The sequence below is a fragment of the Mesoplodon mirus genome, assembly GCF_964341445.2.
Source record: "Mesoplodon mirus genome assembly, chromosome: 3".
In the NCBI taxonomy this organism is placed as follows: Eukaryota; Metazoa; Chordata; class Mammalia; order Artiodactyla; family Ziphiidae; genus Mesoplodon; species Mesoplodon mirus.
In genome coordinates, this window is record NC_138978.1 from 160,348,287 (window position 1) to 160,419,851 (window position 71,565).

The 71,565-nt window shown below is 47.4% G+C and overlaps 1 protein-coding gene across 2 annotated transcripts; it reads left to right on the forward strand.

Moving 5' to 3' along the window:
- Positions 1-14,427: 14,427 nt before the first annotated feature.
- RGS8 (regulator of G protein signaling 8) lies at positions 14,428-39,351 on the forward strand (the record flags this gene model as incomplete). 2 transcript variants are annotated; one of them, XM_082611853.1, is made up of 5 exons in its annotated part: positions 14,428-14,447; positions 18,920-19,021; positions 20,046-20,110; positions 37,589-37,755; positions 38,980-39,351. In XM_082611853.1, 5 exons carry the CDS (start codon positions 14,428-14,430, stop codon positions 39,160-39,162), a joined length of 537 nt encoding a protein of 178 aa, XP_082467979.1. In that variant the 3' UTR covers positions 39,163-39,351. The 2 variants fall into 2 exon arrangements, with proteins under 2 accessions (XP_082467979.1, XP_082467978.1); XM_082611852.1 differs by lacking the exon at positions 14,428-14,447 and adding an exon at positions 16,462-16,487.
- Positions 39,352-71,565: the final 32,214 nt, after the last annotated feature.

Consider the following 71,565-nt stretch of genomic DNA (forward strand, 5'->3'; position numbering starts at 1 on the left):
CTCCCGTTTTTGCCACCTCACGCCCGTCACAGGTTTGGCCATGGTAAGAGGGGACACTCAGGCTTGCCTGTGGCGTGGTGTGACAAATAACACGAAACATTTCATGCATTGTACTCTTCTAGGCCTGATTTTTGTCTCCTCGTCGAGAAGGTTGGAATTGTCCTTGGTCTAGGTTGCCCAGCCATTCTGAATTCCTAAGCCAGAGTGGCCTGGCTTGTTGGTTGTGGCAGGAGAGGGACCACCTTGAAGCCAGAGCAGGAGCAGGGCCTTTGTCTCTCGTGTCCAACCTGGTCTGTTTTTGAGCCAAAGCAGGTTCTTCTCTCTCCCTGATGCCAGTTACCCTGCTTCACCCTCTTCCTCGGTGTGCGACCCGGGGGACCTCCTCCCTCCCCAGCCTCCACCCTCTGACCCCTCTGGGTTCTGCCTCTCTCTGAATTCTGCAGAGCGTCGGCCCCTCGGAGGCAGCTGCCAATGAACAAGCTGTCAGCAGGAGAGCCACATAGGCAGTGCCACCCTGCTCGACTCTGCGGTCCTCCCCCGACTCTGCGTGGCAGTGCGCATCATCTGTCAGAGTGCCCCCTCCCCTCCCGCCTCTTCCCCACCCCCTTCCCCTGGCGCTAGCTGCATTCCGGTTCATGAGCTGCAAAGCCAGGCAGGAGAGGAGCTGAGCTAGTGGGAGCCGCGTGTTGCAGCCGCTCTGCTAGGGGCCGAGGTGAGGTGAGCTGCCCCTCGCCCACCCTCTCCCATGTACCAGGAGGTGGCCGACTCTGTCACCCAGGGCTTCACCGAGCCATGCCCAGCTGGGGCTCGCGCCAGCCACACCTTCCCAGCTGCACTGCCCACCGCCAGACAGGTAAGAGAGAGCAGCTCTTCCAGCAGGGCCTGAGTGGGTCCCTGAACAGGTCGTCCTGAGCCACAAGACTTGCTGGGAAGTGCAGAACAACCCAAGGCAGAAAAGGCGCTGTCCGCCAGTCATAATCCTCCTTCATTCTCTAATAGAGCTCCTCAGAATGGGTTAAGCCAGTCACCCTTGCCAGGAACAAGGGTGCAGGAATATGCCCATTCTTCCCAGTTAGTGGGCGCTAAGCTGCAAATGTCCTTTTTTTGTTCTTCCTCCTCCTCGATCCCAACTCCCCAGGTCCCCTGAAACCTGCCTTCTGATCCAAAGGGATGCAGTATCTTCCCTCAGATCCCTTCGGGAACTCTGAGAATATGGTAGGTTGCTGTCTGGACCATAACGCTGTCTCTGTTAGTTTCATTCATGTCTTTTTCTGCTGTTGTTTCAAGCGGATCACCTGCACAGCAGTCTGGCTGCCCACAGCATCTCTTCTGTTTCCAGACAGCTTGTGGGTCTCCCGTGTTGCTGGTGATTAACACTGGTGACACATTCCAACGCAGGAGGACTCACAATCACAATGAGTTTGAGGGAAAGCAAAATACACTGGAGGTCACCAATTTCTTTTTTTTCAGCTTTATTGAGATGTAATAACAAAATTATAATAGGTTTAAAGTGCACAATGGGATGATTTGACGCATGTACACATTGTGAAAGAATTTCCACCGTTGACTTAATTAACACATCTGCTGGCAGGTCACCAATTTCTAGTTTAAAAATATGATTCCACTTTTTTATTATTATACATAATGCTGAAATAACATCATAGTTAAAATTTTGTTCACATCCTGGATTGTTTTCTTAGACATATTCTTAGCATGAGACTTGCTCGGATGACTTTTTTAAAAAATTGATACAAGTGACATATGACATTATTTTGGTTTTCAGGTATACAACATAACGATTTTATATATGTATATATTGTGAAAAGATCACAACAATTAAGTCCAGTTAACACCCATCACCACACATAGCTGCAGATTTTTTTTTTTTTTTTTTTGGCAGGTCACCAATTTCTAAGCAGTGAGTCGAGGACACAGTTACCAGCTACAGGAGGTGATGAATCTTTGGCATCAGCTAACTGGGTCCTTCTCAGAGCTGTCTAGGGGGACCATGGAGGAGGAAGGTGGCTTTTCTCTGTGTTAGAGTCACTCAGTATCAGTCTATTGTTTCACTGCATACTCAAAACCTGCCTTTCAGGTCCTCATAGGTCTTCATCTTGGAAAGCATTCAATCTAATGAAATAGGAAGGAAAGCCTACCCCATCCTGCAACTTGGGTCATTTTTGAATTATTTGTTCCTACAGTTTTGGAAAACTCCAGGGTTTTCTTGGAAGGTGCAAGAGGTGATGGAATGTGGGGGAGTGAGGTAACTGTTATCATGAGCGCATCTAAGTGCTTGGGGAAAGTTCAAAGCTCTAAACATGCAATGTGGTATTATGCTGATGACGGCTACTATTTTTAGTTTGGGCACGATAGCCCTATGAACACTCAATCAATCTGGCAAACTAGTTTTTATTAGCCATTTGCTCTCTGCTCAATCCTTAGAGTAGGTGTCCTAGAGGAAAGTTGATGGGAGTGGGGTGAGTAGGGATTGGAGTGTGGTGGGTGGCTCCTAGCCCACCATGGCCAGGCAGAGGTAGGCTGCTCCTGGGGACCAGATCCTTCTGGCATTTTTTAAAAAATTTCACACAGTGCCTTACACACAAAGGAATCTGAAAACTTCCTCATATTCTTTGTCCAGTTGAATTAGACCTGCTAATGAAGCCAAGGTGTTTCCCCTATGGGTCAGTGAGCTCTGGCCTGAAGGGCATGGTTCTTTAGCCACAAGGGCCATTTCACAAATGCCAGGGACTCCCGGGGGATTGAACAAGAGTGTGGATGGATGGCACAAATCCATCGTATTTCCGTTTAAAAAACCCTCCAAATGTGGGTCTCAGGGAGAGGTCAGCAGCAGCAGCACTGAAAATGATGTGACGTTGTATAGAGTGGAAGAAGCCCTGGCTGTCCTGGGTTCGAGTCTCCCTGGGGTCATTAATTGAATTACCCTGTGCCCTTCACTCAGGGCTCGTGAACAGTTTTGGTTTTGTAATTTGTAAAATGGGCACAAAAACACGTGCCCAACTTACCTCGAAAGGTTTTTCTGAGGATCAACTGAAAAAAATAATGATAGCTCCCATTTATCAAGATGTGCCGGGAAACTTTGCTAGGTACTTTCCTTACATGCTGCTGTTTAATCCTCCCAAATTCCCCAAACAAACTGAGTCTCGAGGAGTTTAAGAGACCTGATCAGCTAAAGAAGTGAAAGCAGTTTGTAGGCTGTGACAGTGCCATACAAATGTAAGTTTTGTTGTGTATCATGATTTCATGCCTTAGAATACTTGTCCTGTTAATCTTATCCCAGGCTCTCTGTTTTGTTTTTTTGTTTTTTTTTTTTGCGGTACGCGGGCCTCTCACTGCTGTGGCCTCTCCCGTTGCAGAGCACAGGCTCCGGACGCGCAGGCTCAGCGTCCCAGCCGCTCCGCGGCATGTGGGATCTTCCCGGACCGGGGCACGAACCCGCGTCCCCTGCATCGGCAGGCGGACTCCCAACCACTGCGCCACCAGGGAAGCCCTCAGGCTCTCTGTTTTGTGCTTTCTCATTCCTCTTTGTCCAAATACCTACAGCTCCAGAGTCACTAGAAGTGCTCTTTATGTCTCCTCTGTGCCTTGAGGATTAGAATATTTTTTTGCTGCCCAAGAAGCATCAGCATTCTCATCAGAACATTTATCAGTGTTCTCTGTATGGAATTTCCACAAAGCTTTTGAATCCTTATCCTTCAGTAAAACGTCCTAGAAAGAAGAGGGTCTCAGAGAAGCTGAATGGCTTAAGGTAGATTCCTACCAGGGCCTTGTCTCTCAAGGAGAAGTGTCAGAATGTGCTCAGCATCTTTGTGCATCAGAGCACACCCACACAACCCTGGTCCCTCCTCCCGCCCCCAGTGCAGACATTAATGTGCACCCAGCACAGGCTCGAAAGCAAGGCATCTCATTTCCCAGAGAGCTCTGTGAAGGTAGTAGCAGATCCCAGCGGGAGAGCTGTCCCCAGGATCCACACCACTATTTCCTGCCGCTGTTGCGGCCAGCCCCCATCCCTAGGTCTGATGGCTTGTGGAGTTTCCTTTTTGCACGACTCTAGGTGGCTGGCTAGAATGTAGCTGGCAGGGAGGACATAAAAGCCATTGGCTGAAGTCATTAAAAATGGAGGATTAGAAAGAGCTTCTTTTATATTCAGAGGAGGGGGAGAGTGCTGAAGCTGCTTTCTGCCCGCAGCTGTAGACCCTGATGGCAAATGGTAAAGCTTTTGTCACTGCCTACGAAGGCGAAGAGATTGATAACCAGCACCCTGGCACTGCGGGAAAGGAGGAGAGCCACATTTCAGTTGTGGCAGTGCCTCGTGCGCTTACATCTCAGCCCCAGGGCTTTGAAAACTAGGTCCTGCTGCTTTTCCATCTCTGGTCCTGCTGCCCTTTCCTCTGCAGCCTCCCCTCCACCCCTATTTGGTGTTGGGCCTCTGTCTTCTATGACTCTGATGCTCTCCATGTTTTCATAAGGCTGAAGAATTTACAATCCATGTTTGCTTATATATCTATTGAATTCTTACAGTAACACAGGAAGTTGGCGTTGCCTTAGTATTCTGATTTCAGAGATGGGAAAGCAAGGTCTTAAGCCAAGATGGCCCAGCCATGAAGGGGTGGAGTTGGAGTTTGAGCCCTTGTTACTGGATCCGGGAGCCCATGCTGTTTCTGTGACTCCATGCTGCCTCTTCCAGCCAGCATCCTGCTCCAAACATAGTTTCACTCACCCACCTGATGGCTGATTCAGTTAAGTTCAACAAACATTTACTGAGCATCTTCTTGGTGCCAAGCTCTGGGCTAGGTGTTGGTGATGTAGAGATGAAAAAAACATTTTTTACCTGTGTAGTGTACATAGGTCATGTGATGGACCTATGCTGCCTGGTACATTGCTTGGCACACAGGAGATACCTAAATGTTAGTTGAATAAATGAATGAAAGAACAAATGAGAGGATATACTTTCCTATCCTTGGTGAACTTGAGAGAGTCTGGTTAGGAGAAGAGAGTTGCAGGCACTTAATCGTGCCAGGTGCTGAGGTAGGGAAGTATGTCTGGGAGCACAGAGTAGCGCACTTGCGGAGCCTGGCTGTACAGGGGAAGCTGCTTGGAGGAAGTGGTCCTGAAGTGCAGCTTGAAGGGTGAGTAGGCAGAGCGAATGGTAGAAACGAGGCCTAGAAACTTGGAGCCGTGGTGTGTGCTCAAGATTGTGAACAGTGTGGAGTCACTGGAGCATGAAGCACAAGCCACGGGGGTGGTGGGTGACTCTCCAGGTAGGCAGGGCCCAGCTCTTGGGGAGTTTATGTGTCAGAATCTTTTTTTTTTTTTTTTTTTTGGCTGCGTTGGGTCTTCGTTGCTGCGTGCAGTCTTTCTCTAGTTGCAGCGAGTGGGGGCTACTCTTAGTGGCGGTGCGCGGGCTTCTCCTTGCAGTAGCTTCTCTTGTTGTGGAGCATCGGCTCTAGCACGCGGGCTTCAGTAGTTGCGGCGTGCAGGCTCTAGAGCGCAGGCTCAGTAGTTGTGGCACATGGGCTTAGTTGCTCCGCGGCATGTGGGATCTTCCCGGACCAGGGCTCGAGCCCATGTCGCCTGCGTTGGCAGGCGGATTCTTAACCACTGAACCACCAGGGAAGCCCTATGTGTCAGAATCTTTATTCAATCTCAAGCTTTATCCTTAGGTTAGCGGGGCTTATAGGTTGTAAGGGGAAGGGAACATAATCACATTTGTGATTTAAACAGGAGATTATGGCTGCAGAATGGAGTTGAATTTAAGGAGGTAGGCTGGATCACAGATCACGAGGACAAGAACTAGGGACCACGAGCCAGGACGTGAACCAGAGCAGTGGTAGTAAGGATGGAGTGGAGGCAGGTGTAAAAACTATGAAGGAGATTTAATCAGTATGATTTGGTAACTGGTTGACTATGAGAGATGACAGAAAAGGTGTCATCTCTAATTACTTCCCTATTTTTGGCTTGAGTTACTCAGTGGATGGTGATGCCAGAAACTGAAACCAGGGCTTCCAGAGGAAGCCAAGCTTTGTATGTGTGTGGCAGGTAGGGTGGGGCATAAAATGGGTCAGGAAAAGAAAGGGATATGGTGTGCTCGATTTTTAGATACCTGGGGAATATCTGAGGGGTATGTTCAGCAACCCATGGGCTATAAGAATGTTTACAACTGGCAGGGGGACCAGAATTAGAGGAAAGGATTTAGAGTTGGTCAGTATAGCCGTGTAGTTAGGACTGTGGACAAGAATGAGATTGCCAAAGAAGCATTTAAGGAGGGAAGAGCAGGGAGCCAAGGTTACAGGGCAGGAGAATATCAACATTTATGGGGAAGGAGGAGGCAGCAAAGGAGACCAAGGGACAGGGCAGTTAGGAGAGTGTAAGGTCGGGGAGGTGAAGAGATGCTAGAAGTGAATGGTCACTGTGGTGAATGCAGTGAAGAGGTCCTTAAGGACAAGGGTCATTTGACCTCACAGGATAGGAGTCACTCTTTCAAGGGAGTGGTAGGGATGGATGCCAACTGTGAAGGATTGAGGAGGGGATAGGAAGCAGGGAAACAGGAGATTCTCTCAGACAGCTTTGCTGGCAAAGGGAGGAATACCCAAGAGAGAATGTTTTTTAAATGAAAGAGTATTTTTATTTGTAAGTATAATGAGAGAGAGAGAGAGAGAGAGAGAAAATAAAGATAGAGGCGAGAGTTGATAAAGCAAGGTAAGTGGGGAAGGAGGGGCTCGAAGCTAAGGAGGAAGAATTGGCCCTGAATAGACACATCTGAGAGGGGTGGATGTGTGTAAATGTGGACAGACTTGTCGGGGAGGAGATGGGGAAAGAGGCTGAGGTATTTCATACCTGAGGCCTGGATTATCTTGATGAAACAGGAGATGAGGCTGTGGGCGTGTGAAGGATTGTGTTACATGAGCCCTCTCTCTCTGTACTGTGGCTTCCTGACCTTCAGCTGCCTTCACAGAAGCCAGCTGGCCACTGGGAAGCTGATTTGTAAAAACTGAGTTCACTGTTTAAGGCTGAGGTCACAATAGGGACAGAGAAGAGTTGGGGAGGTAAGTGAACAGATCATCCTTTGCATCCTCAGCCGAGGCTGACTTATTGCCCTCCTGGATCCTGGGTGTGTAGGTGGGCAGGTCAGCAGCAGGAAGAAAGGAGGTAGCTGGATTCTGCCCCAGCAGCTCTGGGCTTGAGTCCTGGCTATGACTCTAAGAAACGTGACTTTGGGCAAAGTCTTTAAAGTTTAGTTTCTGTAGGTGATATCTAAGAGTTATACCCACTCTAACCTCTATGAATTTTGGCACCTACTTCCTAGGAGTCAAATAATAGTTTTTTTTGAAAATTGATTTATTTATGGGGAAAAAAGTTTACAATGGAAAATATACAGGAAATCAATTCCCATTCAAATTGCACTTTTCTTCTGTATTTTGATTTCCTTGCATTAATAGTTTACACATGGTATGCTCATTTTACTGAAGTACGTATTGTTACTGGTCACACTACTCAAAAAATTTTTTATGCATAATATCAAATATACACAAGTCAAGAAAATAGGACAATGATCCCCTCTGTACCTACCACTCAGCTTCGACCCCCTTGCACTCCCCACCCTAGATGATTTTGAAGCAGTTCCCAGATAGCATATCATTTCAATGCTAAATATTTCCAAGTGTATTTCTGAAGAAGAAGGTTGCTTAAGGAAAAAAAATCTCAATATCAATATCACACTAATGACAATGTCTAATCAGTGCTCACATTTCCATAATTGTCTCATAATATTTTTATGGTTTTAAATTTGAATCAGGATGCAAATTAAATTCCATATACTACATTAGGTTGATGTGCTTCTTAAGATTTCTTTTTTTACCACCGATGACCATTGTCTGAGAGATAGCCCTGTTATCCTACAACATCTCCTGATTTCATGTAATTTCCCCCAGTGTTGGTCTGCCATTTAATTTTAGATCTAAGGCACAATTGCAGTTTAGACACCAAAGCCTCCAAAGTTTCATTGTAAAATTCCTCTAGACACACTTAGAAGGAGAAGTATAAAAATAATGAATAAAGAAAAGAGGCTAGAAAGAAGAAAAGGTGCAGGGAGTGGTAAGGAGACACATGAAGGCTCAAGAGGAACAAAAGAAAAGGAAAAAAGTAATAGAGACTTATGTAACCCACTATCCACCAAGGTTGAAAATCCTTACAGATATGTTTCATACACTTTTTGCTGTCACCTAGATTAGCGGGTGGCAATCGTTAATCTTTAAATAATAACATCTATTTATTTAGTGTGTTTTCCCAAACAGCTTATCAAATAGCTGAGCAGGTATCATTGAAGTAATCCTCTATGTAAAGTAGGGAAGCAGTAGGAATTCTAATTCCCATTTTACAGATGATGAAACTGTTGATATGGCTAATAATAGTGGCTCACAGTCATTTGCCATTTGTCAAACATTGTGCTAAACTCAATAACATTATCTAATTTAATACTTATAACAAGCTGATGACATTGGTATAAGGATCATTATAATCCTTATAACAAGCCGATGACATTGGTATAAGGATCGTTACAATCCTTATAACAAGCTGATGACATGATGAAAATAACACTCAGAGAGGGAGAGTAACTTGCCCACAGTTACAGATCTGGAAAATCAAGGAGTGGGGATGGAAACTCCGGGCTGTCAAACCCACTGTTCTTTCTTCCCAGGTCCGTCTACTAAGTCATCAATCTTGTTTTGCATATACTTGCTCACTGGCAAAATTCCATTTAAAGAGAAGCTCAGAACATCACTAAATATAATAACAGGGTACAGTGTGCTGGAATTTGCAAAGCATTTTCCTTCCCACAGACTGTCTCATTTCTTTCTTTTAACCACCTTGAAAAATAGGGCAGGTGTGTTAATTTGTGTTTTACAGATGAGGAAATTGAAATTCAAAGCTTTTGCTTATGTGAGTTCGTAATCAGGCAGCTAGTAAGGGCAGTTAGTATCACGGAGCTAGTTAATGGCAAGAGTTAGGACCGGAGGCCCTTTCTTCTGATTCCACATCCCGTGCTTCTCGGGTCCTCTTTGCAAATCTCATGGGCCCACACCTTTAGCTGCTACTTTTTTTCCATGTCCCCTCTGATGTTCCTTGTGCGAAGTCAAGCAGGCTTATTACAAATTAAATATCTGGATGCTTGAACTGATGAACAAGAAATGAGGCTGCTAATGCTCAGAGGAATGGAATCGAGATGCATTTTTTAGCAGAATTTTGGGCCAAGTGGCCTCCTTCTGTCCTTCCTTTCCCTGTGTCCTTCCAGTCTCCATGGAAACCCCAAATCAATGTGGCATATGTTGATTCATGTTTCTACTGTTACTAGGAAGCTACAAACTGGAAATTGCTTTTAAAAGATTTGTGGAAAAGCTTCAGCATGCTCACCAGAATTCAAATCTAATATCAAAATGACTTTTTGGAAAAGCTTTTAATGTGGTCCTAGCCTAGGTGGTATGTTGATTAAATAAGCACACAGGGGGGCATCTGGCAATAAACCTCCTCTTCCACTATCGTGGCTTTTAAAAATATTATATTGCAGGCTATAATTCCCTTTATCTTCAATGTAATTACGTTTCTGTGGCCTGTGTGACAATGGCAGGTGTCCTTTTGCTCTTGATTAATTCCACTCTGCCCTGACCAGGCTGTTGGGAACAATAGTTTGCAGATGTCGTAGGTACCTGTGCTGCTGCTCCTGGGTGTCATTAGCATTAGACTGACTTCCGTCTTGACCTGGAGACTGCAGAAGTCTGGTGTGTTTCTGCCATAAGGAATCCTTGGTGATTTTTCACATTTTCTCATGCACTCAAAATCAAATCCAGCTGACATTTATTAAACACCTGCTCCATGCAAGGCAATGAGAATTTATAGCACGGGGAGTAAGTCAGAGAGTCAGTCTGTGCGGAGCACACAGTCATCTGGGAGGATCTGAAAACATAAATCACAAGGATAAACTACAGGCTGTGATGCAGGCTGTCAGAGAATCACACAGCACAGCGGTGGTGTTGGGATGGGGGGATTCCTCCTGATTGAGGAAGTTGTGGAAAAGCTTTGGAAAGGAGAAATTTGAGCTTGGAGGTATTGGGTTTCGAGAAGGAGCTAGGAGTTAAGAGGCAGACCCAGGGTGGGGACATTCGGGGCAGAGAGACCAGCAGAGGAATCAGGTGTGTGCTTGCGTGCATGCGTATGTCTCTGTGTGTGTGTGTGCATGCACACGCGCGTGTGTACAATGGGATATGAGACTGGATAGGTAAATGGGACCAAATTATTGGACCATCAGGCAGGACAGAGAGCTACAACGGAGCCCATCAAAGACTATTATGCTGATGATCTGCTTTATGGTATGTATTCAGTGGGCAACTCTCGTGGAAGTGGAGTGTGCCAGGACGTTTGTGGGGAATGAGGGTGATGAAACGGGGGCAGGAAGATCAGTTAGTGAGGAGTGGGTGGAAGGGTATGCATTGTACTGGGTGCTGATAACCTCTGACATGGCAGTGTCAATGGATGGCAGAGGATGAAACTGAGAAATATATCAGAAATACAATGACAATGTTTAAAAACCAATTCAGCAAGGGGAATGGAGGAAAAGAAACCCAAAATACCTGCACTTGTTACCCTGAGGGGCTAGAACAGAGTGACGTCATGAACACTTGGAGGGGAAGGTGGTTGCTTTGGGGGCAGTCGAGTCTGTGGGGTCTGAGAGGGGTGGGGCTGTCTAGAAGACCTCTGGAAAAGCAGCGTGCCGCTCAAGAGAGGCAGGACCAAAGCACGGATTCTGGAGAGAAGCCGTGGCCGGTGCCTGGGAGGACTGGGTGTCCCAGGAGCAAAGGCAGAGTGGGACAAGCAACAAGGTACAGGGCAACCCGTGATGCCAGAGCAGGGCTTATCACGACTGTTTTCCTGGGAAGAACCATCTGTCTCGAACAGCGGCAATGTTCTGTGCCCAGTCTTCAGCCAGCAACTCAGGAGCAGTAACCAGAGAAGAATCCAGAGCTCTGCATCCCTGGACCAGAGTCCAAATAGCGAGTGCCTTTCTCATTAGCCCTCCAACCTGCTTGCCTTTTCCTGTCTCTCTCCTTCAGGAAAGAAGACCATGCCAGGATGCTTACCCCCTTGGTTCGGCTTAATACCACGCCCCTCCCCGGCCCCAGGAGTTCTTTATGTACCTGCCTCTATAGGAAGGAAGATTAAGTTAGAGTCCTCCCTTGAGAGGGGCCTGTACTAGGTCTGTGCTGCTCAAACTGGGTGCTGTGTGCTTACTCCTTGGTGTTTAGGAGAGTTTTGGTAAAAAAAAAAAAAAAAAAAAGTTTGGAATGCTTTTAATTTTCTTTCTACTCATGCTAGAGGCCTGTCCACACTCAACCCTCTGCTCTTTATATTCCTGTTCTTTCTTTTATTTATTTATTTTTAAAATTTATTTATTTTTATTTTTTTTGCGGTATGCAGACCTCTCACTGTTGTAGCCTCTCCCGTGGTGGAGCACAGGCTCCGGATGCGCAGGCTCAGCGGCCATGGCTCACGGGCCCAGCCGCTCCGCAGCATGTGGGATATTCCCAGACCAGGTCACGAACCCGTGTCCCCTGCATCGGCAGGCAGACTATCAACCACTGCGCCACCAGGGAAGCCCCTTGTTCTTTCTTTTAAAGCTTTATTCATTATGATATCTTTCCTTAAACATTTGGGTTGGCTTATTGACTTCCTGGTTAATATTGATCAGCTTCCACCTGAGACTTGGGTCCATCTGCAGCCCTGCCCTGTCTCCTTGGTGCCTTTAAAATCCTGGGTACAGGACTGGGCAGCTTAAGACTTGGAGGAGTCCCTCATCCTACCATTTTAGTGCCGGTAGAGGTCCCACGATGACGCTGCCTTTGTGTTAAGGCGAGAGGCGGAACAGAGGCTGGAGGTATGGAGTTTGGCATCAGACACCAGCTCTGTCACTTATAAACGACTTGTCTCTGTTTTCCCATCTGTGAAGTAGGGATGATAAAGATGCTGGCCTTGTAGGTTTGTTGTGCGAGTTAAATAAGATAATGAAGTGTGATGTTTAGCACAGTGTCTGGCACATACTAAGTGCTCATTAAACATTAGCCCTGGGCAGGGCATCCAGGGGGGATCCACCTTATAATATAAGCTTATCTTGAATTAGCGAAGTGGTTATCGGTGGGCTTTTATTTTCCAGTTTATCTGTGTACCTCTTACTTATGGTGCAGTACACCAGGAAAATGCCCAGAAGTGAAGGATTCTCTTTATGCTTTAATTCTAAACCCCAGCTAACCTCAGCGTTCAAGACAGGAATTCTGAGGAATGGAAAACATTTCTTTCGCATCTTCTTTTATAACGCTAAGCTCCTTTTACCTAACAGAGGGGCACTGTGGACATTTTCAGAGACAGACAATGAGTTACTGTAGAGACAGCACCAGAATTTTTATTTCATCCTGTCTTCAGGCAACATGCGGTTGCAGCAGGATCAGTGCACTGTGAGAGGACAGGTTATGCACCAATAGATCTGCCAGGAAAGACTGGGTCCAGGTGTGACATAGTAGGAAAAGCTCTGCTCTAAGAGTCATAAGAAAACAAATTCTGGTCCTTGAGCTGCCTCCGACGTGTTGTGTCACTTTGAAAAAGGCAGGTCACCTTTTCTACCCTCAGTTCTCTGATCTGTGACACAGGGATAATAATACTCTCTCTGACTATGGCATGGGGTTGTCCAGTGGCAATACATGACAATGCTTTCTACATTGTAAAAGGTTCAACAAATGGAATCTAATATCTTTATTAGAAAAGCATCACTTTCCATAGAGATGTCTGCTGCCTCTAGCAAATGCTGCCTTCTGGGTTTCAGAAATGATTTGCAGCAAAGTCTAGGTACATTTGGAGCTAGGTCCCGGGCGGGAGCAGGAGGCTCTGTCTTAGAGACCTAGAGCGGAATGGGGAGAAGGTAGGTAAGCTTTATCCCAGGGCAGCGGTTTGCAGACTTTAGCATGCATTGGGATCACCCAGAAGGCTGGTCCCATCCCCAGAGTTTCCAATTCTGTAGGTCTGGGGGTGGGGCCTGAGACTTTACATTTCTCACACATTCCCAGGTGATGCTGACGCTGCCAGTCCAGGGACCACACTTGGAGAACCACTGTACTAGGGCAAGCAGGAAGAGAGAGTCCTTCTTCTGGAACTGAACCGGGCAGTGTGAAGATCCATGTGGGTAAGGTGATTTGGAAGAAAAAGATGCAGAAGACAGAAACAGAGAGAACATGCAGATTGGGCAGAACAAAGGGAAAAGTCTCATTCCGTAACAAATGCAGGTCGGGGGAAGTTGCTAGGTGATGGATGAGGGAGAGGGGTGAATTTCCATTGTAGGGAAACCCAGGTGAGAGGCAGGAGCATCGATGTGGATATACATGTGTCTGGGGAGGTGGAGATTTCTCATTAAGAAGTGAGGAGTGGTGTGGTGGGTGCTGGGGAGCGGGCCGGGCTGGGAGAGGAGTGCCAGTGCAGAGTAAGAGGGACAGCTGAGATGTGGCAGAGCGGGGTAATTTCAGGGCTGTGTGGTCTGGCTCGGTAGCGCAGCACAATAGACATTGGGAGAAAAGGGGTGGAATTTGTATGTGTGACCTGCCCCGTGGCTTTCTTGCTGTCTGCATTTATCACATCACGTCACACCCAACAAGACAGCCCCCTCCTCCTGGTTCATTAGGAGATTTGATTCGGCTTGGCTCCTGCTGTCAGCAGCTGTCTGGGGCAAGATCTTTATGCTCCCTGCTCCCTAAGCAGCAACCAGCCTTCAGCCAGCAGCAGAGCTTATTAGAAGAGGCCCCCTGGACCCTTGATTTTCAGCGCACTGGTGGCGGGAAAGAGTTAATACCTCTGGCTTCTTTGCCCCCTGGGCAGCCTCTGGGTGCAGAGGAGGGCAGCTCTGGGCTGTGGGGACTCCCGCCCTGAGCTGCTGAGCTACGGCCAGAGGAGCAGGGAAGCACTTAGTGAGGCTGAAGACGAAAGTGCGGGAGGAGTGCCAGGCGAGCTCTGCTCAGGGGCACCTCCTGTATCCTGCCAATGAGGATGGGCGTGCAGACTGTGCCTGGGAGCTGAGCCGCCGCCCGCTGGGTGTAGGCTGCTTCAGTATTTACCGAATGTGACAAGCAGAGAGAAGAGCTTTCGGTGGGGCCGCTTGCTGCCCGGTTCAAGTGGTGGGAGGTGTGTTGTGCATGTATGCAATGTGAATATGTGTGTTTGTGTGCGTGTGTGTATGCGTGTGCTAATGTGGCTCTGTGTTCCTGCACACATGCCCTTCACCCGCCAAGGATTTGATTGCTAAGAGAAAGATCTACTCTTTCCCCAGAGCTCCTTACCCGCAACCTTTCTGACTATCCCGTTGGCAAAGACCCGCAGGCCATGAGGACTGGTCAAAGACAGTGAGTATTGCTTTGGCTTCTCTCTTTCCTCTCCGGGTGCCCGTGTGGGCTGATTGCATTATCCATATTTAATTAACCTGTCTCTCCATGCATATTGATTGCTTTCTTCCCGCTGAGGCTCTTAGTTTCTCTTCCCCTCTTTATAAATCTTTGCTCTTTGCTTTTAACCATTTTTTCCCCTTGAGTACCCTCGCTTTCCAATGTGTCCCATCCTGTCTGCCCCAGAGTCACCTGTAACTTGATGCCCACTTATTAGGGCACATGTAGCATGGTGCCGTCATACCCTCGGCCTTCCTGGGCTCTGAGTAACCCCAAACTCTGTCCCCTAGAAGTCGAGGGCCCAATGGGATAAGAGCCCCTAGGTGCTGGGATGAATGAGAAAGGTGGGGTCAGAGTATCCTGCAGGTTCTTACTTAATCGACTCTAAGTTAATATAAGGGGTGGTGGAAGGGCTGAGGGGCAATGATGGCCAGCGCTGGATTTGGAAGAGAGAGAGAGGCAGACATCTCAGCAGCTCTGGGAAGCCAGCGTGGACTAGCAGTGGGATGGGAAAAGCGACAAGGCAGTGACAGGAGACCAGGTGATAACTGCCCCAGGTGACCTTGCCTGCTGTGAATGTGGGTGGTAGCCCCTGGTTCTGCTGAGCCCCAAGGTAATAAAGGAGGCTTCCCGCTCCTCTGGGGCTATATCCCACAGGTCAGAGAAAACGAGGCTAAGGTACCCCAAACAATGATTTCTAGAGACCCTTACAGCTGTAAAGGGCTTTGATTTCCCGACTTCTGGGCAAGCAGGTGTATGCACGGTTAGGACAAAGATTGAGGAAATGTCCTTGCTGTCAGGGAACACAGCCCTGGCTCGGTCTCCCAGAGATGAGCCTTTACACGAAGTCTAACTAAATTTTTCCCCCAGTTTTAACAAAGCAATCTTTTAATTTGATTGATTATAATATTATTAGAGGATGTTTTTTCAAAAGTATTTGTGAAATGTTCTAGGTACTATCAAAATAATTTCACCTGCATAGATCGTGTTGGAACCTTATCTATCGACATTAAGTTTCTTTTAAAATAGATTCTATGTTTGGTGTCACGGTTCCCCAGGGGAACCCTTTATTGATGGGCTGCTCTTCTCATGTGTTTCTTCCTATCAGTTTCTTCTGTGGGAACAAAGGGTTTGATGCTCTGAGAATGGGACCCTCAGGAGAGACAGATTATTAGTCTATCAGGCCTCCACCTCAAGACCCCCTTTCCCTGGTGCCCTTCCTGCTTCGGGTCGGGAACAGGCCAGTCTGCAGAATGTGGAAGGTCAGGCAGCCTCCATATGGGCAGGAAAGAGTGACTTGCATATTCATTTCTTCAGCCTGTGCCTGTGATCCCCACAAAGGAGCAAACCTGAGTGGTGACAGTGCGTGACAAGCCTCCCTTGGAGTTCTTCCAACCTTCCTCCCGCTCACGCCCTCCCCAGGCTCCAGCACTCCCACCTCTGGGACACATTCCCTTGGAGGGAGGTGAGAAGCAGCCAATCAAAGGATTCTGGAGCAAGTGCTGACCACTCCTCCCCGACCCAGGGCTGGCTGGTCACTTGGGTCCCACTCGAGTAAGACACAGAGAACTGTAATTTTTGGCTTGCCACGCCTGTGCTTTCCTCCCCCGGGGGCTCGTGTCCCACTTTACGCTGATGGCCAGTGGCTGGGGAAGCAGGACCTCCTGACCAACAGGGAGCAATGTGAAGCCACCCAACAACTGGTCCTGGTTCACCCCCGGTTGGTCACCCTTGCTTGGGACCAGCAGACGTTCATGGGGAACGGGGGGTGTGGGGGGAGGTATTCCGTTGGCAGAAAGTCACCTGCAAGGACTTGTAGTGCAGTCAGATAAGAGAGGGGGCCCGCTCTTACAGCAGATTCTTTGATTTTAGGTGAGAGGACGTGAAAGGGTAAACCCCTGTGCCCCGCAGTCTTATCTCCCACCCTGACGTCCCTGCACACCAGCCAGAGGGTTAACCGTAAGCGGGTGCCTGTATGGCCGCTTTACTGATGCCACGCAGGTAACTGATGCTAACCTCTCTTCTCATCCCTGCCACTTTCCTCTTCCTCCACCTTCCCACCTCCCCTGCTGTCTGAGCCTGCTCCAAGCCTCCTAATGCCGTGGGTGGGCCACTGGCGTCCGTCCCCCAGGCCTCCTGTGTGGACGGCGCTGTCCTTGCCGGGGTGCTCCTTGCAAAGTTGGGGCCTTGCAAGCAGCATCTGCAAGGCCCTCCCGCACTCTGCCGGGACTTATGGGGTGGGACTGTGCATGAGTGTGCATTGAACCATTTAGGGGTCTCTAAATTTCCGGGGTAGAGAAGAAAGATGAGGGCAAGTCTAGTCTTTTTCTTAAGTGACCTTAACCTTTGACTCTCGCTCTGCACCTGTTATTTCAGGCCTATCTAAAAGGTCAAGTCTCAGACAAGATGGAAAATAGAACTATTTTGCCCCAAAGAATATTTTGTGGAAGATTTTTGCAAACTATTTGGGAGACTTACTGCTGTCTTGGTAACAAGTAGCACACTTTACCCTGATCCCTGCTAGACCTTGTTAAATGGCTTGCATGGATGTGCCGTGTTTTGAAATCCTCTTAACTGCTCTTTAGGGGCATCGACCTGACTCTTCAATGATTGATGTGTCTGAGGCACCAAGGAATGAACCGACTCACTCTAAGTCGGTTCTGGCCTGTGGTGCGGCCTGGGCAGGACCTGCACTTGAATTCATGGAATGTGATGACTCAAGGGCCCTTAATCAGTTGCTGCAATAGCCTAGTGCTGGGGCACCCCGTGATTTGTAACAGTGAGTGGACATGAGATGCTCACTGTCAAGGAAGGGAGAATGGCTGTAGCCAATATTTTGAAATGCCAGGAAATCAATGGCTTCACAAAGCACCTGGCTGAGATGAGCGGTAGGGGCACAGATTGTGCAGAAGAGGAGATATTTCTGAGAACTTGAATGTTCTGGCCTTAAAAGACTCCTCGGAGATGGACTGTGGAGTACAGGTGTTGTCCGTCCCCACCAAATGTAATACCATCCCCGGAGACATTTGTTGGATAAGATTTCTGTGAACAATTACCAGGGTCAGGGATGAAAACCCATTTGAAGTAAAAGAAAGAGCTTGAATTGGATCTAACGTCTCTGCCCAGGTTCAGGATTTGAGAAAATGAAGAAGGGAAAGCCAGGCTGGAAGAACTTCCTTTCAACAAAGAGAATGACATCTTCTAGGACTATTTCCATGGCAAACTGTTACCAGTGTGCATGTGGCAGTCCCCTTTTATCAGTCACTCTTAAGTCCTGATTATCCCAAGCCCCTCCCTCTTAGCTTTACCCTCCATCCGAGGAGTTGCCACGGTTAAAGGCCAGGGGTCAGTAAACTTATTCTGTCAAGAGCCAGGGAGTAAATATTTTAGACTTCATGGGCCATACGGTCTGTGTTGCAACCACCCAACTCTGCCCTTGTGTTCAAAAACAGCTTTAGACAATATCTAAACAAATGGGGTGTTGCATTCCAATAAAACTTTATTTACACAAACATGTATCTTGCAGGACTGTAGTTTGCCAATCTCGGTGAAAGGTAAAAGTGGCCTAATATTGAGAGTCAGAAAGAGACATTAGCGTAATTTCTCATTGGATCTGCCACAACAAATAACTACTAAGTGTCTGGTCCTTAGGAAAATAAAAAATATGAGAAATTTAAGCATGCATGTTACAATTTTAAATATGTTGATTGAGATAAACCAAAATATAAATAGGTGTATGAGAGCTTAGTTAAGTGAAAGTGCTGACAAAGGGCACCCTGGTTCTTAATTGCTGATTGTACCCACAGCTTCTCCCCACCTGTAGGCATCAGTCCTCACTGGTCTGTAGCCATTCATGTATATCCTCAGGTTTGTGGGATCGGTGGGAAGGACCTGAGGTAGAACTGACCTGCCCTGAAGCCCCATACTTTGTCTGTGCTCTGAGATTCTATGACATGCATCCCTGTATCATGCAAGCATCCCTCTGCTCTCCATATGGGTACCACTGGGGCTCTGTAATCAGGGGTTACTGCTGCTGCTACTGCTACTTTGCCCTCCTAGTGGGAGAGCAAAATGTGGATTGTTATCATGTCATCACTGTATTTCCTTTCCCCACAGAGAATCCTAATTTAGAAATTCTTCCAAGCTAACGACCTTCATTGACTTACCATCAACTTGCATGTCAGCTTTAAAAAGCATTAAGCCTCCAGGGGTAGGGGACCTATTACTATTCCAGTAGTCAAGATGGGGAGTGAGTATTGCCCTTGATCGTCTAGGTGTTTCTCCTCTTGTTTATGAGATCTTCAGGGGCCACTTGGGGAAGGAGGGGAGGGGGCAGTGCTGGCTCCTGCCACAGCAACTCCAGGGGCGCCTTATGGGGCTGACAGTTATTATTATGACAGTTCCCCATCCTGCTGCCCCTGTGCTTGTTGCAGGAACAAAGGGATGAGGACTCGACTGGGATGCCTGTCTCACAAGTCCGACTCGTGTAGTGATTTCACAGCTATTCTTCCCGACAAACCCAACCGTGCTCTAAAGTGAGTAATATGGCCACACAACATTCCCGGGGTGCCGACCATGGGATGCCCACTGTGGGACTATACAGCCTCATCTTCTCTGGTAGATGGCTGAACAGATGAGCCGAGTGACAATAATTTCCTGCCTCTTGGCAGCTCCTTTTATATCTCTGAACATGAATGAAAAAATGTTATATTCCTTTTCGAAATGTATGGCTTAGCGATCTCAGAATAGGGACCCTCCTTTTTCTCCTAAGAAAACCATATCATGCACCTCCCTTATAAAGCTGCAGTGTGGGATACTTCTTGGTTCTACTTAGTTGTCAATCTGAGTTTCTCAGTTTGGAAACAAATTACTCAAATCTACTCTAAAATTCTGCTTAGGTTCAGAGAATCTGGATTCAGTGCCTATACTGTGTTAAATGATGTCACAGATGGTACCTCATTTAACCCTCATGGGGCTCTGTGATGGGTGCCGTTATTCCCATTACAGATGTGAGGAAACTAAGGTGACAGTAAGAGATGGAGTCAGGAGCTCAGCCTAACTTTTTCTAAGTCCAGTTTTTTCCACTGTTACTGTGACATGTTAATTAATTAATTAATTAACTAGAAGTATAGTTGGTTTACAGTGACATCTTTATTTTTATTTTTTTAGATTTTTTTTCGGGGGGGGGGGGGCGCTTGTGGGATCTTAGTTCCCTGACCAGGAATTGAACCTGGGCCCTCAGCAGTGAAAGTGCAGAGTCTCAGCCACCGGACTGCCAGGGAATTCCCCTACAGTGACATCTTTAAATGATGCACTTTCTTAGTTTTGCTTTTTAGACTGAAAGCCAACATATTAAACTTACAGAATTCCAATCCTGAGATTTTTCCAACAGCTACTTAAGAATATGTACAGTTATAGCAACAGGATTGTAGGAATCCAGGTATGATCTTCATTTGCCCTCCATTGTTTTGATTTATTCTCCTGAGCAAATCTCAGTGGTGGCTGAAGGAGAGGAGGTCGTTCCAGAAATATTCAAGACAGATGTTTCTTCTTTCCTAGGAGACTATCCACAGAAGAAGCTACGAGGTGGGCAGATTCCTTTGACGTGCTTCTCTCCCATAAGTGTAAGTAGAATTCAGTTTTCATCATGTCTCGGCAAATCATTCATTTTGTAAAAGATGCATCAAATACCTGCCATGATCCAGGTACTGTGCCTGGTGTCCAAGACAGCTCCAGTCTCTGCCCTCACAGAGCCTCCTGGCTAGAGGGCCTGTAGACAAGAAAACATAATTTAAATGCAGTGGGAAGAGGGCCCTTATTTTGTTTTCTGAGCTGAAAGGATGGTCCCAAGGAGCCTTCATGTTCTCAGCAACTTTAGCAAGAAAGAATTTGGCTTAGGGGGTTGCAGTGATGTGCTCAATGGGAATGACAGTCTAGATTCCATCCAAAGCTTGTTTTATAAACTGAGATGACCTCCCCCCAAGTCACTGGACAGCCTCAGGTTACTCATCAGTCAAATGAATATTCTGTGCATTTTGTTATTGACTTGAGTTGGCAGAGTTTTGAGTTTTCTTATCCCTCCTTATTTGAGGGGTTTACTACCCCAGCTGTACTATACCCCTCAACTTCTGACTGGGTGCAAGTTTTATTGTACACACTTCTGCTATCCCTTCTCTTCCATTTTCCCCTTTCCTCATCTTGTATGCCTTCTGTTTCCCACAAAGGCAAAAAGAGTTGTGCATTTTGCAGCGTGGGAAGGACATTTTGATGGCAGCCAGACTTTTCAGCTCTTGCTTTTTTCTTATCATAAGCAAGTCCAAGTTCATTGGGCTTTACATCCTAGTGGCATGAAAAACATGAGAGTGGGATAATAGGAGTAAGGAAGTGCCTTTTGAAGAGAAAAGAAGGTTTTACACAGACATTCAGTGTTCCCCATAAATTCATCTTGCTGATATTAGAAGTCCTGATTGATCTGGGAGCAGAAGGGCTTCTTTTAGTTTAGAGAATTGTTTCCACTTACTTGGGGGACATAATTTTTTTGTTTTTTGGGTTTTTTTACATCTTTATTGGAGTATAATTGCTTTACAATGGTGTGTTAGTTTCTGCTTTCTAACAAAGTGAATCAGTTATACATATACATATATCCCCATATCTCCTCCCTCTTGCGTCTCCCTCCCTCCCACCCTCCCTATCCCACCCCTCCAGGCGGTCACAAATTTTGATACAACAAAGTGAAGGTCATTGGCCGGTACTCATGCTTGTGTTCTCAATTTTGACCTAGCTCGGCTACCAGATAGTTGATGGCCTTGATGGAGTCCCTCAGTCTTCAGAAAATGTCTCTAGAAGTGATTTTGCTTTCATCTGGATGAGCAGTTCCCTCTTACTATGCCCCTCATCCTAGTACTAATTAACGAATGCTTTTGACTAGACTTTAAAACGAAATGCAAAATTTAAGAATAAGCACATATTGTAGCAAGTGATTTTGTGAGACAAATAGTCATTTTAGTGTTCTGTGGATTACACTTAGGAAAGAAAATAAAGCAGAAGAGATACAGCACATATAACATATGGCTATACCCCCAAACAGCAAACTTCTGCGGTGAATCTGCCGAGGTAATGGAATACGTACGATAGTACTTAGGATTTGATAGTTTTTTTGTGGTTTTTTTTGCGGTACGCGGGCCTCTCACTGTTGTGGCCTCTCCCATTGTGGAGCACAGGCTCCGGACGCGTAGGCTCAGCGGCCATGGCTCAAGGGCCCAGCCGCTCTGCGGCATGTGGGACCTTCCCGGACCGGGGCACGAACCCATGTCCCCTGCATCAGCATGCGGACTCTCAACCACTGCGCCACCAGGGAAGCCCTGATAGCTGTTTTTTATAGGGCGATTCTGACTTATTTTCTGGAATCACATCAGGCTAAACAAGTGTCACTATCAATTTACACTTTCTTTTCCGGCTGGATTTGATTCAAGGTCATCTTGAAGTTTGGTTTCTATTTCAGCCTCATGATTGACTCAGTTTAAGTCACTGAGGCCGTTTCCTCATTCTTAAATGGGGATGGAAATGCCTGTGTGCTACCTGTCACCTGGGTGTGAGAATCTTCAATCTTCACAACTTCAGATTATTTTGGGTTCTCTATGCAAAGGTGTTTTGTAAGAATATGGTGGAATTTTAAAAAAATGATGCTTGTATTTCTCAAATGAAAAATAACTGTGGCTTGAGAATAAAATTGCAAGTTTCTCTGCCAACGATTAACATGAAGCATTTATAGACAGAGTTTATGATGGTAAAATTAGTGGATGGAAGCTTACGGTATGTTTGGATTGCTGCAGTGGCAAGACCCGGTGATTTAGAGGTTTAACTGTATTTGTTTGACTCAGTGACTTTTAGAGCTAAAGACACTTGGTTCTGCTTCTATCGGGGGTGCTTTGGGTTTCCAGGAATACAATCACAATTTTCTGAGTTGGGGATTCCACTAAGGGGTGTTACAAGCCAACACCAGATTGCTTCGCTTCTTTGTAAAAAACAAACAAACAAACAAAAAACAGTACAGAAATAAGCTTTTTGAACTTTGAAGTTCTGTGCTCCTTCTTGGAGTCTGATGCTCATTTTTATTTCTGTTTAGTACGGAAAAAAAAAAGCCAATGGAGTGAATGTCTTTGAGAAGCAAGGGGCTTTTATTCAGGGGCCTCTGGCAGAATTGCAAGGTTCCCGTGAAGCTGTGGAGGGTCAGAGCCCAGCCTACCTCCAAGAGTGTTGACAGGGCTTCCCTGGTGGCACAGTGGTTGAGAGTCTGCCTGCCGATGCAGGGGACACGGGTTTGTGCCCCGGTCCGGGAGGATCCCACACGCCACGGAGCGGCTGGGCCCGTGAGCCATGGCTGCTGAGCCTGCGCGTCCGGAGCCTGTGCTCCGCAACGGGAGAGGCCACAGCAGTGAGAGGCCCGCGTACCGCCAAAAAAAAAAAAAAAAAAAAGTGTTGACAACTTTCTGCAAGTCTAATTAATTTGGGTTAGTACTGTGACTCAGTTGGGGCTGATTAAGCTTTTCCAAAGGGATTACATGTGTGCTGGTCTCTTACGAGGGACAGCAGTATCAGAGGTGTGCAGGGCTTTCAATTAAAACAACAAAGTGTCCTAAAAGAAGGGAGAATGACTGAACGACTGGGCTACGGAAAAACGTGTGTTAGTCTAGAGCCCACTCCCTGGTAATTCTCCAGGCAGCTGTCCTCCCTGAGTTTTCTATTTCGGAAAATTCAGATAATTGTTCTTGTTCCCATTCTCAGTTTACAGAGCATCTCTGCCTGCTCTGCCTGGATGTTTAGGGCACTCATTTACTCTAAAAATGGTGTCCTGAGTCTTCATTACAGACAAAATCTATGCTAAGCAGCTGATGGGAGAGGGGCCCCAAGATGAACCGGGCAGTCCTTCCCTGGTGGAGAATGCAGGTTTCTGAGAAAACAGACATAGAGAAAGATAACACAAGAAATAAGGCCACATGCTAAGACTAGGGGGCCTCAAGATTTCAAATAGAATCCTGACATTCAGTGTTCCTCTTAAATGCCACCTTGTCGATGTTAGTAGTCCTCATCGATCCAGAGCAGAAGGGCTGCTTTTGGTTTAGAGCATTGTTCCATTTAATCAGGGAGTGTACTTCTGCAGAATTAAGAACGCTGACTGGTAGTCAAACCTCTTGATTTTGACCCAGCTCTGCTGCTAAATAGCTGGGCAGCCCTGATGGAGTCCTTCAGTGTCTTGGAAAATCTGTCTCCTCATCTCTACAGTGAAGGATCTGGATCCAAGGGGGCTGGATTGAGTTCTGCCCTATTGTTCCAGGATGCTATCTGTAGCAACCACCAGGATTGGCAGTCACTAGTCACCTACGGCAGGTGGTTTGAGTCCACGCTGCCTGCAGGGTTATGTAAAACTGCTTGAGAGCTGAAATGGCTTGAGCAACCAGATGAGAGGCGAAGGTACCTGTGTTATGAAGCTTTCTCCTCTCCTTGGCAGGATCCCACTGGGCAGGGATGCACCTCGCGGGTTCAAATCTCAGGAAAAAAAGAAAGCAACTTTTACTATTTTTTAGAATAAAAAAATCCGGAACATAAATATTTGGGGAGGAATTTTATTTCCAATTACATTTGCTTAACAAGTGCAGTGCAGAGCTAAAGACGCACCCGTGGAGGTCTGGGAGATAACCACTTGCTAAGTGCTCTTTTTTTTTTTCCTTTTTTTATTTTAACTAACAAATGAAAAATGAAATTGAAAGTGCTGATGGCTTCATTAGATAGGGAGGGATTTCTAATGTGTGTTAATTTGGCATCTTTCTCCTGTTCATCCAGTGACAATTATAGACTTGCTGTCTGTGTGTGCACCTAGTCTGTCCCCAAGGGCATGTGTGTGTGCGCCCACCTCTGCAGTTCATACTCGGGAGAATGAAGGCTCCCAGCTTGTGGGAAATCTTTTCTGACAGGTGGCTGGAGAGCACAAAATTTTGCGTCTTCTGCTTTTATTCCCCATGAGGTTCAGGCATATGCTTGTTATTTGTCCAGCTTTTAGTAGGACGTTCAGTCCTTAACTCTGAATCAATTCTCCCTCCTTCCCTCTGCCTCTCCCTCGTTTCTTTGTTTTAGTTTTTTGGGGTTTTTTTTGACGTAAAAGTTGAAATTCATTCCAGTTTTAAGGTGAAGGTGTAGACAGGGTTTCTTCCCTTTTTCCTTCAGCCTGATCCCCCACCGGGATGACAGAGCATCTCACCCTGGGCCTCCATGTGGTCCTTAGCTTTGTTTCATTGTTTGCAGCACATGGAGGGTCCAGGCTGACCTGTCCCCGCCAGGCCAAGGGAAGGCTAGGTTCATGGAATAGTGTAATTGAAAGCTGTTTTACATTTGCAGAGTTAATATTCATCTCTGAGCAAAAGAGAGCAGTGAAGAAGCTTTTAGTTTAAAAAAAAATTAGCCCCTTTGAGATAATGATTGAGATATAGAAAAATAGAATGAAGTGACCTGGTCACATAGCAACCAAGCAGAAAACCCCACACAATCAAACACTAAAATTATCAGCTCATGAAATTCCTTACTTGTTCATGCAAATGGTCTTTAGCTCTAGAAGGTACCGTTTAATAAACAGATTTCCACCTGTCACACAGCGCTCCTCACATCCCTCTGCAAGCCGAAAGGTTCTAGAACAGTGTTACTCAAAGTGGGATCCAAGGAAGGCAGCACCAGCAGCTGATGAGCCGATGGGAGCCTGTGAGAAATGGAAATTCTTGGGTCCATCTCATACCTATTGAATCAGAATCTCTGGGAGTGGGGACCAGCAGTCTGGTTTTGCTTAAGCACCCCAGTAATGCTGATGTGCAATGAAGCTTGAGAAACACTGCTCTAAAACACAAGTGTAGGAAACTATGAACCTGGAGCCTCCTGGTGGGGCAGGTGGTCTGTGCTTTCGAAGAAACACACTAAAGACTGTACTGCCGTTCTCCAAAGTTCTCAGGCAGCGCATCCCTTCAACGGGACATTGTCCATATATTGCAGAGTCCACATATGTAGCAGGCGTGGTGGAGAGTGTTCACAGTAAATAAACAAATATGGCAGGTGTGCTTTCTGGATAAAGTGAGGATAAAAGTTAGAAAGAGATACTCGAACTAGAGATGGATAGAAAAGAAACTTCTCCTCCTCCTTGCCACCCTCTCTATATTGCTATAATTTTTATTTGCACCCAGGAACATGGATGCATTTAGCCTTTATAGAAGGAATGCCAAGAATATCTAAGGCAGCTATTAAAAGCTTGTTGAAAAAGGTTTGAATGAAAGCATTTGGACACGCGTTCTCTTGCTTACCAGCTGTGACCTCTGGTAAATTATGTAAACTCTATAAACCTCACATTCCTCATCTGTAAAAGGGGAATGCTTAGACTTACCTTGTAGAGTTGTTGCGAGGATTAAATGTGACTACGGTTGTGAAATGCTAAGCATGATGACTGGTATGTGGTGGGGCTCCATGAAGGATAAATATTCTTATTATTTTTATTATAACCCAACATTAAATTCATTGAGAACACGTACATTTCATGACTCCTATATGCTAGAGATGGTGTCAGCTTCTTGATCCCATAGGCAGCTTGAGGTTGAACTCTGGGGGTAGGGTGGGGTTCACGTTAGCATCACCAGTGGGCTTATTCTAATTTCATAATACCTCACCCCCTTTGCCACATGAGGTTTTGGCATCCCTTCTTCATACTGTCCCAACTTCCCCTCAATGTATGTGAGAGCATCCATCTGGGATGTAGTTTTTTTTTTGTTTTTTTTTTTTTGCGTTACGCGGGCCTCTCACTGCTGTGGCCTCTCCCGTTGCGGAGCACAGGCTCCAGACGCGCAGGCTCAGCGGTCATGGCTCACGGGCCCAGCCGCTTCACGGCATGTGGCATCTTCCCGGACCCGGGCACGAACCCGTGTCCCCTGCAACGGCAGGCGGACTCTCAACCACTGCGCCACCAGGGAAGCCCTGGGATGTAGGTTTTAAAAGCCCAGTAGGGGCTTCCCTGGTGGTGCAGTGGTTGAGAGTCCGCCTGCCGATGCAGGGGACACGGGTTCATGCCCTGGTCCGGGAAGATCCCACATGCTGCGGAGCGGCTGGGCCCATGAGCCATGGCCGCCGAGCCTGTGCCTCCGGAGCCTGTGCTCCGCCACGGGAGAGGCCACAACAGTGAGAGGCCCGCATACTGCAAAAAAAAAAAAAAAAAAAAAAAAAAAAAAAAAAGCCCAGTAGGTGAATCTGGTCTGTTTCCTCTTTGAGAGTCCCTGCAGTGTTGTTATTTCAAACCAACCAGAAAAACATTCCTAAACACTTAATTTTTGAAATCTTTTAGGCTCTGGACTGGTGTACATGGGATTTAATAATACTTCTCTTGTTTTAAAGGAGTCATTTGTGAATGCTAAACTTTCACCCTATTTGGGGCACATCTCCTTTGTCAGCCCTTTAATAAAATACCCCTTGCCAATTTCTTATAATAGTTGCAGATACAGGCTCTACCACGTTTTTTCTGTTACTTGACTCAGTTTCTGCTTGGTAAAATAAGAAGGAACATTGGACTAGGAGTTGTAAGACCCAGTCTCTCCTTCCTCTTCTGTGACCACATCCTAGGAATAAGAAGCCATGCAACCCCAGGTCCTCACCATTTCCTTGTGTTCCGTGTAGGGCTGGATCATAGGATGTCCCATGTCTTTCCTGACTCAAAGAGTCTAGCAACCAAGTCCTACTACTATCATAATCTATCATCTTGCTATATATATATACTAACAAAGTAGAGATCATTGAAGAAAACTACGCGAATCACAAGACTGAAGTACAATTAGCATACTAATTGCTTGCCAGTAAATGTCAGTAACTGGAAATAGTTTGTTCTCTAAATAATCTTCCTACCTAAATCTTCTTAGCCCCAGTTATTTGCTTAAAAACCTGCATTTTATAGGTAACATAAAAGAAAGGCTTTGATACTGGTGCTATTCTCATCACAAATTTCAAATTAGTGAGCTTAGTTTTGAATCAAAGAGGTTTTGACTTCATCATTAGTATATGTATCCTAGATTTTATGAATGTATTTTCCTCTCCTCTCCTTTGTCTGACCTTGGATCCATTAACCAGCTTATTTTTTCCCAATTGATCAGGGATGCAAGAGGACTCTGGTCTTTGGGACTACACTTTAGCAAACAGAAAGCTAAAAAAAAAAAAAAAAAAAAAAAAAAATCATTCTTGTGATCTTCTTTTTTTCCAAGCCTGGGAACTGAACTAGGCTCAAGCCCACCCCCAGTGCCAGCTAAATCAGGGCTCCTGGACCTTGAACTGTTACCTAAGCCACCCTCCCTGCTGCACCAGCTGTACTGCTCATTCATAGTGACCCAGTTTCTTTTCTTATGTAAGCACCCTGCATCAAAGAACTAGAGGGAGGATGCCGGCAGCAGGCAGCGTGTGCGGCCACGGGAGTGTTCTTGCAGATGCTGTGCATGCTCGGGAGGATGCCAAAATTCTGTCCAGTGTTCCAGGAATTCTGGACACCATCCTTTCCTTTCCTGCGACTCAATAGACACTAATCTCAAAAATGTCTGATGTTCTTAGTGTCTTGACTTAGAAGGTCATACAGAGAAAGCCAAAGTGAAATGAAATGAAAAAAAAAAAAAAGGCAGATCCTCCTGTTTCTCTCTCATTCTCCTGAACGGTTGCTCACCCATCATCTTTAAGTTACCAGAGTCGTTTTTTGATATTAGGCATGTTATGTTCTGTCCAATGATTCCTTAAGTCAGCAAAGTACAGGAATAATGATCACAAACACATGTGGAGCAATCACTGTCTTAGTGTCAGGCTCTGAATGCTGTTTACATATATTAACTCACCTCATTCCCACGGCCCCATGGGGGAAGTACTGTTAGCATCTGCATTTCACAGAGGAGAGAACTGAGGCACAGAGAGGTTAAGCATCTTGCTCAAGGTCACACAGAGCCAGGACACAGTCCCAGGCAGAATAGCTTCAGGGGTCAGAGAGAAATCACTCTCCAGCAGCCTGGAATCTGTGGGGGTGGTGGAGGGGGGACTCTGCTTCTCTGAGTATTGGGGAGGGATCTGAGTCTGGGATACCCCACGGTGGTGAGTGGGTAAGGGGGGGTGGATGGTGCATGGCAGGTGTGGGCAAAGGAAGCACAGCTAACAAAGCAGCTCACTCTGAGAGATGCCAGTAGATGCTGATGAGCCTTTCAGAGATGAACGGGCATCCTGCATTTTAACCAACTACAGTTTATGGACAAGCAGAAGGGAAGGAGAGGGTCCTGGTGGAGAGAAGGGGAAAAATGGAAGGAGGAGTGAAAAGGGACGGAGGACAGAAGAAAAGGGAGAAGAGTGGGGAAAGATGCTGAGGAGTTTAGGGAGAGGACCAGACAAAAGGCTTGCTGGGAGGAGGTGGGAGGTGATAGAAGGGGGAGGAAAAGATGTAGACGGGAAGAAGGAATCCTGCTGTAGCCTCATACAATTCCTCTGCTAGGTCACATGAGCAGGAAAGTTGGGCCAGGTTGGGGACTAGTGGTCTGTACACAGAGGCCCGCTGCGGCCATCTGCTCTGGGGCAGGGGAGGGGCTCCTGCAGCCATGGGGCGGTGGAGGGGGGTTTCCACCCCATCTCACTTCCATTGTTCCGGGACGAAGTTTCTCTTTGCACAGTGGCCCTCCATCCTGCCTTGCTCAGAGCCGGCCCTGGGAATATGAAAGGATGGGGAGAGAGGCTGAGGGGGAGGGCAAGCAGAGGAGGAGGGCTGTGATCCCCACGGTCTGTGCAGGCCTCCATGAGGTTTTCAGTGAGTCCAGACCCTCCTAGGCCTTTCTCCCCTCCTTCCTCATCTCTCCTCAAGCTCTTCCCTTGAAATCTTGGTAAATTTCAAGTGCTACATTTTGATTTGTTTGCCCTCCCACTCCCTCTGAAGCCTGCCCTGGAAATGCAGGCAAACACAGTTTGGATCAAGGCTGCCCGTGACAGGATGCACCTTTACAAGGTCACTCAGCTGTGCTTTGTTAGAGTGTCCCCGGGCCAGGGTGGGGGAGTATGCCTGTCTGCTCTCTGAGGTGCCCCTGCATCCTGGGAGGGACACGTAGGGTGGGTATCAGAGCTGCGGGAAAGAAGAGCGTTTAGACAGATTCCAGGTTATGAGTGGTACCTAATAGCCTCCATTGTCGCCACAGAGGAGGTGATGGCAGGTGTTGTCCTGCCGGAGAATCTCCAGCTCTGTGACCCAAATGGTGTGTTGGCCCTGCTGTGGCGTACTTTCAGCATACTGTCTGATTTGGGGTTCTTGTCCACTCCTCCTTTAGGGGAAGTGATAACGTGGGGCCTGCCAATGGTCACCAGAGGAGAGACAGGCGGAGTGGGCTCTGAAGTCGCGTAGATGTGTGTGTAAATCCACCTCCCACCCCTTACTGTCTAAGGGACCACAGACGTTTCACTTAAACTCTCCAAGGTGAGAAAGCCTTGGGCTTTGAGATGTTAAGGTGTTTCCCAAGGTCACACAGGATTCAAACGCAGGCTGTCTGACTCCAGAGCCTCTGCCTTGATAATAGGGTTGGCGTAAGGGTTACGTGAGTTGATATGTAGATTGGATACCATAGAACTTGGCCTGGGGTAAGTCCTTGATGTATAATGTGATGAGGAGGGGGAGGAGGATGGAAAACCGTCGTCTGAGAGCTGTGTGTGATGCAGCCACATCAAGGCTGTGATGGGGGCACAGAGCAGATCACTAACCCTACCTGGGAGAGTCCATGGGATCCACCTCCCTCCCTTTCCAGGTGAGGACGCTGAGACTCAGTGAGGTTGAACGTGCTAATTATGGGCAGCCTGCCTGTGATCAGAACTGGTGCTTCTGGCTGAGACAGTGGTGCTCCCGTCCCAGGCGGGATGAGCAGGGTCAGTAGGCTGCCTCAACGGAGCTGCCAGACGACTGCAATCTGAGTATGAGCTCACCACACATTTTACTCCAAACCCCCATCCCCACTGAGTCAGGCTGAGCTGCTGTAATTCAGCTGGATGCTACTGCCCATGCCCATTCTTTTTTTTTTTTTTTTTTTGCGGTACGCGGCCTCTCACTGTTGTGGCCTCTCCCGGTGCGGAGCACGGGCTCCGGATGCACAGGCTCAGTGGCCATGGCTCACAGGCCCAGCCGCTCCGCGGCATGTGGGATCCTCCCGGACCAGGGCACGAACCCGTGTCCCCTGCATCGGCAGGCGGACTCTCAACCACTGCGCCACCAGGGAAGCCTCCCGTGCCCATTCTTATCTCTATGTTGTTCTACTCTCCAATACTCCTCTGCCTCCCTTGGTGACTTTTTTCATTTCCTCCCCACCTCATCTGTTGCCATCATTCCTGGAAACGTCGTCACTATTGTGTTGTTGCTTGAGGCCTCCTTGTCTTGTGCCATGCTGGCCTCTTCCTTTTTTAGTGTCCCAACTGCTGGTGCCTTCCTGCTCTCCAGGTTCCATTTGCCAGCCTGGAGCTGATGCTCCTGTCTTTTTTTTTTTTTAATTTATTTATTTTGGGCTGTATTGGGTCTTCATTGCTGCGCATGGGCTTTCTCTAGTTGCGGCGGGCGGGGGCTACTCTTCGTTGCACTGTGTGGGCTTCTCATTGCGGTGGCCTCTCTTGTTTTGGAGCACAGCTTCTACGCGTGTGGGCTTCAGTAGTTGTGGCATGTGGGCTCAGTAGTTGTGGCTCGCAGGCTCTAGAGCGCAGGCTCAATAGTTGTGGCACATGGGCTTAGTTTCTCCGCGGCATGTGGGATCTTCCGGGACCTGGGATTGAACCCGTGTCACCTGCATTGGCAGGCAGATTCTTAACCACTGCACCAGCAGGGAAGTCCCTATGCTCCTGTCTTTGAATGACGGGCACACCCCAAAACTAAAAGTTCTTGCTCTTTTCCTGGTGCAGTGTAACGCTCTCCAGGAGCTGAAATCTAGGTCTTCATAATGGTTTGCCTATTTCCTACCAGGGTCCTATTCTTTTTTCCAGAGTAGCTGTTTCCAGACTCTTTTCACTCTCATAGGTGTCCCCACCACAATACATACTACATTTGTAATTATTCAATTAATTATTTTAAATGATTGCTTAATGTCTGTTACACTAGACTAGCTTGCAAGTTCTGTGAGGTGGTGACTTTATATGATTTGATTCTACCGTATCTCCAAAATCTGGCACGTGGAGGCAGACCACCTGCAGGGCCTTCATCCCAAATTAATAAAGAAGATCAAAGCTGTTCAACTGGGCTTCCCTGGTGGTGCAGTGGTTGAGAGTCCGCCTGCCGATGCAGGGGACACGGGTTCGTGCCCCGGTCCGGGAAGATCCCACATGCCGCAGAGCGGCTTGGCCCGTGAGCCATGGCCGCTGAGCCTGCACGTCCGGAGCCTGTGCTCTGCAACGGGAGAGGCCACAACAGTGAGAGGCCCGCATACCAAAAAAAAAAAAAAAAAGCTGTTCAACCGTGATGCATCTCAAATATGTCCCTTCCTGGACCATTTCTCTCTATCTCCATCCGCCCCCCTCTCTTTCTCTACTTTCGACTTTCAGGAAGTCAAGTTCATCCACTTCTTCTTGAACCCTTTCTTTCTCTAGAATCTGCCTTTACCAGATACTGTTCTTTTGCCCCTTTAATTGCTCTCTTCCCTTGCTCTTTCCCTTCTCCTTGCAAACACACCTGGAAAGATATTGCTTCAGAGTCATGTGGACGGTAGGGAAACTTGGCTGTTCTTGCCAGCTGTGGACTGGAAAATTTATCTGACTTCGTAAGTTTTAGTCTCTTCCTGTGGAAAATGAGAGTGGATCATTTGTGCTATCTATGGATCAGCACTGCTGTGAAAATAAATTGAGCTGCTGTTTGTACAATCTCCAGCAAAAAGCATGGCATATAGTAAATAAATAAAACTCCCTGCCCCAGATCCTAAAGAAATAAATAAAAACTGTATCATTTCCATTTCCTACCACTTTCTTCAGCTAATATCAGATGGGAACTCCTTCAACATCCTGCACCCAAACTAGAAACTTTCCTGCATCCACATGCAGCCTTTCCTCTTTTTCTCCATCACAACGCCGTTCCCAGACCTATTTCTCCTACCTTCCTGGAGGCAACATTTTATCAATGAAACTTTCTTTTCGTTAACTTCAACTCCTCCCGCTCAACAAGTCTTTTCTGGCCAGATCAACGTTTAATCATACCCAAGCCTATCTTACAAAAACCCCACGACATACAGACACACACAGACACACAGACACACACACACACAGACACACACACACCCCAGACCTCTTTCCTGACTTCTTTTTTCCCTCCAGCTGTGCTGTCTGATCTCTCTACCCCGCTTCTTGCAAGAGGCATCGGAATTCATTGTTTCAACCTCCTCCCCCCTCATTCCCCACTGTACTTACCACAATGTGACTGGGGCTCTCATCACACCACGAGGACGGTTCTTGCCAGTGGTTGCGGAATCTTGTCGCCGAGTCTCAAGACCACCGCTTCTCAGACCGTATCTAGCTTGACCTCCGGGTAGCGCTGGACACAGTGGCCACTTCCTACCTGAAATGTTCCCTTCCCTGGCCTTTTGGAACGCCGTGTTATCCTTCTGTCTCTGGCTCTTTCACAGGCCTCTTGGTGTATGTCTATCCTACAGTTGTCTCAATAATTTTAGCATTATTATTATTATTATTAAACACTAGTCTTACTAAACTATTTCTGGTTACTCAAATAAACCTTTCTTAATTGTAGGCCTCCGTGCCTGTGGTTCCCCCTTTCTGCCAGTCTCTTCTTCCTCTTTCCCTTCCTTTTTCACTTAGCTTCCTTCTCCTCAGCTTCACATCTCAGCCGAGAAGCTTCTTCCTCCTATAAGACTTCCCTCTCCTCCTCAGCTCTGGCTCAGGCGCCGTCCACCCACCCCCACCCCCCCACCCCCGCCCCGTACTTTCACAGCCACCTACGCTTTCCTTAGCATATCACTTATCATCTATACCATAATTACCGTAATTATGTTATCTTGGCTCAAATTGCTCTTTTACTGAAAGTTCTGTGAGCACTTAGCTGTGCCTGTGCTTTGTGCCCAGGCTCCTAGCAAATGCCTGGGTCACATAATGGGTGAATGAATGAATGAATGAATGAGTGGAGATGGCCTTACTGCTGCGTTGGATTGGTAGTTAGGCTATCTTACGTTTTTTGTTGTTGTTGTTTTTTGTTTTTTTTTTTTTGCGGTACGCGGGTCTCTCACTGTTGTGGCCTCTCCCATTGCGGAGCACAGGCTGCGGACGCGCAGGCTCAGCGACCATGGCTCACGGGCCCAGCGGCTCCGCGGCATGTGGGATCCTCCCAGACCGGGGCACGAACCCATGTCCCCTGCATCGGCAGGCGGACTCTCAACCACTGCGCCACCAGGGAAGCCCTATCTTACGTTTTTTAAATGCTGCATATTATTACTTGTGTGAACTCAGCCAATCCACTTCGCTAAGCATGTGTCCTCATCTATAAAGTGGGAAGAAGTAAAGCAACGTTCCTGAGGGTCCTCTGCAGGTGTTATCTCCTCTAATCCACACAAAGACCCAGCAAAGCTGAGAGCTGATGCAAGGAAATGTCTGTACCTTGGGTAGGGTGAGGCCACACAGTTTCCCTAGCAGGGTGATCTTCAGTAATAGCATGGAGGAAGGCAGAGAGGTAATTTTCTCGATCTCAGCTTGCTCACAAGCACCCATTTTTGCTTGATGGAAAGCACAACAAAATTTAACACAAACAACAAACAAAGTTTTCAATTCAAAGAATTTAGTCTCGTCTGGTTTAAAAACAACAGGCTCTTCAGAGTCACTCTTCTGAGTCACTTTACATTTGCCCCTTTAGATAGACGCATAGTGTTTTAGGGTTCCCCCAGCCCCGCACCTTTTCCTTCCCACACCCTGACCGCAGCGGGAAGGCAGCAGGGGAGGGCCTCTGGCCCATGTCCTCTCTGTGTCATGGATCGTGTCCCTGGCTCTTGTCACGTGTGGATTGGTCATTGCTCTGAGGTCACGTTGCGGAAGCAGCCCCGCCCACGCCCCTTGGTTCTCCTGGGCACTGAGTCTCCTCAGAGGCTTCCGCAGCTGCAGGTGGTTTTCCCTCCCACCTCTGCATGTAGCCTCTGACAGGCATGCTAGCTCTCAAACCCCTGTTCTTTTAGAGCCTGAGGAAACTTCTAGAGCTCCTCTAGGAGAACTTGGAGGAGACAAGACATGACAAAAAGAGCACCCACGAGGGATTTTATGGACAGCGATTTTATGATTTGTTCTCTGATGTATCCCAAGATTTTGAACAGTACTTTGTTCATGAGTAGTTTTTTTTTTTTTTTAGAAGATGTTGGGGGTAGGAGTTTATTAATTAATTTATTTATTTTTGCTGTGTTGCATCTTCGTTTCTGTGCGAGGGCTTTCTCCAGCCGTGGCAAGCGGGGGCCACTCTTCATCGAGGTGCCTGGGCCTCTCACTATGGCGGCCTCTCGTTGCGGAGCACAGGCTCCAGACGCGCAGGCTCAGTAGTTGTGGCTCACGGGCCTGATTGCTCCGCGGCATGTGGGATCCTCCCAGCCCAGGGCTCGAACCCGTGTCCCCTGCATTAGCAGGCAGATTCTCAACCACTGCGCCACCAGGGAAGCCCCTCCCCTTTTTCTTTAATTGTTGAATTGAATGAATGCTTTTCAGAACATCTCTCTGCCTAATTAGTGCCATGCCACTGCTTCACACTCACTTTGATTCTTAATTTATCTTGGATTTCTATGCCCTCCTCTCAGGGTTTTGAACCCAGTGCAGGAATGAGGGGCAGTGGGGCACTGAGCAGACCTTTCGTATGAGTCTAAACTGTGTTACTCTCCTCCTGCCTGGCACAGGGACAGTTTTATTTCCATCCTGCTTGATGGGAAACAACCTTATATCATATTCTGCTTTCTCCAGACTCCTTGTCTTACTGTTAAGGTGACCATGTGTCCTGGTTTTTGCCTATGGTGGTCATGGTTTATGTCTGTTGTCCCTGTGTAATTAACAGAAGTGGCCCCCTTGACTCCCAGAAATGTCCTGGCTGGGGTGATAAATTTCACGGCCACCCCTACTTTTGTTAAACACTTTAAGCTCAGGCTTCCAAACTTAGATTTCTTTGTGATTTAAGGTTTAGCTTTGGGATTTTCATCAACACCCTTTTCTCTCCCAAGTTCCTGGCTCTTATAATTAAAAGTCTTGACTTTTATAACTATGGTTCTAGTGTGGGCATTAAGATGTCTATTTTGAAAGATAAACAATGACTTTTTAATTAGGAGACATAAAAATGTTTCAGAAAAGTAAAAACAAACAGTTAAATATGTCAACCACATGGCACCATCAATCCATGGAATGATGGTGGACAGTGCCCAGGCCTAGCACCTATGGATGGAACTTCGATGCTCAGGGGAGTCCATCACCCAGAATTAAGAACTGTTAACATATTGTCCTTCTACTAAATTTTAGAAAAGAAATAAAACATTATAGCCAGTCTTTTTTTTAATTAATTAATTTTATTTATTTATTATTTTTGGCTGCATTGGGTCTTCGTTGCTGCACATGGACTTCTCATTGTCGTGGCTTCCCTTGTTATGGATCACGGGTTCTAGGTTCGCGGGCTTCAGTAGTTGTGGCACGTGGGCTCAGTAGTTGTGGCTCGCAGGCTCTAGAGCGCAGGCTGAGTAGTTATGGCGCACCGGCTTAGTTGCTCCACGGGATGTGGGATCTTCCCAGACCAGGGCTTGAACCTGTGTCCCCTGCATTGGCAGGTGGATTTTAAACTACTGCACCACCAGGGAAGCCCCCAGCCAGAGTCATTTTTAACCAATGCAGTCACTCCTTTATTTTAGGCTGTCTCTGCCCTTCTTCTGAGGACAGTTGGTAGAAAGCTACAGCTCTTATTTGATTTGAGGAGCATGTGTTAAGGGTTAAGATAATTTATCAAAACTATTTTAAAATAAAAACATCAGCTGAATGCATAGGCTATCAATGAATGTTGTTTCCCTTTCCAAATCTATGTGATAACCCTGCTCATCTTATTCCAATTGGAAGCTCTGTTTGGCAGTATGCATGACATTGATTAAGAAAAATGCAGGGCTTCCCTGGTGGCACAGTGGTTGAGAGTCTGCCTGCTGATGCAGGGGACACGGGTTCGTGCCCTGGTCCGGGAAGATCCCACATGCCGCGGAGCAGCTAGGCCTGTGAGCCATGGCTGCTGAGCCTGCACGTCCGGAGCCTGTGCTCCACAACGGGAGAGGCCACAACAGTGAGAGGCCTGTGTACCGCAAAAAAAAAAAAAAAAAAGAAAGAAAAATGCAAGGATAATCATTTAAATCATTTAGTAGAAAAATTTAGTATTTAGTAGAAATTAATCTTAATTAAAATGTATAATTTGATAGGCAAGATCTTTTAAAATAAAGCATCCATGGAATTAATCATTAAAATATGGGGCCTCAAAAGTTTTTTAAAAGAGGCTGAGAACCCCTTCCATATAACAGAATGGTTTTACAGACTGCATTTCAGTGGGTGTTTACTTTCAGGCATTTTTCTGATAATAGTGAAGGATTTGACCTGAGGCATTCACTCCCTCCCACCCCCCATCAGTTTGTCTTGTGACAGATTGTTTTTTCAGGTTGGTTGACTTGGATTGGTGCAGGGAATGGATTACGTATATTACTTTGGCCTCATTAGAAACGCAGGCTCACCAGTAGTCCCAGGGGACAGCCAACTCTGCATTAGGGGACCGGCAGTCACCACCGAGGGCTGATTAGAAGTGACCAGGCCTTCCCATAGTCATTATTCCTACGGCTTCCTAAACATTTCTCCAGAATATCACTATGATCCTTGAATGAGAAGCATGGCTTGCCTCTGACGGTACCTGTGTGTTTAAGAGAATGGAGTCTTCAAGAGGATGTGGAGGAGAGCAGTGCGGGCTGGACAATCAGGGCCACTCTTGTGTTATGACTACCTTTCTTTCTTCTACAGTTCTCGGACTTAAGCCTCTTCCTATTTCTCTTCCTTTCCACTTCCCTCCGCGTCCACAGATGGGGTGGCTGCGTTCCGCGCCTTCCTGAAGACGGAGTTCAGTGAAGAGAACCTGGAGTTCTGGTTGGCCTGTGAGGAGTTCAAGAAGACCAGGTCAACTGCAAAACTGGTCTCCAAGGCCCATAGGATCTTTGAAGAGTTTGTGGATGTGCAGGCTCCGCGGGAGGTGTGTTGGCGGTGGGGTCTTGTCAGACCTCCATCCGTTGCTCTCTCTCCTTGCTGGGGTTTGAGCCAGGTTTGATGGGGACTTTCTTCTGAAATGAACCTCACTGCTCTGATGGCTCTTGATACAAAAGGGATCACTTTTAAGGTGCAAAGCCCAGGGATTCTATAAAAAGGAGCTCTATTGGGAGTATTTTAGCTGTCTCTCAGTTAAACATGTGCCAGCAGGAGCTGTGTTTCTATAGGGATCCTGCAAGATAGATGCCAGTAAATTCATGTTAGTTTTCCTAGTGGAAGGCAGCATGACTTGATGGAATGAGCATGTACTTTGGAATCTTGTTCCAATATCAGCTCCACGACTTACTCGTTGTGTGATCTTGGTCAAGTTACCTGGTCTCTCTGAATCACATTTTCCCCAATGTAAAAGGCTATAATATCACCTTTCAAGATCACTCTGAGTATTAGGAGTCAAACACCTATTCAATATTTGTCACTGCTTATTAATGAGTAATTATAGTCATTTATATTATTTTATGATCATTTATTATAATTACTTATAATAATAATATGAATTTCTATGTACTGCTATTCTGAGTTATAAAACAGAGTTTTACCTGGGAGAGTTTTATAGGAGACAAATATTTTTTGTCTGTGAGTTTAGGTGCATTCTATACCTAAAACTCTTCAATTATGCTTTGACTTGGGATGCAGGAGGTCTTCGGCCAGTGGCCAGAATGCTGCAGGCTCCTTATAAATGTGGTTGGAACAGAGATGTACATTCTAAACATAGTCTTTCTCCCTGGGGTATTTATTTCCTTAGCAGCTGAGAAAGGACAAAAGAGCAAGCTTACTTTAGGGAACACACATTAATGCTTGTCTCTGGTTTAACTCTGCCTGACATTGCAAAGACCCATGGATTAAGAGTTGAGTAATTTTGGGTTTTGCCTTGGCTGTTACTAACTTTCCATAGTAAATTAGACCAGCTTTTTAGTATCCCTTTTCTTCAGTATCTTTATCTATAAATTGGAATGAAGAATATCTGGTCTTCAGACCTCACAGGGTTCTTCCTGGGATCAAGAGGGATGACCTTCAGGAAAGCAGTTTGAAAAGCATGAATAACCTTACATATTTAAGATGCTGTCATTAATAATTAGTATATATTAATAATTATTAATATAATAATTGGCCCTTGAGGGCCTGTGACCATGCTCTCTGTTTGTGTCTCCAGGTAAACATAGACTTCCAGACCCGAGAAGCCACAAGGAAGAACATGCAAGAACCATCCCTGACTTGCTTTGACCAAGCCCAGGGAAAAGTACACAGTCTCATGGAGAAAGACTCTTACCCCCGGTTCCTGAGGTCCAAAATGTACTTAGATTTGCTGTCCCAAAGCCAGAGGCGGCTCAGTTAGACCTCAGATGGGGACTCTTGGAGATCACTGGCTTTCCCCTCCCCTTGCTGCCAAGACCATATTCTAATGTGAAATGTCATAGGTGTTCAAAAGCAGTGGCATTTAGGTTGGGAGCCCAGGAGTGAGGAAGGGATGAAGGGCCATTCCAAAGTATGATCCAGCCACCAGAGCTCGGACTCTATTCCATTAACCCATGTTTGTGTTTCGGTTAGTGGTAGTACCTTGTCGCTGTCACCCTTCTCTGGGTCGGCAACTTGCCCTCCATAATGCCTTGGGTCATCTCCACTAAGAAGGCAGATATGCCATGCTGGGCTAATCTGTAAATAATGCAAATGCAATTTCCACCACTTCCACACCCTCCTCAGTTAGGACTCTCAGACTCTCTAACTTGTCCTATACTCTTGTGAGGAAGAGCTAGAAGATTCTGGCTTACGTTTGTGATTTGCCGTCACAATGTAATAGCTGGTCCCGCGTGCTGGGGACCTCACGGTTTCGGAGAGAGAGGTCTCGGTGGAATCCCAGGTTTCTGGCACTGTCACTGATAGGTGGCCTCTGAGAGAAGGGGCACACTCCATGGAGTTGGCTGTTTCTTCCGTTTGCATAAGACCAGTGTCACTGTCCATCTCAGCCTAGGAAATTCACAAGACTCCCATACCCTTGCAATTCCAGAAAGGGTCTTGGGAGATGTCCTTCACCACTTCTGATGTGGAGCTGCTATTGAGAAAGAGACAGCTTGCAAGTCTTCCTCAGTTCTACCAAGAAGTTTTCCAGAAGTTGAATGAGCAGGGAATGTAGCACCAGTAGATTTTTGTGCGGTGGGCCACCATATAACCTCTCTGTTGCTTAATGTATTCTCTGCCCTCACCTCCCTGTGGTATCACACATCACGGATCTCTTAGAGTGACGGATGGCTCGGTAAAGGGAGGTGAATTCCCTTAGCATGGACAGCTCTCACAGTGCCTAATTCTCTTCCTGTCTCTCCCTCTTCCCCGTTCATGCAGGTCATGTAATTCTGATGGGGGAGAATGGGAACTTAGGCTGTAATTCTCTTTCCAGCTTGCTTCCTGAGAGCATGCTTTTTAAGAAAGGTTCCTCTCGTGAGGGCCATCTTGGTTGATCAGCAGCTTCCTTCTTGACTTTTTGGGATTGAACGTGGAACAAGAGGTGAGGCTAAGAAGATCACTGTGAACATCTGGTTGTAGAGAACCTTCCTAAGATGTCTTCATGGTATCCCGGTGCTGCTCTTGTAAATACATCAGGAATCTTTTCCCTGGAGGATGAGCAAGACACAGGAAACTCACTCCAGCTGCCCGGGAAAAAGCTGACTTTGGCCCAAGACTGCAGTGACGAGGAGATGAATCCTCAGCAGAGAGACCAGAAAGTGGAAGAGGAGCCTGGGAGAGGCTGGTCTCTGGGTGGACTGAATCACAGAGAACGTGCTGGAGGTACTATTGGGCCAACTCACAGCCGGTGGATTTGGATTCACTGCAGATCTCCACAACTTTCAGCTTGGCTAAATGAAAGAGCACACGATTAGGTGTAAGCTCTGGAATGCAGATGATTGAAAACTGGGCTGAAGCAGTCTCCTCGTGTAGCGGGGATGAGCCTTTTTAGATGTGCGGGCGTTCCAGTGCTTGCGTTCCTGTCCAGTAACTTTATGAATCGCTTCCTTCCTTGGCTGCAGCTAGACAAGGTCAAGAAGGCTCTTGAGTCCCACGGGCTGTTAGGGTCCGCTGCCCCGCCCTGTATCTGTGAGTATCTGTTAGTGAGAGCTGACGTGTCTGTCGAACCGCCGAGGAGAGAGAGAACACAGGCCTCCTGAAGAGACCTGTGGAATTTCACGGTTAAGAACTCTGCAGCCTCGTGGGTGTTCCTAGTTAGATCAGGTAGTCTTCCCCCGCCCCCCACTGGTGAAAAACCATCCTTAGTTTAAGCTGCTAGAATTACTTTAATGATCAAATTCCGGAACAGGGTATTTTCAATGTTGTTTACATACGAAATGTACGTCTGCTGCCAACTCTACTGTTGACTATAGGAGGTGCCTATAAATGGGAACAGCACAGAGTTATGGAGACCTGAGACGTCCTAAGAGGGGCCTTTTTACCACTTCCACTGTCCCCAGGAGAAAAGTCTGAACAAGAGTGTTTTGCGGTCGCCTTATCTGGGGCCTAGAGTTCTTGCCAGCTATTGGTGGAACGAAGGCTGCAGATGGTGGTGTCACGGCGCCTGGTGACTTCCTCCCACGATGGGGAGGCGTGAAGGACCCAGCTTGGGTATCCCGAAATTTGCCGCTAAGTGAGGGTCTGTGGGCGTATGTTCGTGTGTAGAGGAACGTGATAGTTATGTTTATGGTACTCCCGTGGAGTGTGTGTGTGTGTGTGTGTGTGTGGAGAGAGAGAGAGAGAGAATTATGAGCACTAGACTAGTACACCACAGAGATGGTCTTCCCATGGGTGGAGCTTTCCTCACACCCTTTATGTCCTGCTTCCACCAGGAGGCACAGAGCTCTCCGCTCCGATGCTACTTTCAGGCACTTTGGTCATGCCAACCGAGATTTTGGTCTGTGACGAAACAAACAGATATGTTTACAACATCTAGAGCAATATCCAAGCATACCTCATCCCTGACCTTCCACATCGCCCTGCCCCACCCTCTCCCTCAGCCTCTCCACAAGCCGTACTCCGCCTCGTTTGGTGGGCACCCACAGTGGCCACTTCTCCACGTCTTCCTGGGTTCCTCACGCCGGGCTTGTGCTCTGGACTGCCTTCCGGGGCACAGGATTGCTCTGTGCTTGGGACCTTTAAAGGCTCAAGGCAAGCCATGCAGTAGGCCGGGCAGAGCTGTGACTTTCAGCATTGCTCTCCATCCCTGAGTGGCCTTTCAGCCCCACATGAGTATTAACCCGTTTGGGGGCTGGTGTGAGATTTCCTGTGGCCCTCGGCAAACCAAATAGAACACAATCAGTAACAACCCTTCATAGCCCTGGGCACTTCTGGGGTGAGGAATGTTCCCCGAGCAGCGTTTATTATGAAAGCTGAGGACGTGCAGGGACCACCCGGAAAGCCTGTTATAAGTGCTAATTCCCAGGTTCCACACCCAGAGATGCTGATCTAATAGATCTGGGCTGGGATCCAGAAGTCTGCATTTTTAATAAGCTCCCAGGTGTGTAGTGGCCTGTGGACCATACTTTGAAAAAAGATGGTCTAAGACAGAGGCTCTCACCCTTGGTTGTTCAATGGAATCACCTGGGGAGTTAAAGAAACCCGAATGTCTGGGTCCCACCCCAGAACAGCTTGGGGTTGGAACTCGAGGCATCAGTAGTTTTTAAACTACTCCACAGGTGGGTCCAATGTATAGATGAGGTTGGGATGCTGGGCCTGAGGAGTGAGGAGGAACACAGCTAAGGGTAAAACACAGCCGTGTGAGCCGAGAGGGCTGGAGCACACCCAGACACAAACAAGCACAATAACCAGGAACCTGCCAGCCCTGAATTTGACTCTTAGGGTGGTTGCCTCTATGCCCTCTCTGACTTTTGAGATCAAAATGTTTCTGCCCCAGCTGAATGCATTGTCAGGCAGTGGGTATGCCAACAGTGGGGGCTGAAGGGGTCCTTGGGGTTTTCCTCGCCTGCCGGGTCTTGTTCACAGGGCTTCCTCCAATCTCTCCTCCTAGGCTGCTTCGCTGTTTGTTTTCATGCGCTCTTGTGCTTGGTCATTTCGTGTTAGGCCGTGCCTCTGTACCCAAGGCCACGCGACATGGTAGTTGGACTCAGGTAGTGGGTGAGAGGTGTGTAGTAGTGATAACAGTGGCAGCACAACAACTTCAGATTTCTCAAGGGAGGGTGTTGTACCCCCAGAATAGCAAGCTCTTTGAGGCTTTCTTTTCCAGGGCCACCACGGGGGTTTTGTTGCTGCTCTAAGCTCTCACCATTCCCTTTGGTCTTAGGCTGGGGGGCAGCTAGAAGGTTCCTAGTTGATTTTACCCTCTGGTGCTCTCCCCAGAACTTGCTGCTCTGGATTAACCAAAGCTGTGAAATGGCTCTCTGCTCAGGCTGCAGGCCCAGCCTCTGGGTGCAGGCCCCGGGCGCCTGTCCTCAGCAGGGCCGGGTGTCCGGGTGCTCCAGGCCCTGGGCTGTGAGGGAAAGGCATGAACTCACTGTGCGGAGAGCCGGGCTGGGAATGGGGAAGACTGAAGAGGAAGGAGCAGGGGGGAAAGACACGCAGCTCACGTGGCATCTGCTTCTCCATAAACCAGAAGGGAGAGGTGATGAGTGGTGAGTTCAGAGCCAGGATCGTCTCCCATCAACAAGAGCACCCAGAGCTCTCCTGACCCTGTCAGCGCCCACGTCCGAGCAAGGCAGAGGAGTTATGACTTTCCATCCGAGGCTGGCCTTCAGTCTGCCAAGTGCCAGCCCTCTTCAAATCGGCATCCTCCGTTTTAGAAGCAAAGGAGGTGGCAAAGTCACCCCCGGCATGGGGAGCCTGTGCCACTTGGCATGAGACTGGGAAGGAAGAAGCCAAGAGCAGAGATGTCTTCCTGTCCCTGTGACCTCTCGGGATTCACAAGATGCTGTGGACCAAGATGAGAGACGGCAGGATGGGGCCACTGGCCTTCCCTGGAGGGGGGTCCTGGTCTTCTCAATAAACCGTTCTCTTCTCGATTCTTCCTCCCTTCTGCCCCGCTGCTCCCTCCCCTCTGCCAGGTACGGACAAGGTGGCTGGGCTGATGTGCCCTCCAGGCGTGGTAGCACTCACCGAGTCACGTGGCGGCACAGATCTGTAGCAGCTCATCTGCTGTAGAAACCGCTTGGCTGATGGAGTCCTCGTTGAGTTGTTTCATTACCATGCAAAGTGGAATAATGTCACTCACCTCTACTATAAACAAGGCTGTGAGGACATAATAAACAGAACCTGAACACGCTGCCCTTTGCTCTCTGCCCACATTTCTGGCCGGCTGACTCTTTATGAGGAAACGCTTCCCATAACACGTGGACTCCCCGGGAGGGGGCACGCGGCCTCTCCCTTGCAGAGGATGGCACGGGGCTGGCCATCAGGAAAAGCAGCAGTGTGGGTGGAAACGGGATGGGGATGACTTGGGATGACTTTGGGGGTGGAGAGTGACTTCGGGATGTGAGAGTGGCTTTGAAACTGTAAAATGCTATACACACACGAGGTGGTATTTTTATTAGTGCCACCTTCTGCGTGAAAACGCAGGGAGAGAAAAGGCTGAGGGATGGTTTATATATTTGTTCAGCTGGAGCAATCTGAAGATGCAGTGGGCTGACCTTGCTTAGGCCCCTACCTCCCTTTGTACAATCAGCGTGCCCCAGAAAGGCCTGCGTGAGTCATCGAATCTTCCAGAGTCTCTGGTGATGGGCCCCATGGAGGGGACCGCAGGAGAATGAGCTGGAGAGACTGCTCACAAAAGCTCATTTTTCAGTTGTGGTGATGAGACAGAGATATACAAAATATCATTCATCCAAAATAATTAAAATGTACCAGAGAAGGTCTCTCTTTAAAGGAAAGCTGATGTTTCTTCAAAGGTGAATGCTTTGGGTTAATTGAAGAAGGCTTTGCCATGCAGATGAACCCCCCCACCCCAATCCCAGGTTTGTGGACTGGTCATGGGAGTTGGCAGCAGGCTGCTGCGGACAGGAGGCCCGGCCCTGGGGAGGGGATGGCACTGGCTCCTCTCTTCCCAGCTTTCCCTTCTACTCCTTCCTACCCCAGTTGCCACCTGGACTTTCTGACCCCGCCCCCAGGCCTGAGAAGAGCAGGGTAGGAGGTGAGGTGAGGGCTCAAGGGGCTCAGACCTTGGGCTCATGCCTCCTGGGATAGGCCTCTGGCTCTCTGAACCTGGGAGGACTCTGATGGGTCGTTCCCGGGCTCATGGGAGGCCCCGTCTCTGGGGGATTCCTTCCTCCCTCCAGCTCTCTCAACCAGGGTGAATGCTTTCCACCTCTGGCTGGTGACTTGCTTCTTCCTGGGAGGTGCCCCTGCATCTCTCTGCTGCAGTCTTGTTTGTCCCTCCAGGACGCCCTCTTGGACAGCTGCTTGGATGACCCTTTGCTAGTCTCTTTCTCTCAGAGACCCATGACTGGCCCATTGGAAGCACTGGGGCCTCATTTGGCCCTAGAATTACCAGGCAGCAGCTGCTCTGCCTTTTTTCTGCAGCCAGAGCCTCCAGCCAGCCCACTGCTCATCTTTTCAGTTTTCCAGGCTGGAGTCAGATCCCCAAGCATCAGGAGGCACATGTCAAGCTCTCCAAGGGAACCCACCGCCCCTGCTCTCCCTGGGGGCAAGGTGAGAGGCAGGCATTCAGCCCCACGTGCGTGGGGTGGGACTCACAGTCCTCTAACAGCTCTCTCCAAAAACTTTCACAAATTCTCTAGGCCTGACCTTTTTCCTGACCTTTTTCCCTTGGAGACAGGCTTTGAGTGCCCGTCCCTGGTTCTCCACTCCCTCCCTGCAGTATTTGCTTGATCTGGAACCCTTCAGATCTCCTATCTATCTCCTAGGCCTTGACAGAAGCCTCTTACACAGACTTTACACTATGAGGGGCATCTCATTAACATGCAGTAAATGTGGAAGAAAACAAGCAAAGTCCCTTCTGGTCCCATTGTTTACATCAACAAAGTGAGATCCACAGCCAGAGGGAGACAAAGCAGGGGTCATTGAGATAACGCCCTCTCCTGTGGATACACTTCTTGGCTGGGGTCTGTCTTGGTCCCCTGCCCAGGAGCTGTGGGACAAAGCCCTCCTGAAGGCAGGAGGGAAAGAGTGGGGATCCATCATGGGAGTGCTTCCCCCTGTTCAGGCCTCATTCTACAGCATAGAGGGGAGTCCAGGTCCACCAGCCCCTGGCACAGTGGCTCGTGCCCAGCCAGGGAAACAAAGTCACAAGCTTGGGAGAACTGTCTTTGATCAGGGTTTCATCACACACTCCTCCTCATATTTGGGGCTCTGATGCAGATTCTGAGTTTGAATCCCAGCTTTAACTCTTATAAGTTGTGTGAGCCTAGGAAAGTTATTTCACTGTGCCTCAGTTTTCTCATCTGCAAAACTAAAATAACAGAGCCAGGGCTTCCCTGGTGGCACAGTGGTTGAGAGTCTGCCTGTCAATGCAGGGGACGCAGGTTCGTGCCCCGGTCCGGGAGGATCCCACATGCCGCGGAGCGGCTGGGCCTGTGAGCCATGGCCGCTGAGCCTGCGCGTCCGGAGCCTGTGCTCCACAATGGGAGAGGCCACGACAGTGAGAGGCCCGCATACTGCAAAACAAACAAACAAACAAACAAAAAAAAAAACCAGAGCCAACTGCTTGGGGCTGTTGTGAACATTATATACGTTAACATAGAAGAGTGTTTATTATGATGCCTGGTACATAGTAAGCACACAGTGCGTACTAATTGGCATCTTCTCTCACACTAGGATCACCAGGGCTCAAGCCAGCACCCCCTTCTTGACTGAAAAAGGCAACCACTCAAAGCAAATGATATGACAGGTTCAATGTCTCTTCCTTCCCTGCTAAACCATAAACTCCCTGAGGGCAGAGACTGCTTGCTTTGTTCCCTGCTCTAGTCCCTGAATATTTATTGAAAGAATATTGTACCTACAAATGTTTTTTGAGCACCTCTTATAAGTTAGGCACTGGGATTGTTTGGAAGTGAAGGCAAGAAATCCACGACCTGGGCCCTCAAAGAGCTTATTTCACTGTTACAGGAGCTTAACCCTTCCCAAGGCCTGGGAGACAGATCTCAGATACCAAAGAACTTAACAAATGAGTGGTAAAGAAGTTATGTGGCTGCATAGTCACAGTGGCAATACTTATAGAAAACACCTCGGAGCCTAGAACTTTGCAGAGCAATTTAGATGCCTCATCTAGTTGAATCTGCACAACAATTCTATGAGGTAGTGTATTGGTTTGCTAGGGCTGCCATAACAAGGTACCACAGGCTGGGTGGTTTATAACAACAGAAATTTATTTCTCATGATTCTGGAGGCTGGAAGTCCAAGATCAAGGTGTAGTCAGGATTAATGTCTTCCAGGGCCTCTTTCCTTGGCTGGTAGATGGGACCTTCGCACTGTGTCCTCACGTGGTCTTTCCGCGGTGCTTACACCATTGGTGTCCTTTTCTCTTCTTATAAGGACACTAGTCAGCTTGGATTAGGTCCCACCCTAACAGCCTCATTTTGAGTTAATCACCCTTCTAACCACCTATCTCAAAATATAGTCACATTCCAAGGTACTAGGGGGTAAGGCTTTAACATATGAATATTTGAGGGGGGGTATAATTCATCCCACAGATGAGGAAAGAGAGCTTAAGTAACACACCAAAGATCACACAACCTGCGGGTGGCGAATAAGGATTTAGAACCCTGTAAATCCAGAACCGATGCTCTTAACACCTGTTATGCCAGTGGACCAGAAGGGAATGTGGGGTCGGGGGCATAGGGGTGGAGTGGGGACCTGAGGAGGTATAGAGGAGGGGAGGGAAGGCTGGAACTAAATGCTCATGGGATGGGAAGGATGCATAGGCACAGCAATGCAGGTGAGGTAAGGGTGAGGGTATGGGTGGAAATCTGGGCTCCTGGAGAAGCTGGAGGCCTGATGGAAAATGATGGTGTCTGAAAGACACACTGCAGAGCCTGCTGGAAATTGGATTAGCCAATTATCTGCCTGAGCTGTCCCCTGGCCGTGCGTTCAGGCGCAGTTATTCGGGTTTGTTTTGTTGCTGCCCTGACCTTTGTACTTTCTCTCCATGTGTATGATAAATCCACTTCTGTCCCACAGCACCACTCGGGCATCACCCCTGAGCCCACCACTCTTCTGGGGGAGGCTGCGTCACAGCCCCGCCCACCACCTGCAGAAAACCTTTGGCTCCATCTCCTGCATCTGCTATGGGGTGAGCACATTGCTCCCAAGGAGGGAGAAATAGCCCCATCTTCTCAGGCACTGAGACCTACCTTGCAGGCACCAAAAGGGACAGGGGACTCTTCCTCCAGCCACAGGGTGGGAAAGAATAAGAGATGTGGATGAACTAGCCCGAGACTGAATCCTGACACTGTTGCTTATTCTGTGTGTGTGACTCTGGGGAACTTAGCCTCTCCTAACCTCTGTTTTCTTATTAGCAAAAGTGGGGGTAATCATGCCTACATTTCCAGGCAGGGTGGCTGTGAGGATTAGAGGTGATACGTGCAAAGCACCTGAGGCAGGAGCTGGTACAGATAGGGACTCAAAAAATGGCAGCTATAAGTATTAGAGATCCAGGCCCAAGGTTGCAGACATCCTGGTGCTAGGTCTCTAACCTCTTCTGGGGGCCAGAACCTGTCATGGAGCTGTTGGCAGTGGAAAGTCTATTGGGTCGAATGTAAGTTGTACTTGCAGGAAAACAGGACCTCTGTCAGCTAGAAACAAAACAAGGTGGCTTTCGTTCAAGAGGGCACTCTGCCCTGGCCAAGATGTTAGGACCGCTCCACGGGTGCCCTGTGAGCTAAATGTAATAGGCCTCACTCACTTGTCACACAGGCTTTTCAAAGGGCACTCAAGAGGCAACAAACTAATTGGACTTTGAACTGGCAGAGTTAAAAAAAAATCCCTGTGTCTTTCAAAACCAATTTAACTGCTCAGGCACCTCCAGTACACCGTTTTCTAATTAACCCCGGGACCAGAATTATACTTTTGACTTGTAGCTTTTGCAGAAACTCAGGAAACAAAACTAATGTGGATATTCTCATGCAAGGTGCAGAGTATATGAGTGGATCTGGAGTAGATTAAAATGGAGCCTGCCTCGACTACAGAATAGCTGTGTGGAGGTTTGCTAGGATATTAAGGGAAATCATTTCAATCATGTGTTTTAAAAGTGAAATCGTGGGCCTCCCTGGTGGCGCAGTGGTTGAGAGTCCGCCTGCCGATGCAGGGGATACGGGTTCGTGCCCCGGTCTGGGAGGATCCCATATGCCGCGGAGCGGCTGGGCCCGTGAGCCATGGCCGCTGGGCCTGCGCATCTGGAGCCTGTGCTCCGCAACGGGAGAGGCCACAACAGTGAGAGGCCCGCGTACCACAAAAAAAAAAAAAAAAGAAAAAAAAAGAAAAGTGAAATCGTCAGGGTTTTCCAGTAAATGCTTTATCAGGTCATTTGTAACCAATAGCAAGGATGATGTCAATCGACAAGCCCGCAGGGCCTAGATTGGCAGCAACTCCCAGGAAATGGCAAGGAAGGGGTGAGGAGTTAGGAAGGGGGCTTCTAGAACCTAAGGCATCACAGTCACATTCAAATCACAGAAGCCCCGGGTTTTCAGTAGCACGCTGGGTTGAGGCCAACTTCCTCTTCCTGCATCACGGGGAGAAAGGGAGTTGACTCCTGGGGAGATGAATAGGGGGCAATTATCCAAACATAATATCAGTCCTCACTGTGGCCTGGCCTTGGGGAAGACTGAACCCAGGCCAGAGGGCAAACAGGTTTCCTTTCCTGACTCGGGTTGGGCAAGGCAGTTGCTAAGATACAGGGACTTTGCAAGAGAAGAGGGGAGCTAGTGCTTGTGGGCAGCCAGGGGAGTCGTGGGACCCTGGGCCCTTTCACTGGCCAATGGCTCTTGGCAGGCAGCTCTGCGGAGGACTTGTCTCGGCCAGGAGGAAACATTCTCATGCAGGGGGGTGGCATCTGGGCCCGCTCTGCAGCCACAGAGACAGTCTCGCTCTGTGGAAGGAGCAGCTGTCGGCCACCTGCTCAGCAGCCTGAGTTAAGTCCTCTTTTGAGCAGGAGCGAAGGAGGCTGGCCTCTAGAATAAAGGGTGCGTTCAGTGCCGCCTGCCCTGGCCATTAGCTTCGGGAGGTGAGCCGTGAGTAGGGCACGTGGCCTATGGCTCCACCTAAGGTCCCACACAGGGTCCCCTCTGGACGCTGGCAGCTGTCCCGTCTGCGGGCCTTTTTGTCTCAGTGCCACACGCCCCTGCTCCTATGTCCCTGTCCCAGAGGAGGTGTCTGTCCCAGAGCCAGACAGGCTGGCAGCCGGCTGGGAAGAGAGATTCAGGGGTGCCAGCCCTTTCACTAGAACAAGTGCAGGCCCCGGAGCAGGGCCAACCAACCACCTATGGGGTGTCTGTGCTTATGTAGGGAGGAGGTTTTGTTGGGTAGGGGAGCAGGGACATGTTCTATAAAGCTGTAGAAGAAAATGCCATGTGTACATATTCACCACCAATCAAGAAAGAAAGAAACAGACCCAGAGGTGAGGAAGTAACACATCCTGTAATCCTAGAGTTTGAGCAGAGAACTAGATGTAGAAATCGCCGCTCTTCACGAAGCACTTACTATATGCCTTACAAACACGGTTAAATCCTCCCCGCAGCCCTAGGAAGCAGGCATCATCCTCCTGGATTTTTTTTTTTTTTTTTTTTTTTTTCCGGTACGCGGGCCTCTCACTGTTGCGGTCTCTCCCGTTGCAGAGCACAGGCTCCGGACGCGCAGGCTCAGCGGCCATGGCTCACGGGCCCAGCTGCTCTGCGGCATGTGGGATCTTCCTGGACTGGGGCACGAACCCGTGTCCCCTGCATCGGCAGGCGAACTCTCAACCACCGTGCCACCAGGGAAGCCCCATCCTCCTGTTTTATAGAGAGGGGCATGAGGCTCCGAAGGGCTGGCAGGAGGGCACTGCAGACTCTGGCCCTTTGCTCTTAGTCCTGGCCTTTCGCAACCTCCTGCGTCTGTGCTCTGCCTTCCGAGAGGCCAAACCTCTCTAGACACCTCTCCTAGGAGAGAGCTAAGCCATTTATTTAACTTTTCATCTGTTGTTCATTTTCTCTCTTTTTATCCAGAATATAAGCTTTCCAAGAGCAAGAGCCAAATCTGATACTTCTTGGCAGGCAGCTCCTCTGCCCAGGGCACTTGGATGCTACACACTGAGCCCCCAAATGCTCTCTGATGATCCAAGATCGCACTGGCTGTCCTTCCCGCGTGAGATGATCTCCCTGAGATCATCTGTAGGGCTCTGTAGGGCTTCAGTATGAGATAGTTTTCCCAGTTGGGTCCCACACTCATTCGCCTAGTCACCTTCAGCAAATTCCATTATAAGGTGAAGGTCTGAGTGAGGACAGGTCTGCAGGCTTGGAAAAGAATGAGGCCTCGGTCCAGAGGAACAGTATCTGTGCCTGGGGGCCCTGTGAGGAGGGGTTTTATGGGCCCTGCCATTACTTAAACATACACAGATCTGTGAATCCTGTAAGCCTGGAGCCAGCGAACAGCTGGCCTGCCGAGGGCATATTTGCCTGGTAATTCTAATTTTTATTTGAATGCCCATCTGCCCAATCGCTGACATCGCAGGGCAGCTGCAGGTCTTGTTTTCTCTTCCTGTTGTCTGCGCCTGTGATGTGGTCTCGATCTGGGGGTGATTAAATGGCTCTGTGGGTGGCCTCACCCCATAGTGTGTGAGCATGGGGTAGGGGTGGGAGAATACTCCTCATTACTCCTTTCCCCTACTTTTTCCTCACCTTCTGCTCTTCATAGCAGTCCTGGATTCAAATCCTGGATCTGGTTATTTGCTAGTTGTGTGATCTTGAACAGTTTCCTTAACCTCGCTAAGCCTCGGATTCCTTATCTGTAAAGTGGGCCCAGCATTTCCACCCCTAGGCATATAAATCTCAGAGACAGTCTTATCCGAGGACACCAGTAGACACAAGAGTGTTCTTAGCAGCACTGTTTGCAATAGCCAAAGGCTGGATACCACACGCCAGGCCTTAGAAAGAAGAATGAATAAATTGTGGCACGGTCACACAGTGGAATACCATCTAGCTGTGAAAGTGAACAGATGGCAGTGATATTGTAGTTACTGTATGGATGAATTTAGCAAAACAACGTTGAGTTAAAAAAGAAGGTCCTTTTATTAAAATTTAAATATAACCAAAATAAACAGTGTATTCTGAGATTTCCATATATATGCAATAAAACTAAAAACGAGCAAGGGAATGATAGGAGAAGTGGTTGACTTAGGTAAGGCGAGGTCGGAGAGGAATGGGAAGGAGCACATGAGTAAATGTAATTTAGCATCAGTGTCTTAATTCTTGGGTTGGATGTGAGTTCAAGGGTGCTCATCATATCACTAAAATTAGTGATTGAAAGAATTAGAAAATAAATAAGTAGGGAACAAGCATGGATCAATAAGGATAGTATGAAATGAATCCAAAAATTGTAAAGATTAATTCAATTTTGCACACTGATTCCATTAAAAAATATGATTGCAGGATTCCATTAAATGAGATAATATTCATAACAACCACTATCTGGCATCCAGTAGGTACTCAAGAAATTAAGTTAATCCCTCAATTCTCCCAGCCAGCCAGGGATTTATCTTGCTCCCCATAAGTAAGGATTCTCAGTGCTTTGATCCTTTATGGCTGAATCCTAAATCACTCACTAATTTTCTTCTACTTCCTTCCTCCCTCCCCCTACTCTCCTCTCCCTCCCCAGAGCAAATAAAGCTTATTTATGCTATGTCACAGAGTTATGGGGATACTATATAAGAGAAGGCTTTGAGATTGTTAAGTGCCCCCAGTAAACTGTCACTTTCCTATGTGTCCTGCATTCTACCAGTGAGAGAAAACAACAAGACACAACTCTTGAGCTGGGCAGCTTCTGTAAGTGAAATGGACCCGTGGCCCTGCAGTTGATGTCTGGGGAGCAGAGAGACTGATGTGATCTCTAATATTCTAGGGGGATGCTGCAGGAGGTGGCCAGGCGTTGCCCCTGTAATGGCATCTGTGATTAAATGGAAAGAACCCTGGACTTGGACTTGGAGCTATAAAACCTAGGTTAGAATCCTGACCTTCCCACTCATTGGCTGTAGGTAGGCGAGTTACTCAGTTTCACTGAGCCCTGCTTCCCTTACCTGTACAATGCACGTTGAATGTAAATTAAACAGACACACACACAGAATCAGCACAATGCCTGCCTGACACATAGCGGACATTCAAAAACTACTTGCTGAATCTGAATCCTATATCCTCTCCAGAGCCCAAGTTTCCTGCTGGGGCACTGGGACACTCACTTCAGCTAGAGTGAAAATGGCTTAATCCAGATCTGACAAGAAAGCATCCTTTTGAGATTCAATGCTGATGAATTGATGGGTGACATTTATCATGGGGTTGGAAGCACTTCCTTGACCCCCTTCCTTACTTCCTGAGCCCTAACCATTGGTGCAGGATGACTGGAAAAGATAAAACAAATCACATGTACTGGTGGTTCTTTTCTCAACTTTTCTGTCGGATGGAACCAAGGGAAGGAGACAACCAGAGCAGTCCTAGGAGGGAAAATAAGTTGCTGGATATCGATTCTGGAGAACCCTAATAGAGGTGGAAGTCGGGAGGAAGGTTTAAGGGTACAGGTAAGTTACCACCTATAGGCCTTTTAAAAATTGTTAAGCTTGGCCTGAGAAAGCTATCTTCTTCTTCCTCAAAAAACTGACTTAGCCCAGCCCAGCCCATGATTAGGTCTGGGTCTGTGAAATAGACCGGAAGCCTGGGGTGAACTCTGAAACTTACTTTCAAAACAGAGATATATTGAACTCCCATCATGTGCAAGCACTGTGCAAAGCTTTTTATGTACTTCAAAAAGCAATCTTTACGGTATCTAGCCAATATGTCTCTAAATCTTCATTTTCTAGACTTGGGATGACTTCTTAGATTAGATGGGGTTACCCAGAGATAAGTAGTGAAAATGTGAGGGCAGAAACCAGGCGTCAGGGCGGAGGCGGCTGCCATAGACAGGAAGTGAGGGCATCCTGTATCTTAGGTCACACCTGCCCGTCTACCTCAGAGACAGGGGTGATGTCTGCGGATTCTGACCAGAGCACAGTTGTGAGACTTGGGAGGGAGGCCCTGGGGGCCCCTAGCTTCCCAGCTGGAACTATCTCCTGGCAATACTGACCTTTCCACAGAGCCCATCTTGCCACACCATGTGGAGAAAGGAGGTGACTAATGTTGGCCTGTCACCCCAGCAGAATCTGCATTTAACTGGGATGAAAGACTTAGCCTGAAGGGATAGAGCTTGGTGAGATTCTGAGCATCAGTAGGAATTCGGGGGGAGGGAGGGTTTTAAAAGGACCCCTTGGGTGCCCTTCCCTTCACTCCAAAGGGCAGAATTTTGTCCTATTTGGAAATGTGGCCAGTCTCCTCACTCCCCCCACCCTCCCATAGATTTGAAACTCTGGGGTATTTGCTTATCTTTGTGAGTAGGGACAGGCTTTTACATTTAGGAACATTTTTGGGGGGGAGATAAGGTATATGAAAGGGTTTTATAAATAGTAAAAGGTTACATAAGCATAAGGTGATGCTTTTCTTACTGCTTCCTATGGAGACTGATGCAAGCAGAGGTCTCTGATCTCACTCCCACTGGGAGCCTCTCTCCCTTCCTTGGAGCCTGACCCAGATATGAAGCCCAGGAATACATATTATGTAAGACTTGGCTAAAGTGATAGAGCCCCTCTTCCCAGTTCAAATTTCGTTAGATTTATATCAACTAAACTTTTTTAAATTAAGCGTTTACAATGTGCCCAGGCACTGTGCATAGCTGAAAACATAAAGAATAATATATGCATGATTCCTGTATTCAAGGAGCTTAGAGTTCAGGACTGGCTAAATAAAGGGGAGGGGGCATGGAATCTTATTGTTAAATGAAATTTTAATTTAAAACCTCAATACGTAACAGGAAGAGGGGCTGGGCCACTTTGATTGAGGTGGAGATAGAGGAAGGAAGGGGTGAAAGAGGTAGAAGGTCAGAGGTCATGTTGGCCAGACCTCACCATGTCCCCTTGAGGCCCTTCTAGGGTTTTTCAGAGGCCAGTTCAAAAGGCAATAATTTCCATAAGGCTTCTAGAAGAAAACAGAACACTTTCCTGGCTTGGAGATAGACCCAAAAGCCCTAAGTATAAAAGGAAAAAATGATAAATTAGAGTATATCGAAGTTTAAAATTTCTGCTCATGAAATGACCATCGCTAAAATAAATAGGGAAACCAGAGTGGGAGACCATATTTGCAATACTTATATCGGACAGTAAATTTGTATCCAGAAAATGTGAAGAACTCCCACAACTCAATAAAAAACAAACAAAAAACAATATAAAACATTGGTCAAAAGACTTACACATATACTTCACAAATGAATAGTGCATTACTGGCCAGTAAACCAAATTAAAAAACTAGTCAACACCATCAATCATTCGGGGAGTATAAATCAGTAGCTTGACAACAGTTTGCTTTTAAATAGCAGTGCCACCATTTGAAATGGCTTTGTGTGTGTCCTTAACAGTTCCATGGATTCCCAAGTGCTTTTTCTTATTTTAGTTATAAAACTTTTTCTCATATCCGTTCTCTGCCTCCAGATTACTTTTATCCATAGCACTAAAGTCATGAAGATACAGCTAGATGATCCATAGATGTCAATGGTTTTGTGATCCTTCATTAATGGCCTCCGAGGCCTCTTTTCTAAGTTCAGAAATGGCATATTAATATTTCTGTTTGCCAGGGAGCGATCTCCCAGTGGGCTGCAGTCACCATCCTCTGTAAACATGCCAACTCGTGTTACTACTTGTATAGCACCTTAACGATTTTCTCTTGCCCATAAACTGCTACACTTGTGAAGTACAAGTGACACCCAAAAAGAGTGCTAAGAGACTCCTGTCCAGGGCTCTAAGAGGCTCTTCCAGGGACTAGGGAACACTTGGAAAAATTATGGCAAACGCCACAGTGATATACGCACACCAGACATGTAAAATGAAAATCTTGGTCACACAAGGGTTCGCAAGGATGTGGAATAACTGGAATTCTTATAAAGTGCTGGTGCGAATGCAAAATGGTACAAAGTGCTTCAGAAAGCAGTTTGACAGTTCCTTATAAAGCTAACATATATAACATATATATAAGTTATATATAACTTGTAACTTTCTTATAAAGCTAACCCTATGGCCCAGCTACTCTACTCAAGGAGTTTTCATATCTGAAAACATATGTCCACAAAAAGACATGCACACAAATGTACATAGCAGCTGTCTTCACAATAGGCAAAAACTCAAAACAACCCAAATAAGCAGGACAATGCAGGATAAGCAAATCGTGGTGTAGTCATACATGGAAAATACTACTCAACCGTTAAAAGGAATGTACTATTGATACATGTAACAACACGGATGACTCAAAAACATACTGAGCTAAAGAAGGCAGACACACAGTACTATATCCTGTGTGATTCTGTTTACGTGAAATTCTACAACGGGCAAACTAATCTATGGTTTTTAAAAAATCAAAAAAAATAAGAGCCCGGTTGGGGATGGATGGAGTGGGATGGTAGCAGGAAACTGGGAAGGGCCACAAGGGAACTATCTGGGGCGATGGGAATGTTCTAGATCTTAATAGCGATGTGGGTAACATAGGTGAGTGCATTTGTCAATACTCCTTGAACTAAAACAGTTAAGATCTGTGTATTGGGTTGGCCAAAAAGTTTATTCGTCTTTTTCCGTACCATCTTACGGAAAACCCAAACAAACTTTTTGGCCATCCCAAAATTTTGCTGTATGTAAATTACATCTCAATAAAAATGTGAGGCAAAGAAATCACGACTTTCCAATTTCAATAAGGCAGAGTAAAGACCTGTTCGTACCCCTCTTCTCTCAAAAACAACTCACAGCTAGGAAAACAGCAAACAGCAGAATAAACTGAGGCTCAATGAAACTAGGTAGCATCTGTAACCCACAATAACACACAGAGAGCAGAGGAATGACAAGTGATTTAGCAGAGAGGATAGAAGCCAAATCTGAGCCCTGAGGGGTAGGGGTGAAGAGCGGGATGTTGGTTGACTGACAAGGGTCAAGTTCAGTGGCCTGCAGAAATCCAGAAAGGCTCTGGTGCTAGAGGAATCAGCAGGGGTGTGTGGAATGGGGACGCTGGAGCAGGACTGTTTGAGAGACTGGTGAGAAGTGTTTGTTACAGCCTCCCCACTACTTCCCTAGGACACCATCGCTATGAACCCACAAACTCCTCCTTTTACTTTTCTGCAATCCTGAACCCTTCTCAAGGTTTAGGGTCTGGGAAACCCACAGCCAGGAAGATCAGCGGTCTATTTCTATTTTCTTGCTCTGTACAACCCTCCTCTGACAAAAGAAGGTACAAAGTAGCTTATTTGCTTGAAGAGAGGAAGCGAAAGAGGAAATTTTTATTTTTTTATTTTTTGATAAGTAAGAAGTGGATTTATTTAGAGAGAAACACACTCCACAGAGTATGGGCCACCTCAGAAGGTGACAAAGGCCTTGGGAGAAACACACTCCTCAGACAGAATGTGGGCCATCTCAGAAGGTGAGAAAGGCCAAAAGGGGAAGTTTTAGGTAGGGGAAGAAAACCCCAGATTAATATTGTCAAATATCCTTTAGCTACTTATACATGCACTTGCACTCTCTGTTTTCGAGTACTATAACTTATATTGTATTTCCTCTATGAGGGGATCTGTGAGGTAGTGAAGACACTAGTATTCCCCATCTAACTGATAAGGGAAACTGAGGCACAGAAGAGTTACATGAGCCGTCCAAGGTCACATGACCTGTTACCTGTCTACTCAGGACAATGGCCCTGGTCCCTTGGCTCCAAAATGATTATTCTCTCACTATTCAATGATGACTGTGTACTACTCTTCAAAAATACAGGCAAACAGGCAGAAGAAGAGAAGATACTGTGATTCCCTTTATATACAATTCTAGAAAATATAAACTAATCCATAGAGCCAGAGAGCTGCTCAGTGGTTACCTGGGGAATGAGAGGGCACAACAAAGTGAGAAGCAGAGATTACAAGGAGATGAGAGAGACTTTGGGGGGTAATGGATGTGCTCACTGTTTGACTGTGATGATTGCACTGTGTTTACGTATGTCAAAACATCAGATTTTACACTTTAAATATGTATACTTTATTGTGTGTTGATTACTCCTTAACAGAGCTGTTTACAAAAATATGGGCAGAAATGAATCAGTTGCTGGGAGGCCCTGCAATTACCATTTCCACTTCTTAAACCTCTATAAAACATCCACAAATATGCTAGACATACGGAATAATATACACCCTGACTTCCTGGGGATAATGCTTAAAAGAAGAGGACTTCCAAAAAAAGGAGTCAAGCGAATAAAGATTTACTGAGTATCTGTTATGAACTGCGTGTTCGAGTCTCCCCCAAATTGATATGTTGAAACTCTAACCCCCAATGGGACAGTATTAGGATGTGGGACCATTGGGAGGTGATTAGGTAAAGATGAAGTCATGAGGGTGGAGTCCCCATAATGGGATTAGTTTCCTTAATCCCATTAAGAGATTAAGAGGGAAAGAGACTAGAGACCTCTCGCTCTCTGGGCCATGTGGGGACTTAGTGAGAAGGCGGCTGTCTACTGGGTCTGCCGGTGCCTTGAACTTGGACTTCACAGCCTCCAGAACTGTGAGAAATACACATCTGTTGTTTAAGTCACGTAGTGTATGATATCTTTGTTAGAGCAGCCCAAACTGACTGAGACAATATCTAACATGTGATCTGTAAAAATTTTCACTAAACCCTATGTGATGGCTATTACCATCATATCCATCTTACTGGTAAGAAATTCTCAATGCAGCAACAGTTGGGGTTTGGGGGAGCCAATAACTAACACCCCCTTTTCCCACTCACTTCCTGAGTTCTGAACCCTTTGTCTGACTCAAGAGTCAGACACACAATGACGAAAATATCAACTTCATTACTGATAAAAGCTGGTTTGGAAGGCTTGGCTGAGAAGTGCTGCTAAATGGTTCTGCTAATAGGTTCTTCTGACCTGACTTGAAATTTCAAATTTCAGGCTTTCCCTCAGGCCCCACTAAACCTAGCAAAGAGTAGGGATTTCAGGCTTCCTGGGGACAGGCCACTTCAGAAGCTGCTGCTTCCATGGGTAGGACTGAGTCAGGTTGGGGAGAGAGGCCACAAGTATAACTTTGAGGGAGTCCCTTAACATGAAAACACAAGGAATCAGAAATAAGTATTCCCCCCAATAGTCAGGTGGAATTCAGACACAGGTCCAGACGCCAAAGCATTTACTACATCAGTGGGCTTCATTCTAAGAGTTGTGTGCAAAAATCATTTCTGTGCACTGAGTCCTGTGTTAAAAGGACTAAGGGACCTTTGATTTAAAGAAACCCAGGGGTAAACTTTTCATTAATTGGATAACTTTCTATATTCTTTCACTCATTTCAATACTTTCTGTGCACCTAGTCTGTAGGCCTTTGAGCCCATGACTAGGCAGGCTAAGATAAATGTCATGGTCCCTGTCCTCAGGGAGCTCAAAGATTGACCAGCCATTCCTAAGTTATAGCTCCTGCCTCAACTTTCCTTTTCAGTATATCTTCCATTGATCAATTTTGTGCCTCCTGTTAAAAACAAATAGGATTTCTACTTGGGGCTCCTATAGATGCACTCCATACCCTTCCCCATCTCTTGCCTTTACTTATGTTATTCCTTTTGCCTGGAATCCAATTCAATTAAGCATAAACATTGAGCATCTGCTCTTTTAGGACTGTGGGAGCTGGAGCTACAAAGAGGAACACTATCTGGCTATAGGACATTGTAAAGCTTGGCCTTTAAATGTCTAAATCCTATCCACCCTTTAAGGTCCACTTCTTCTATGAAGCCTTCCCAGGTTTCCCAACGAGCCGTGCTCTCTGATCTTTGCCTCCTTGGAAGTTTTTGAATTGTAGGTTTGAATGGTGCGTCTACCTGCCAATTGGTGACTCTTCAGCCACACTTATCTAGGGGAACACAATGGAAACACCCCATAATTCCATGATTCATCTCCATAGCAGAGTCCCTGAAAAGCTGGTATTTCATTCTCTTGTCCCCAAATGTTGCTGCCTAGCATACAATGGGCAGGAAAGGACAGAGTCAGTGATGGCAAAGGCTACTACTGGTTGGCCTACCCTTGCGTCTAGTGTGACCCACTTTTGCTTTGTGGCTCCTGCCCCTCCTTCTTCATCTGGCTGTTGCCACGGCTGTCGGGTGTCCCTGCCTTCCCCTCACATCCTCCCACTGAAGCCTCTGCACTTCAAGGTTGAATAAATTCAGCCGCAGATGCCCTCGCCTTCCCCCAGAGCCCAGGACTTCAGCCTTTTCTGTCCATGCTCTCATCCCATCCCACAGTCCAAGACCGTCCCAGGAAGCCAGAGCAGCTCTGTCTTGGGCCCAGAGCCAGATTACATCTCAATGCAACCCTAGGGACTCCTTTGGGTTTTTCCAAGTTTAAACTCACCCAGTGTCTCACCAGACCAGGGAATATGATCAGATCTTCCTTTTTTTCCTGCTGTGTATACAGGAGCGAGGAAGACGGGAGGGCCGCCTCCATTACAAAAGAAATTTTGGTTGGCAACATAAATTCAACTCAAACCAGCATGAATAAAAGGGGGACTTGGTCAGAGTATGGGGCATCCCATGGAATCTAGACAGGGATGCAGCCCAGCTGGCATCAGAAACAGTTAGCAGAGCTGTAGGGAACCCGGAAGCCCTGTTTCTCCTCCCCTCTGTTTCTCTCTGTGCACCTGCCGCAGCCTTTTCTCTTCTTGCAGACTGTTTTCCTCTGTTTCCCAGTTCACGTGGCAAAAAATGGCTGGTAGCTCCATGTTTACATATCAGTCCTAACACAAAGACATGGAGAGGAGCCCATTCTGTCTCTCAGTCTCAGGTCAAAAAACTCCCAGACTGACTGGCCCAAATTGATTTGGATGTGCTCCCTTGGGCCAAGGAGGCAAGCTCACTTTACCAGAACACAGCTTCTGCTGCAACTGTGTGGAAACAGGAGGGGAAAGGGAAGTTTTTAGAGAAGGGGGTACTGGAGCCACAATCCAGAAGGTGTCCCCCAGACCCTCTCATGGAGCACGTACTGACAGGTTCTCCCTCTAGGAAACTAGTCCCCTACAATTCCGCATCCAGCCACCTGGACACTGGTGCTGGTAATATGCTTATTTATGGGTGCATCTTCTGGCCCACTCCCTACCCCCTCCTTAAGCTCCTGGAGGGCAGGGACAGGCTTAGTGGCAGCCCCCCCGCCCCTCTGCCTATCCAGTGCCTGCACTTGGCAGATGTCCCTAGTGGTTGCTGAGAGAATATAATACTTACATGTACCAAGAATTGTTCTGAGCCCTGTACACACTAACTTATTTAATCCTTGAAATAACCCTACGAGGTAGGAACATTTGAGGAGACCGAGGGGGTAAGTTGCATGTCCAAAATGACATAGTTAGTCGGTGGCTGAGTTAGGATTCAAACTCAGTTAGAGTGACGCTCAGGTTCGGGATCCTAACCAGCAGATCCTACCAACATCTTCATGAGTGTTTGGTGAGTTTCTGCCTTGCTTCTCAGGTTTCTCAAGTGAGCCACATCTGAATACACACACTGGCAGCAGTCACCCTGGGTAAGGGGGGCAGGGGGGTAGAAGTCAGGAATTTCTTGGCCCTCCCTTCTTAGGTAGAATTGGCTACTCTCTTTTATGCCCATGTCTTACCTGTACACATGTAGCACCCGTAACTTTTTCCTGTACTGATCTGTTTATGTGTCTGTTTCACATATATGACCAGTGGGGCACATTTTTAATATTCACTTAACATACTTTTATTTTAAATAAAAATATTGCTGGGAAATGAGTTGTAAGTTATAGATGTAGAAAAAACACAATAGGGAATTCCCTGGCAGTCCAGGGGTTAGGACTCCGTGCTCTCACTGTCAAGGGCCTGGGATCAATCCCTGGTCAGGGAACTAGGATCCCACAAGCCATGTGACATGGCCAAAAATAAATAAATAAATGAATAAATAAATACACAAATAACTAAGTAAATAGGCAAACATCATTACACACACAAAAAAAGAAAAAACATAATAAAAACTGTCTTCTATTCCCCTCCCCTCTGCCCCAGCTCCCTTTCCACAGAGAAAACCACTGTCAATGCAGCGTTAAGTTCTTTATCTGGTGATTTCCCCTATACTTCTAACTCATGCCACTCCTTCTTGATTCATCAACTTTAGACGTCAGTTCTAGACTTCTCATGATGGTAGTGAGGATTCTAAGCTCATGTACTTTCCCCTCTTGTCTTCTTCTAGGTCTCCCCAGTTTCTGGTTAACAATGCTTTTGTTATCATGCTTGTATAGATATTGTTTACTGTTAAGCCAATTAATATATTTTAATTATATATCCATTACTGCACAATTTTTCCCCCTGGGATTAATAATTGCCTCTAATTTTTATCTGTTTAGTGTTCTATCAACACCTGGTTACATCTTCCCACGTGCTCCCACAGCTGTAAAACACTGCCCAATGACACCTCCACATTATCCAGTCTGTCAGATAATCCGCACACCCCACTTCACAACCCCAGATGTCTCTCCTGGAGTCCTCTGACCCCCTTAGTAGGGAACAGTTGCTGTCTCAGTCTGCCATTTAGACGTTGTGGCCCTTTCCTTTGCTGACTTCCTGGGAATTCCTTTCACCTCTCTCGTCTCCTAATTCCCGTCTCCCAGCCCATCCTCTCTCTTCTTATTTTCTTGTTTTTGTTTCAATAGAGCACACTTTCTGGTAGTAGCTTTCTAAGAAAGGGTGCATGGGAGATAATTTTTGGAAACTTTTTTTACTAAAAATCTCATCTCTGCTCACCTTTGATTTGAGAGGTACAGAATTCCAGGTTGAAAACTGTTTTCACTTAGAACTTTGGAGGCACTACTCTTGTTTTCCGTTTTCAATGTTGCTGTTAAGAAGTATTATTTTGATTCCCGTGTATCATTTGTGGTCTCCCTCACCCTGGTTTCTCAACTTATAGGATCTTTTTTGTTTGTTTCAGCGTTCTGAATTTACAATGATGTGGGGCCTTTCCATTCATGTGAGCATGTAGTAGGCCTTGCCAATTTGGAGAAGACTCATGCTTCAATTTGGGGATGGTTTGCTTATATTATTTCTTTGATGATTTCTTCCCCATTGTCTTCTCTGTTTTTTTTTTTTTTTCTGGCACTCCTATTAGTTAGAAATGACACTCCTTGGCTTTATCCCCTAATGGTCTTATTCACTTTTTTTATTGTCCTTTGCTTTATCTTTTTTTCTACTTTCTGGGAGATTTCCTCAACATTGCCTTTGGACACTTCTGTTGGTTGTTTTTGTTTGTTTGTTTTGCTCTTGTAGTTTTGATTGCCAAGAGCTTGTATTTTTTTCTCTGATTAGTCCTCAGAAAGCAGAATTCGGTTCTTACTTCCTGATGCAATATTTTCTCCTACTTGTCTGAGGATATTAATGATGGGTTTTGTTTTGTTTTGTTTACTTTGTCTTCCATTCCCTGCATTGTTTCTGTTTCTCCCAGGTTCCATGTTATTTGTTTTAGTCTCTCTCTTTCATGTTTGAGACTTTGCTCTAAGGTCTGGTGATCCTTGTTTTTTCCCTCACATTTAAGAGTGAAGCACTAAGAATGTGACTAAAAGCTCTACGTGCATAAGTGGGGCTTTTTCTGTGGGAAACCCCAAATGTCAGCATCTGTAAGTCTCCTCTCTGGAGCACTCTGACCTCTCCATTGGAAAGTGATTCCCCTGGGGCTGGGCCAGGAAAGAATAAACAGCTGCTGGGTCATCAAAGCAGAGGAGGGCTGGGACCTGTTCTCCACGGGTGTCCCCAGGGAGGCAGCAAGACCCTGAGAGTCATGGCCGGGAGGGCAAGGGGTCCATAGACAGTACTTCCAAAGGTTGCTGTTCAGCAAGAGAAGTTACGAAGCAGCAGCTGCTGCTGGACCTGACTGTGGATGGGGATTGTGGCTGTCTGAGGAAAAACCTGAGTGGACGGAGGACCAAGGACAAAAGAGGGCCACTCACTCCCACTACCTGATGCCTCAGTGTTGTATGAAGCCTTATCACCCTGGTAACATTTCATGGAGAGGTACCTCAGGTAGGTCTGATTTCTTGTTTTGTTTTTGCTTCTCTAGCAGTTTGCAGAATGCGTGCTCAAATTGAGAAATTAGGTTAACCTATAGGAAATAAAGAAAATAGTAAAAAAAAAAAAAAGAAAGAAAGAAAGAAAGAAAAAGAAAATAGTAGGTTGAGGACAGGGATTCACAGCTGGTATGTGTACATTTGCAGATAAATCAACACCAAGTGTACCACATAATGATGACATAAAATAAATTCCTAGGCCCCAAATGCAGGAGTTCTGGATAGGCTTCTGTTGGCTCCCTGGCATCCCTCAGCCTCTCATTGTAAGTCTAACCTGAATCCATCATCGGAGGAAGCTAAAGAATGATTCTACCCTGTACCATCCCACTCATATATCATCAGGGAATCGCCAACCCTCCAATGGGAAAGTCAGATCAATGCAGCTGAAACTGCTGACATATTTGGAGAGAATTTCAATCCTTTAGCTTAGGAATCACACATGTGTGTGCACACATGTACACATGCAAACACATACGGACTGGGTTCCTAACTCAAGTGATCGGGGGAGAGACGAGGGAACCATTGGGCTCATTTCCAGTCCAATTCCTGCCCAGAACTCTCCAGACAGAGCCTCAGTGCCTCTGGAGATGTAATCGCAGTCCCAAACAGGTGTCAGGTGCAGCTGGGGGCCAGCCCGACTTCTTAGAGTCTGACAGTTCCAGAAAGACAGGGTGGAGAAGAGAGATGGTGGCAGGGCATGGAGGCACACAAGAGGGCGGTGATGGGGACTGGGCTCCCTCCTGAGCATTGGTGAGAAACAACCCTCCCTCCCTCCCCTCCCCTCCCCCACTTCCCTGAGAGTCCCAGGGCTGAGGCAATGTGTCACCATATTTTCATTTATTCTGCTAAGTTGTGTCTTGGGGAAGTGAAAGACAAATCTCCAGAGGTTTGCGTGTTTGATTCACACCTAACACGGCCGCTGTCTACGGCCAGGGGAAGTACTGCTGTGCAGATTTCTAGCAGCAGACTGAGATTGGGTCTTCCACTTTACAGCTGTTTTGCCTGTCTTGTTGGGCCTTGGGGAAGAGTGTCGATGATGCAATGCCGACCCTCCTTGCTAGGGATGACTCAGCACTTTGGGAAAATAGAAACCTGGCCCAGGGGAGAGCACTTAGCTAGGAGTGGCAGCAACCTGTTCATCATACCCATAGGTGAGATGCTGCTCTCTTAGATGTATGCAGTTGCGTTAGAATAGTACTTTGTGCTCATCTCAAAGGGCCTTAACCAGAGAGCTTCATTAAAATCTCATGAGAGCCTCATGAAATATACAAAAAACTCCGTGCTCTGTATTTCAAAGAGAGAAACTGAGGCCTGAATGGCCAGCTGGGTGGCCCATGACTAACCAGTAACAAAAAGAGCAAGAAATTCATTTCACTGTCATTGCCTCTCTCTTTCTCTCTCCAGATTAATTAATTTAACCAAATTACCCATTTTAAAAGTACTGATTTATTACCACACCTCTAAGTATATACATGCAATCTGATGAATAAAAACCAAGAAGAAAAAATCCAGTTCACAATACGAATGTCTTTGGGGATGATCTTTCTTATCAAAAAACTTTTTTTTTTCACTTTATAAGATGATTTCCCTTGGGAGTCCATTCATGGTGAGCTTCGCTGATACATTTATTTATTTTTTATTATTATTATTTTTAACATCTTTATTGGACTATAATTGCTTTACAATATTGTGTTAGTTTCTGCCGTATAACAAAGTGAATCAGCTATACATATACATATATCCCCATATCCCCTCCCGCTTGCGTCTCCCTCCCACCCTTTATATCCCACCCCTCTAGATGGTCACAAAGCACCGAGCTGATCTCCTTGTGCTATGCGGCTGCTTCCCACCAGCTATCTATTTTACCTTGCAAAGAGGTAGTAAGCCCGAGAGATGATGTCTGTAAAGGATTTGCATATAATAGGCACTCCAAATTAGTAGCTATTATTTTTATTGGAAGAGAGGCTGAAATCCCATCAAGAGGAAAGAGAAAGGCTGCCATCAGCCAAAGTGTGTTTGGAGGGGGGCGGACTTCAATAAAGAGTGGATGGATAGTCAGCCCTAAGCTCAGGTCTGCATACTCAGCAGCAATTGGACCGGTGCCAGAAGCTGCCTCTATCTGCCCAGCACAGCTTGGAATTTTGCATCAGAAGCAGCAGGGTGCCAGTTAGGTACCCTCATCTGGGACTCTTGAGTCAGGAGCTGGTGATGCAAAGAAATGGGGTGGGGGAGACTCCACTTTGAGGTCAGTGGTGGCCGTAGCCTCTGGCTTTCAGGGGCAGCGGAGCCAGCAGGGAGGTTCTGGGGAGTTCCAGCGCTGGCTGTGGAGCGGGCTGAGACATCTAGCCTTCAGCCGTGGCACCTTGTTGGTGCTCATCAGAGTGGTTCTGTGGAGGGATATTTGGCCACCAAGCCTCCCTTTGTTCTTGTCTGTGTTCGGAGACTCCCTGAAAATTCTGTAGGCTACCCCAAACTCCCTTCAATAATTTTTTTCTCTTTAAGTCAGAGGCAGTCCATTTCCATCCTTAGCAACAGAAACTTGACCAGGACATCTTTCCGACCACCTTACTTAAAGTAGGTCCCCCTTTGCTCACTGTTTCCTTTATTGCTTTCGTCACTGTTCATCATTATTTTACCAATTTGATGCTTGTTCCTTATTTCTCTTCCCCTTCCGGATGTAAGCTGCCTGAGGGCTTCATCTGCCGTCCTCTGGGGTCCATCCACAGCCAGGCTCCTGGAAGCTGTTTGGCATAGCATCCTGGCTATGCCCACAGACGCCGGGGCCAGCCTGCCTGGGTCTGAACCATGGCATTGCCACTGTGAGATTTCAGACCTCCATGTGTCTTGGCTTCCCTAACAGTAAAGCAGGGATAATAACAGTTCCTGTGTACAGTTGTTGTGAGGATTAAATGAGGGCACATATGAGAAGAGTGCCCGGCACACAGTGTTCATGGATGAACTTAGGAGAAATCCAAATAAGAAGGCAGCTGCTTTTCAGGATTTGATGATCTTTGTCCCATTGCTTTAACCTTCACTCTCAGTGGAGAACCCCTTTCCTAGGGTTAGGCTGAGTTTATCAGATTGAAATTTGGGGTCCAGAACCAAGGGCCCAGTCTTCGACGTGCTCTCATCTTTTGAGTATTTCATGCTGCCCCTGTTTTGTTACATAAGCATCCCAAACCTGGGTGCTCAGAGCCTGGGAAGCCAAGCTTCTCTGAACCACTGAGTCTTGGCCCGCTGTCTCCTTCCTCAGAGGCCTCTCACTGTCCTTCCCCAGCCTGCTGGGGCTAGTGGGACAGCCACTGCTTCTAGGAAGAGCTGCTCCTTTTGGGATCCCCAGGCCTTGGATGATACAGGAACATCGGGGCAGAGCCTTTCACCCAGACAGGCTGTGGCAGGGCAGCCAACTGAAACATCACATTCCTGGATGACTGCTTTTCTCCAGAACCAGTGTGTTACTTTTTTTTTTTTTTTTTTTTTTTAGTGTGTTACTTTTTCCACGGTCTTGGCTCTTCCAGCGCAGAGGGCTGGATGCCACGTGAGCCATCCATTTCTCGGTGTCTGCTGCCAAAGTCCCCTGATGGTGCAACCGAGCCTGGGGCTACGAGCCCAGATGTTTGCTGCTCTATTTTAAGATTCCTAGTTCTGTCTGTTTCCCAGAAGTTGTCAATTGGTCAGAGGAAAGGGAAAGCGGGGGTGGGAAAAGATGAGGCCCAAGCCACAGTGGCTCATTCCTTCCAGGGTGGAAATTCCCATCCTTCAATGAAGCGAAGCACCGCCCTCCAGCCCCAGACAGAGTGACTCAGAATTCTTCACTCGTCCTGGCCATGACAAAAAAGTCTTGTTCATTTTAATAACAGAAATGAGGAGAGTACCGCATTATTTGTGTAAATCTTAGACTTCTCAGAGCACAGTCACACACTTTCCCAAACAGAGGCACAGAGACGTTGGTCATTGCCCACGGTCACACAGCTGATTAGTCACGGAACTGGTCACAGAGGTTAGATCTCCTGAGTTTTAAACTGTTTTCTGCCATTTATTATCTTTCCCCATGCCAAGGTGCCTTCCCGTGCTTGTCAGCATCCATGTGATAGAGAACGTAGCCCGGGGGCTGGTCTATGGTAATTCCCAAGACTTCCTGTTCCTATGGCTTATTGCTTCTCAACCTCACAGGAGAGGACATTCACTCATGCAAATGAACAGTTATTGTGTGCCTGCTGTGTGCAACTACTGTGCTTTTGCAGGTTCACAATTTGCAGAAGAGAAAGTTGTTAAATGCAAAATTAGAATAAAATGTAGTAAAGTGCTGTGTTGTTGGCAAACACAGAATGTTTAGGGAACACAATGAAAGGGGTAATTCACTTTGTTGGGGGGAATTCCCTGGCACCCCCGTGGTTAGGACTCCACGCTTTCACTGCTGAGGGCGAGGGTTTAATCCCTGTTCAGGAAACTAAGATCCCACAAGCTGCCCAGCCAATAAACAAACAAACAAACAAACACTTTGTTGGGGCCAATGAGGACAAATCACAGATGAGGTGGTTTTTCCCGCAACTTAAAAAAATGTTTTTGTTGAAGTGTAGTTGATTTACAATGTTGTGTTAGTTTCAGGTGTACAGCAAAGTGATTCAGTTATATATACATAAAGCATATATATACATTTTTTTCAGATTTTTTACCATGATAGGTTATTACAAGATATTGACTATAGTTGCCTGTGCTATACAGTAGGCCCTTGCCTCTCACCGTTGTGGCCTCTCCCGTTGCGGAGCACAGGCTCCGGATGCACAGGCTCAGCGGCCATGGCTCACGGGCCCAGCCGCTCCGCGGCATGTGGGATCCTCCCGGACCGGGGCACGAACCCATGTCCCCCCCATCGGCAGGCGGACTCTCAACCACTGCGCCACCAGGGAAGCACAGAAGGCAAAGTCTTAACCACCGGACTGTCGGGGAAGTCCCGAAAGTACCATTCTTAGAGTGGATGGATGTTCTAGGTGATGAGTGTGGCTCCAGGGTCAAAAGCTGCCGGGATTGAAGGGCTGGCTCCTCCTGAACTGAGCCTTGGAAGCTGAAAGCCCTGTTCCTGTTCCCAAGAAGGGAAGATCAGACTGAATTAAAAGAGAAGGAAGGTAAACCTTCATCTCTCAAATCCTCTTAGAGGTGCGGCTGTGAGTGTTTGGAACCCAGGGCAGGAAAGAGCTTTCTGCAACTCTGGAGGGGGCGAGGAGGGGGCTGTCTACACAGTAAGTGGCTCACTGCGTGGGTGCTGGCATCAGACGACCCGGTATCAAACCAGGGCTCTGCCCTCTTGTCCCTTCTTCAATTAGCCTCTCTATGCCTCGGTTTCCCCATCTGTAAAGCCACAATAGTAGGCATACCTTCCGCAGAGGTTAGCATGAGGATGAGATGAGATGAGAAGAACCATAAATGTGGAGCACAGAGAATGCTCGCTTCACGTAGCAATTGTCATCACCATTGCTGCCGCCCGGGGGTTCGGGAAGCCTGGGGATTCGGATCCAACAGGTTCTCCTGTAGCCCACACCGGAGCAGCACAGCCACGTGGGGAGTGGAGAGGGAGTGGCTCGCCGGGGCTCAGCCACACAGCCCAGCGCGTGTCTCCCCTGTCCAGATGTCCGGGGCCCATTAGGCAGAGCTAATTTCTTTCTTGGCAAAACATCACGCAGCCTCCCGCTGCGCTCTTCCCTCTGTCCACCTGGGCCTGTTTCTAGGACATCTGCTATGTCAGGAGCTGATGGCCGGGGAGCTTGTGAAAGGATCACCTGTTCCCATGGCTCCCCCCGCCCCCTTCCCTCCCACCCCAGCTCTGTCGGCCCCAGCCTCCCGTGGCTCAGACAGCCGGCCACGTTCCTCCCTTCGCTCGGGGAGCTGCGGGCACAGTGTAAGGAGGCATGTTTCCTCCCAACTTGTTACGGAGGAACAGCTAGGGTTGATGCTTTGTCAAGCCTCCTGCTTTCCTACAAGATTGCTTTTCCTCTGTGCCCCTCCTTCAACCCTCCCCACCCGCCCCTATTCTCTCCCTATTGAAATGGGGGTTCATGGACTGTGACTCAAAACAGGGCAGGTCCCAAACTCCCAGGAGATGGCAAACAACTCCTGTGGCTGTGACTTGACATCTCTGCACGTGTGTGAGACGTTCACATGCCGGGGCTTGCTGTGTGAGCAGTCCTCGTGTGTCATCTGTGGCCTGTGTAAGCACCTACATATATCCCTATCTAGGGCAGCGGGGAGAAATGGCCTGAAGTAGCAGCCAGGGGCCAGGGGGAATGCTGCTCAGAGTCAAGAGGACGGGGCATTGAGCAGCCCGGCATCCGGATCTGCTGGACAGAACTGGGTTTCAATCCTGGCACCTCTGTTCACTGAGTGTGTCACTGTGGGTAGATTACTTACCCACGCTGTCGGTTTCTCCATCTGGAAAGCACTGAGCTCAGTGTTGGGTCATGGGGGCCCTGCAAATGGCATGTCCCTTCCTCCAAGACAAGGTCTAGAGCAGGGCCAGGTGTTAGCCAGCTGCAAGCAGCTGAAATCTGTTCTTACTACCAAACACAGCATCTCCCTAGCACCTGCCTCTCTGGAATACCTAGGAGAGGGGGAAAGGCGGCGAGGTGTGCCAGGAGCTCTCCTTACTGCAGACCTTCAGAGAGATGGGACGAAGTGACACAGTTCTGTGTGTGTTTGGTGCCCTGTTTCCAACTCGAGCTGGGCTCTGGAATGATGGATGTGATTCAGACTTTCCCTGGCTTTGTGCCGGTTTGCCTGCACTGGGGGACTCCACCAGCCCCAGTAGGGGCCATGTGAGGGAGGTGCATAACAATAAATTTCATTGCGTAAGGCAGCCTGTCTGTGACCCAATTCCAGAAAGTCATCAGGTTGAAGTTCAGCCAAGAGTGTCTGCGATCCCAAGGAGCCTGGAGAGGCTGAGCTGACAATGGCTCTCCAATGACATCCACCATGTCCAGGGGGACGCACTTCTTCTTTCCTCATCCAATATTTCAGGACTATCTATATTATGCCCGACACTGAGCTAGGTACAAATGCCAGGTTCCAGGCCACCCTGAGGCCATTTCAGACCCGCCCAGGTGAGCACCTACATCTCAAAGGCAGCTTTCCAACCGAGGAGAGCACACGAAGTGTCTCTAGAACCAGGGATGGACTGGTGTGCTGAGCTTTCCTAAGAAATGAAGGTGGGCGGGCTGGGATTTAAACTGCTGCTTGCAGAGGTTTCCGTCTCTGAGGGTCTTTCAGTCCCCTGTCTGCCACCCTCCTCCCCCCGCACGTGGTTTGAGAGTAAAACAATATTTCAGTTAGGCCATTTGCTTCCCAGAGAGCAGGGGGCCTTCTCCTTGCCCAGAGCATTGCCTATCAGTGTTGGTGGCTGCCCCGGCCGGTGAATATGGTAG